Here is a 72,089-nt window from a genome sequence, read left to right as displayed (position 1 = left end):
GTTGTTGAGTATTTTGTGAATATTTTTCTAAAATTGTGTAGTGTTGAATTTAGCTAATTAAATAAAATCCTAACATACTAAGACTCTAACTAAACCAAATAACCAAATAACCAAATAAGATAATTAGACTCAATCCATTGAGCCTAATCTCCCTTTGATGTGATCCAATTTGACCTGGTTTGCATCAGAATAATCCGTGGTGCTGTTGGAGTTGAGTAACTTGAAAATAATGTCAGCCAAGTAAATTTGTCGTAGCCTAGAAATAGTGTAACATTGAAGTGATATTTCGCTTTATGAATTCATGACATGCAAAATCATATGTGTGCAAATATTTATTTACTGTTCAACACAATTGTATTTACTTTACAATATTATAGTTATTCAAGGACTACTTGCGCATAACTGAGTATGATAACTTTGAAGTGCATGCTATATGATTGATGATTTTGATTATTGCACCACTTGCATTATCATGTAGTTAAGTTGTAACACCCAAACCCTAAATATGTGCATGCCACGAGCCTACACAGCACATGCAAGGCACTTGGCAACTTGGTTATTTGTTGACAATCAAATAAACATGTATCAACACTATAATTTATCCACAATATCTAAACTAAGAATAACTTATGTTTAGGTATCAACAACATACACATAACTTTAATAGGCCTCACATAGGTCACAATATATTATTAAGAGCATCTCACTATTACACATACACAATAGTGGTATATACATAATACATCAAGTACGAAGTCACATATTTATAGTAATGATAATGATAGACTCTGATACCAAATTGTTAGGCTCTGATACCAATTTGATATGCTCTGATACCAAATTGATAGGCTGTAATACTAATTTAATGGGATCTGGAACCAAAAGATCGGCTACGGAATAATTCCTTAAGATCTGAATTTATTGTAAGAAGCAGTCGACGCAATCGTGAAAAAATATTCGTCAGATATTCTTCTGTAGTCAGAAAATTATGAAACCAATTGGGATGGATCCATAAAAGCCCATGCTCACACTGTTAAGGACCGGACAAGTATGGGAATGGGTCGGTTATTTGGATTGAAGAAAGATCTTGATGGCGGTGGAAAAGGAGGAGAAAATGATAAGTGGATGGGAATATTAGCAAATAGAGATGGGAATAGGATGAAGAGAAAGAAGAGGTCGGTCCTAAAAGAAGACGGACGAGGAGGAAGGTCAAACTAATAAAGGTTAGGGGACGATGAAAAATTAGGGAAAGAAGGAAGAAGAGAAAGAGAGATATAGAGAGAGGGATAGGGGAAGAAAATATAATTTCATAATCTGACTCAACTAGGGTGCACTCCACAATACTTATAGGCTACCCGCCCAGGCCGGCACGGGCACGTGCGCGCCCACGCGCCCACACGGCACGCAGGGCGCATGCGACAGGTCGGGCGGGGCCCGTCATGCACAGATAGTCTCCTATACACATATAATCATGACATCATCAAAAAAAACCTACTGACATATCCATGATCATATAATCCATCACCAAATAAATCATACTATTAACCAAATAAACCTATTAACATATGAATATCCCAGTCCACAATAATATACATTAGACCACTACATAATCTAGCAAGACCCACACAGGCCAGAACAAACCATCAAGATACAACTAAAATAATTAATACAAGAGTACATTATGATTCGACTTGTAATATCTAAATTATCGTTTAATACAAAAGAGTACAAATATCAAATACTGGTACAACTTAATATATAGTTAAACTATCATCTATATCGTCTCACATCTATAGCTCACCTCATCATCGTTCTAAAATATCTTCTCAAGATATCTCAAGTCGCTATCACGTACCACATATCTGAGAGGGTTAGAAAAGAAATAAAAAGAGTCATGAGCAAAAGGTTCAGTTAATAGATCTTACCATGAATCAATGATGCCAAATAGAGAGTAAATCATATACTGGATAATATAAATCAGAAAGCAGCATGATGCCATGTATGAACGTGTATATATGTATCTTCAATGACATATATATGAATGAAATCAATTCTCCTGAATGAGCATATTATATCCTCAACTAAAAATATATCATATGATAAAATTACCATATAACATCATCGAATATAACAACATATCATGTATAACAATTATGATTCAATAATACTAGTCACATCAATGATGATGTATGATGCATGCCAATCACTATTTAATCGTATATATTAGAGCCGGATATAATCCACATATCTATCACTATCACAATCATCGGTCTCAACTCTGAATATCATCCACCATGCTGGACTACGATATTCAGCCCCAAACTCGATACACAACATGTCATAAGCTCAAAGCCTACCCTATCATACGCTAAGAGTATCTATGTAGATAAATCATATCCTGCCATAAGTTAAGAGTATCTCAGCTTGTCTACCACCACGAATATTACTGAGTACCTCGTCATAGAAAGTAAGCCCTCAATAAAGTCTATCGAGATGTCCTCCCAAATCCTCTCCAGTACTGGCAATGACTGGAGTAGTCAGACTGGCGTTAGTGAGTCAAACTTTGTCCATTGGCATATCTGGCAAGTACATACGAATGCCCTTAGCTAATGTCGTACTTCAGGCCATGTACAACTTCATAGTAGTCTCTTGAGAGTCCATCGGAGTCCCTCATGTCTCGTCTTTGGCATGGAATAAAAATGTTCCATCACTTTTCGCCGCAAGCCTAGATCGATTCCACTTGGATTTGTAATTTTGTGACTTTAGAAGAATATTTGGTGAATATTTTCTCTCGGTTGCACGGACCGTTTCCTACAATAAATTCATATCTTGAATGAATCGTTCTATACCCTATCATTGGTATCATAGTGTATCAATTTGGTACCGTAGAATATATCAATGGTATCGAGCCCAGGTGAACCTTAGACCTCCATTAATGGTTGAAACAAAAAAGATAACATCGACGGGAGACCAATGGAGAGCTCACCGACAAGGGAAGACTGAACCCACGATAACCCTAATCGTGAAGTCAATTCCTTTGGAGCGACCATGACAAGACCGAGTCAACCAACGTTCATGAGTGTGAATATGGGCTTGGCAGATGAATTGAGAGTCATGTTCTAAACATTGCTGCATAGAGTTGACATAATGTAGAATGATTATAATGCTTTAAAAGAATTTGTCATGAATCGATCGACTTCGTCATCCCCTCAACGAAGATCGGTGCCTCAAGAAGGACTAGCGGTGGGACTACACCGAATCAAAACCCCCACAGGTCTAGGTGCGACATCTTAGTGTCATTGATCCCCTTTTACCTATGTCTACACATCATCCCCCACCTTCGTTATAAAACCCAAGACCGACGGTGGTGGAACCCGAGAGACGAGCGGCACTGATGCGCTTCGTCGATGAGGAGGATTGGCACTTTGAGGATAAGGTTGATCCTTTCGGAGATAGTGTTGGACGTGTTCGAGGATTTAGAGAAAGAGATCAACATGCACAAAGGTTCAGACCTGAACCATGAATCTTTCGCGAACTCAAAAATGCTCTCTGAGGGAGAACAACACGATTGGACTTCCCAAATTCGTCATCCGACACATTGGGTGTTTCAATTTGAACAATAATTTAATTGTCAAGGGACACCGGACGACGCAAAAGTCCAGAAGGCAACCTTTCACCTCTAAGAAACGGCATTATATTGGTATATATCGGTTATTCGTGGTGGAGGATTTACCAGTTGGGCTGACTTTTGTAGTAGGATTACAACAGATTTGGGATAGCGACATATGAAAATTTTATTGCCATATTAAGCAAGATAGTTTAGAGGATGACAGTTTTGGAGTATTAAGCTGAATTTAAAAGAATAAGTAGTCATTGTGAGCCACCTTGGCCTGAACCGACATTGATGAGCACATTCATTTTAGGGCTGCGAGATAAGATACAGGCAGATGTTCATACTCTTTATCCTACCACTCTTGAGGAGACCTTCGAGAAGGCTGTGAGGATAGAGAAAAGCATAAGGCTTTCAAGATGGCCACGAAATCAATTTGGGGCAACCGAGATGGGCGGTTTGCACGCAGAATGCCGGTTGAAAATTCTGCAGGTTTAGAGACAACGACTACTAGTACTAGACCACGACCACCTTTGAGACCTTCTTTCGATGTTAAAGGAGACATAAGACCCCCCGTTCGAACTCTCACACCAGCTTAGGTGGAGGAGTGAAGAGTGAAGAGCCTTTGCTTTCGATGGGATGAACGTTTCAACACCGGTTATCGGTGTTCCAAACCGATTGGGAGTGTGATGCTCATTGATGGTCTTGAGGAGGACGATGAGATTGTTGGTGATGGAGTGTTTAGAGGGGGTCCATGAGAAAGCCGTTGAGAAGGGTGTGGAGGAAGATATCCAAGCTGAAATATCGATACATTTATATTCGGGTACTTTCTCACCGAGGACGTTACAGGTAGACGGACTCGTTAGAAAGCATTGTGTGCACATCCTCATCGATTCTGAGAGTACACACAACTTTTTAGATGAGAGATTAGTGAGGAGATTGGGCTTAAATGTTGAACCGACCACGGGATTTGATGTTACTATTGGAGACGGCACAAAGCTTAAGGCGGAGAGCTTGTGTCGTCGGGTAAGTATTCGAGTGCAAGGACACGACATCATTAATGCTCTGCTCCCGAAAGATCAAGGAGACTGATCGAGACTTGGCCTTGGTTTTTCCAACTAAAGTCTGATGGTAGCTTGAAGATGACTAAACACTCATCCAATCCAATATTAATGCATAGGATAATCTATATCTTTCAATGAATGCGCCTTTCACTACCCTTAATATACGTTATGGGAGTCGACCATATCCCTATACCAATGGTTGGGAATATGACAAATATCTCATCTGGGTCAGACAACCAACTAAGTCGGTAACCACCCTCGGTTAAGTTAAGGGATAGACCGAACCATCTCACTAACTAAATTTAAGATCCACCTCTACTATTGAAAAAATGACTAATCAAGTAGACCCCGCTTCGCTGCTCTTGTCTCTGTCAACCCGTCACTTTTAATTTTCGGAGCATGTGGATGAAATTTAAGCAATGAAATAAAGATGTGCGGCTTCATGGCATTCGATCTCCATTGATTCCGGCGATGCAGCTGATGGTGGGACTGCCATGTGCAAGTGATTTGGCATATCTTCTTCAGTTTAGGACCAACAAGAGATGAGCCTCAAATGAGTCTAGATAATACCATCGAGTTCTCTAATTTATTAGACAAATTTGCTGGATTGTTTGAAGAACCAAAGCTGTTACCACTAAGGAGAACGAAGGACCATTACTTAGAGATTGTTCCCGGGGTTGCATCGGCGAATGTGAAGCCATATCGATATCCGCATGTGCTAAAGGAAGTTATCTCCAAGATGATAGCCGAGATGTTGGAGCAATGCCTCATTCAACTAAGTAATAGCTCTTACTCATCGCCCGTGCTATTGGTGCGAAAGAAGGACAGGACATGACATTTTTGTGTCGATTATCGAGCACTAAACGCTATTACCGTTAAGGACTGGTATCCCATGCCAGTTATAGTGGAGCTGTTGGATGAGCTTGCAAGGGCGACTATATTCAGCAAGCTTGACTTGAGAGCCGGGTATCATCAAATTATAGTTTACTCTGCGGATGTGCATAAAACTGCATTTCGAACTCCCAATGAGCACTACGAGTTTTGGGTGATGCCGTTTGATCTCACCAATGCTCCAGCTACTTTTTAAGGCCTCATGAATGATATATTTCAGCCTCTATTGCAAATGTATGTCTTGGTATTTTTTGACGATATTTTGGTATATAGCAGGACTGAATTGGAGCATTAATGGTATTTGGAGAATGTGCTTAATTTTTTGAAGCAAAATCAGCTGAAGATCAACAAGTCCAAGTGCCTTTGTACAAGTGGAGTATTTAGGCCGCATCATCTTAGTTGAAGGTGTAGCGGAGGATCCTCGAAAGGTAGTATGCATAACCACTTGGCCGATTCCTACATCCACCATAGGATTGCGAGGATTCTCGGGGCTGACCGAATATATTCACCGGGTATGACAAGATCACTGCTCCTCTCACTTCTATGTTGAAGAAGGACTCTTTTAGATGGACAGATGAAGCCACTACAATCTTTAAAAATTTGAAAATAATAATGATGACGGCTCCTGCTCCAGCGCAATCAGATTTCATCAAAGAGTTTATTATAGAATGTGATGCGTCGTAATATAGCATAAAAGTTATACTAATGCAAGGAGAATGTCTCATAGCCTTTCTTCGTAAGACTTTATCACAAAAATCTCAACAATTATCGACTTATGAGAGAGAAATATTGACAATTCTGCAAGTGATGATAAAGTAGAGGCCTTATTTGATCGGTAGGCGATTCATTATTCGAACCGATTAAATGAGCCTTCCATACTTTATGAGACTGGGTATATACACTCGGTTTGCTGCTGGACCACGGATGCATTCGGGTGCCCGCAAATCATGGGTTGCAGTAGAAATTGTTGGAGTACTTCTACCAAACTCTAGAGGCTAGTCATGAGGGTGTTTTGAGAACTTACATGAGGATATCTTAGAGTTGCATGTGGCCAAGATTGAGGCGGGATGTGAGGTATTTTGTCCGTTCTTGTGAAGTCTGTCAAAGGGCGAAAGCAACCAAATTAAAATTGGTCGGATTACTACAGCATTTACCAATACCGGATCATGTTTAGAAAAATATTTTAATAGATTTCACAGAGGCTCTTCCACTGATACATGGTTATTCAGTTATTTTTGTGGTCGTTGACAGGTTGAGTAAGTATGTGCACTTTTCGGTATTGTCACATCCATTTTCAGCAAAGTCAGTTGCTGAAATTTTTGTGAGAGATATTGCTCAGTTACATGACATACCACACAAGATTTTTTCTGATCGTGATTGTGTATTTATGAGCGACTTTTGGAAATAGTTTTTTAGATTATATGGGATTCGATTGAACTTCAGTTCGGCCTATCATCAATAGTCGGACGACCAAACCAAGGTAGTCAATCGAGGCACTGAGTAGTACTTGAGGTGCTTTGTTGGAGAGATGCTGAGATGATGGTTTGGGCGCACAGCCATCCGGCATCTCGGCACATAGTTGTCATAAGCGCGTAATGTCAAAGCTGTGCGCCCAAACTATCATCTCGGCATCTCTCCAACAAAGCACCTCAAGTACTACTCAGTGCCTCGATTGACTACCTTGGTTTGGTCGTCCGACTATTGATGATAGGCCGAACTGAAGTTCAATCGAATCCCATATAATCTAAAAAACTCTATACAAAAGTCGCTCATAAATACACAATCACGATCAGAAAAAATCTTGTGTGGCATTAGATCATAAGCGCATTAAAGCTATGTCGCCTCATCAGATGGCTTGCCTAGCCACTCGACAAGAACCTTCATCTCTAATCTGATACCATGACGTCGTCGGTGCTTAGCAAGTACACGAATTGGCTCTATGATCTCTGTCTCCTCCAATGACTCCAATAGAACTGATCCAAAGACCTCATGATCACCAATCTGCTCTCTCAGTATTGAAACATAGAAGAGAGGATGCACTCTCGACCCCTTAGGCAGCTCCAAACGATACGCAACCGAGCCGATACGCTCTAACACCCAAAAATGGACCGAAGTAGCGATGTGCTAACTTCTGGTTTAGCATCGGACGCAAGGTCACTTGTTGATACGGTTGCACCCTCACTAATACCCAACTATCGATGTTGAACTCTTGCTCCCGATGGCTACTATCATAAACTTGTTTTATATTGTTTTGAGCAAGTTTAAGATGGGCATGCAACCTCCTCAATATGGTGTCTCTATTCACCAAAGCTAAGTGCATCTCCGTCTCATTTGTTGACGCCACTAGGCATAAGCACGTAATGTTAGAGCTGTGCGCCCATACACCATCTCAAATTGAGTCATGCCAATATTGCTATGGTGGGTGGTGTTGTAAGACCACTCCACCCACGGTAAGAACTGGAATCACTGTCTTAACATCTCTCCAATAAGGCATGGCAAGTATTGCTTAATGCCTTGATTGACCACCTCGGTTTGGCCATCTGTTTGTGGATGGTAGACCGAACTGAAGTTCAATTGAGTCCCCTATACTTTTAAAAAATTCCATCCAAAAGTTTGCTAAAAATCGGGCGTGGCGTGCCATACAACTAAGCAACATCTCTAAGAAAAATTTCAACCACTAAATTTGCTAAAAATGGAGAAAAGTGCGCATATTTGTTCAATCTGTCAACCACCATAAAAAAATGGAATAATCACGTACCAAGTGGAAGACCTTCTATGAAATCCATAGAAATGTCTTCCCAAACATGGTCTGGTATCAGTAGAGGTTGTAGTAATCCAGCTAGTTTCAATGTGGTTATCTTAGCCCTTTGACAGACTTTGCAAGAAGGGACAAACCTCCTCACATCTCGGCTCAGCCCTAGCCATGTGCAACTCTATGATCTCCTTCTATAAGTCCTCAAGATACTCTCATGACCAGGCTCTAGAGTTTGATGGAAGTGCTCTAACAATTTCTACCGTAATCCATCATTTGTGAGCACTTGAATGCACCTGTGGTCCAACAGCAAACTGTCTCGATTCTCCAACTCTGAATGGCACTCCAGATCATCCAACACCTCCTATTACAATCTCAAGATATCTATGCCAGATATACATGCATACCTCAGCTCGTCAACAAAAGAAAACGTAGGAGAAGAATATGCTGCAAGCTCGACGGTATCGGGTTGGCACGCATTTACCGCTTCATTTTCAGTTTCTTTCTTGTATTGAATTTCATAATCATACCTCATAAATTTTGTGACCCATCTCTGTTGGGCCAGAGTGTGAATACGCTGTCCTATAAAGTATAGAAGTCTATTTTGATCAGTTCGGATGATGAATCGTGTACCGATCAAATAAGGCCTCTATTTTGTCACCACACGGGTGATGAGTAAGAGCTATGACTTGGTTGTATGAGGCCTTGCTCCAATATCTCGGATACCATCTTGGAGATAACTTTGCTTTGCACATGTGGATACAGATATGGTCTCACGTTTGCCGGTGCATCCCCAAGCATAGTCTTTATGCAACGGTCTACCATTTGCTTGGTGGCAACTCCTTTGGCTCATCAAATAATACATGGACTCATTATAGGCTATTCTCTTGCTGGTTCTAGCTGAAAAAGATAGGCCAAATCACTTGCACAAGACAGCCCTACTATTGGCTGCATTGCTAGAATCGACGGAGACTGAACGCTATCAAACTGCACATCTTTATTTTCTTGCTTACATTTCATCCATATGCTTCGGAAATTCAAAGTGACGGATCCCAAGCTTTAGAACCACTGAGTGCCAAGGACAATGTCCGCTTCTTGCAGCGCCAATGGATACAAGTCCATAATGATGTCGTGTCTTTGCACCTGTATACTAACCCGACAACACAAGCTCTCCACCTAAATCTTTGTGCCGTCTCCTATAGCAATGTCAAACCCCACGATCAATTCAGCATCCAAGCCAACTTTCTCACTAACCTCTCATCTAAAAAGTTGTGTGTACTCTCGGAATCGATGAGGATGTACATACAATGCTTTCTAATGAGTCTGTCCACCCATAATGTCCTTAGCGTAGAAATACCCGAATATGCATGTATCGATATTTCAGATTGGATATCTTCCTCCGCACCCTCTACTACGACCTCATCATGGACCTCCTTTGAGCACTCTCCATCACCAACAAACTCATCGTCCTCCTCGAGACCATCGATGAGCATCACACTCACGATCGGTTTGGAACATAGATGACCGGGGGTGAAACGTTTATCGCATCAAAAGCAAAGGCCCTTCGCTCTTCGCTCCTACACCTGGGAAGTTGTGAAAGTCTGAACGGAGGGCCTTATGCCTCCTCTAACATCAGAAAAGGGTCTCAAAGATAGTCGTGCTTTAGTACTAGCAGTTGCTATTTTTGAACTCGCAGAATTTCTAGCCCGCGTTTTAGGCGCAAACCGCCCATCTCGGTTGCCTCAACTTTCTTTCGTTGTCATCTTGAGAGCTTTTGCTTTTGCTCTATTCTCGCGGCCTTCTCAAAGGCCTCCTCAAGAGTTGTAGGAAGTAGTCCAAGCAACTGAGAGAAAATATTCTCCTATGGTCAAAAAATTACAGAACCAATTGGGATCAATCTATAACTTCTTGATCTATAATTTTGGTATTTATGCCCTTTGCAGATTCGAATGAAACTAAGACGAAATTACAATATAGTTCGGATGATGATGGTGGTGACGGGTGGAGTGGATGTAAGTGTTATGGATGATAATGGAGTTGAGTGTTGATATAGTTTAAGGGATAAAGATGTAGGGGAAGAAGTGATCGAAATCGCAAGGAAGAGGGAGGACTCGATAGACGAGGGAGATTAGAAGTAGGAGAGACTTTGCCAATAGTAAAGGTGGCTGGTTGGTGAAGAGGGAGGATGAGATTAGAGTAGAGAGACCAAAGAGAGGATAGAGGAGGCAAGAAACTAATTTATTAAGCATAATGATTTTAGCTGCCATCCACAGCTTTATAGAGGCTAGCCAACAAGCTAAAATAATAATTATTAACCTTAATTCTAGTGGACTCCCGTCGATCGCGTTCGAACACATAAAAGGCATTTTCTGTTGATGCGAACTAATGCAAGCGTTTGAACGCGTCCGATCGCATTCGAACGCAAATCTCGCATTCTCTATTTTTGCAAACCTGATCCAGGATTCGCAAAGGCATTTGAATGTGGAAGGGGGCACATTCGAATGCGACCTATAAAAAATTTATTTTAATAAAAATAAATAACTAATGCTATAAGAAAAGACTCTAACAAAGTGTATCACCACTGTGACATTAGGATCGAGTGGCGTGGAAAGAGGCGCACTTTGCATAGCGCTAGTTCTAGCTTCGCTAATGCCCCCCCGGTGGTTAGAGCGTTTGGATCCGGTTCTGAGTTGGCATTAGTTGTCGCACGCTTCGCCATCGATCTTGTGTTGGTCATAGTCCGAGAACTGGTGGCTGTTAAGGACCAGACTGATAGGGGGATTGGTTGGTTATTTGAATTAAAGGAAGATCTTAATGGCGGTGAAAAGAAAGGAGGAGATGATAAGTGGATGGGAATAGGATGAAGGGAAAGAAGAGGTTACTCCTAGAAGAAGATAGACGAGGAGGAAGGTTTAACCAATGAAGGTTAGGGGACAATGAGAAGTAAGGACAAGAAGGAAGAAGAAGAGAAAGAGTTTGAAATAGAAGAAAAAATATGATTTCATAACCTGACTCAACTAGGGTGCATTCCACAGTACTTAGAGGCTACCCTTTGGACTCAAACAATAGAAATAAAACCCTAAAAACAAAGTGTTCATGCTGTGGTGTATTCGAACGCGTCTGAGGCCATTCAAATATAGAATTTTCTTTCTCTGTAATTGCAAACGTGTGCAGGGGTTCAAATGGGCGCGTTCGAACGGGTTCAAGACTGTTCAAATGCACAATTTATGTCCTCTGTATTTGTGAACACCTGCAATACAATCTAATCTAGCTCCAGTTGTATTACACAGCCACGAGCATCGGTTGACTCAGTCTTATCGCGACCGTACCAAGGGGCTCGACCTCTTGGTTAGGATTTTCGTGGGTCGAGTTGTTTGCTGTCGGGGCACCCTCGAATGATCTCCTTGATTGTAATAACCCAAAAATAATAATAATAAATAATAATAATAATAATAATAAAATAATATAAAAAAATAATAACCTAGAAAAAATAATAATGTATAAATTAAATAAAAAAGAGACAAAAAGAATGAAATAAAAAAAAATATTTTGGTGTTGCATGGCACGAGCTCGTGCCATGCAACGTGGGTGCATGTTGGGGGTGCCACGTGCACCCACAACCACCGGCCCGCCCGGTGCTAGGCTGCGACGGGCCCCACCTCTACCGCCTTCCCTCTCTCTTTATGACATATTCTCTCTCTCCCTCTCACTCTCTCCCTTTCTCTCACATATTTTCTTGCCGACGCCGCCTACCGCCGCCGTCCACTGCCGTCGCCACCGCAACGCCACCCTCACCGTCTCTCTCTATAGCCCTCTTTCTCTAAACACTCATTCTCTCTCTCTTACCCTCCTCTCTCTCTCAATCACCTCTCTCTCTCTCGAGCTCTCTTTTTCTCTCCTTCGCTTATCGACGCCGGCCTGCCGCTGTCGTCATTGCCCGCCGCCGCTACGGCGCCGAGGTGAGCCTCCCTCCCTTCCCTTCTCTTCTTCTCCTTCTTCTTCTTCTTTTTCTTCTTCTTCTTCTTCTTCTTCTTATTTCTTTCTTTCTTTCTTTTTCTTCTCCTTCCTTGGTTTCTCTCTTTTTTTTCTGCACACTAATGGCAATTTTTTAAATTATTTATTTATTTATTTATTTATTTTATTGATGTTATTTATTTAGGTTTTTCCTTCTTAATTAATGCAAATAGATTATTTAGACATTAATTATTTTAATAATAATCTATAATCTTCAATATGATTAGTATTAATTATAATTTGTATAATCAATGATTAATTAGGTATAAATATAAGTAATACTCATATTTATATTTATATTTATAATTAAAAATCTAGTAAGTTATAAAAATAAGTAGAAATTCTAAAATCTAATTAATCATCATATTTTACTCGAATGAATTATAATGGGATAAACAACTAATTTTGGCCCCATGGACCTTGCTAGCGATAAGTGTCACTTAGTTGATGGGCGAATTTAAAGGATATATAGTTTGTATCTTTTGATCAGTGTGAGTAGTTTTATCCTCTTAGACGCCCTTCTCAAATTAGGTTATATTATATATTATGAATATGCATGTTTTGGCCTCCAGCATGATTATATGATTTTATCTAGAGATGATTACAGTCGAGCATATTTTTATCATGCATAGAATTAGGCTGATCTTGGATATGAGTATGATGATGATAAATAGATATGACTAGAGATGACTATACTGTTATGAGTTTGTGTCGGAGTGATTTCTAGTATGAGTGTGCATATGATAGACTAGCAGGAGTATGCTTGTGCTAGATACATGGTTGAAGTCTACATTGCATCATTTTTCTTTTGATTCCTGTTCCACCTAAATTTCTGCTATGCATTGACTCGTTATCGTACTGAATATATGCATGCGATCTGGCATTTAGAAGAAAAGCATGAAATGTGATTGATATGGTAGTTGATAGAAAGCGTGAGGATACCCAAGTAGGCGCTAGGATTAGGGGTGCCTAGAGTGATGATTATGATCGCTGATATGCGATATCTCGTGGCCCATGTTCGAGGTTAGTTGAGTATGTGCACACAGACAATCACACACATGCCATTCGCTAGGGCATTTGTGGCGAGTTATCCTCACAAGGTTTTCTATCAACTATGTGGGTGCCCGGTCTGGATGGATGTTGATACCCTAGCGGGTGGCGGGGTATGATTATATTTGAGATACTCTTGCGGGTCGCGGAGTATGCTCTGTGCCTTTGGACATGATATTGAGACTGAGTATCAGGTGTTGACTATACACAGTGGTCTAGTATGATGATATTATACCGAGATATCGGTGATAATTGTGATGTTGAGGAATGCATATAATTTCATTATCATTTGATTACCTGATTATCGAGTGAGCAATATGTATCATATATGGTTGTATTTCATATCATAGCATGGTCATGGTCGGCATGCATTATTTGTCATATTTGAGAGAAAGAGTTATGATGATGATATGACATGAAGATTTATTTATACATTGTCGATGATTATGTATTTTATTAGTTATGACATGACATGTTATCTATTTTTCATTTATGTATTATTGAGGAACATTCATATACTTATTTATTGTATTATGCTCTTTCGATTTATATTATCCAAGTACATGATTTACTCTCTGTTTGATATCACTGATTCAGAGTAAGGTCTATTCACTAAGCCTTTTGCACGTGACTCTCTTTATTTTCTTTTCTAACCCTCTCAGATATGTGGTACGTGATAGCGACTTAAGATATCTTGAGAAGATATTTTAGAATGATGATGAGATAAGATATAGATGCTAGACGGTATAGATGATAGTTTAACTAGATATTGAGTTATACCAATATTTGATATTTGTACACTTTTATATTAGACAATGATTTGGATATTACAAGTTGAATCATAATGTACTCTTGTATTAGTTATTTTAGTTGTATCTTGATGGTTTATTGTGGCCTATGTGGATCCTGCTAGATTATGTAGTTGTCTAATATATATTATTGTGGACTGAGATATTCATATGTTAATAGGTTTATTTGGTTAATAATATAATTTATTTGGTGATGGATTATGTGATCATGGATAAGTTAGTAGGTTTTATTTGATGATGTCATGATTAGATGTGTACAGGAGACTATCTGTGCGTGACGGACCCCACCCGACCTGTCGCGTGCAGCGCGCGTGCCGTCTGGGTGCATGTGTGTACAGGTGCCCGTGCTGGGCAGAGGCGTTACAATTTTAGGTGGTATTAGAGCTTCGGTTTAAGGATGATCTGGTAAACCATCAAGTATAGTAATTGTCTGTTTATTTTAGGATTATGCTAGTAATCGATCTTTACGAGTGGAATATTAATTGGTTGAGATAGAGATCTAGGTTGTGATGTCGAGATTATTAAGTTATGATATTTGACGATATTGATAGAAATAATTTGAGATATTGGTAATATTGATAGAAATAATTTGAGATATTGGTAATATTGATAGAAATAATTTGAGATATTAGTATATTGAGAATTTATCCGAGCGACTAATGAATAGGAAGAGATAATACTAAATCATGTACTGATGTTATTGATGTTGAGGTGTTATAGTCAGTGGAGCATAATATTGGAGATGTCGACATGCCCATATGTTGTGATAAAGTATACAAATTAGTCAATATGTGGAGATAGGTATTTTGTGTAGAAGGATTATTATCAGTAGATTTGAGGTTATTTTGAGCAGATATATCATATTTTTGGATTTTTGCTCTATTATGGATACATTTGAGATTAGGAGATTAATACAAAAAGATATATGTATAGAGAGACTATTCTAATTTTTATGAGGGTTATAATTATGGATTGTGGATGGATGAGTAAGACACGATGATTTTGTATAGCAAAAAAAAATTTAGGTGATGTGATATAGATGATTATAGATTGTATATGGAGAAGAATTTTTGGGATGACTGGTATGATAAATTATGTTTGCAAGATACTTGTGTTAGTAGGTATAAAATTTTGATTGTATCGATAATGGGTGATTTAGTAGGGATATGTGTGTCTAACAATATTGTTAGAGGATTAACATCTCGTTTAAATCTTTGAGTTGATTACCAAACAAGATAATGGGTATAGAAAATATGGCATTGATACAGTTATTGGATTAGGAGTGATATCAGTAGTTGAGACGTAATGTATATCTTTCTGGATGACATGATAGTAGGTTTAGTTTAGAAGATGCTGATTGTGTGAATTTGATTAGATAGAAAGAATGATAATGAACTGAATAATATAGGGTGATGATAGTTGTTAAGTTGATAGCCCCATAACATATGTTGTATGACAGCGAAAATATATGACGTCTATTAATTTAGTTTTAGGCTTTGATTTAGAGGATAATAATATTATAGTATAACGATCGTGTGTTTTAGGTGATGAAGTCTGGATGCAAATATACAGACTTATTTTTTCATAATTATTAGGTGATATTAATGTTGTTATAGAATGATTTTTGATGATACTATAAGATTAAATTGTTCAGTATAGGTGGGGAACTTTATATAGAATTGTAGAGGATGTGATAGAATAACAAGTTGGGACTATTGAAGAAATATGAGGTTTAAGTGATTTAATTAGAAATGAGATATGTTGGTATAGATGTTAAATTGAGATATTATGTGTTTTGACATGTTAGTTGTTTCGATGATACTAATTAGAGAGATAACTTGATAGAGTTATTCATAGAGCCTATAGATCTTAATGATTGTAAAGACTTACAGGTTATTGAGCGAGCCTTTTAGAATGATGAGGTTGATATTAATGATTGTAAAGACTTACATGTTTATATTTAAGTCTTAAGATAAAGATACTTGATTGGGAGATAATGATTTCATAATTGGGATATAATGAGTTCATAATTAGTTCTATTATAGTTTGTGAAAATTTAATCTTTTAATGAATTGCAAAGTTAAGATTGCGAGAAGATTGTTATCTATATTTTTGGATGTCTTATAATCTATAGGAATCGGTTAGTGACAGTTAGTTTATTAGCAGAATAAATGATAGTTTTGGGGAGATTCAGATAGAGTAGAACATTACATCCTTCCTAGATTCAGACTGCAACTAGGATGAAAATATGCAAAATTGGGGGTAATGGTGGTGATGACGGGTGGTGGTGATGAAAAGATTAGGAATGATAATGGAGATGAGGGTGGATGGTTTGTGGAGTTTAAGGGATAAGGATGAAAGGGGAGAAATGGTCGAGATCCTAAGGAGGAGAGATGACTCGACAAACGAGGGAGGTTAGAAGATCACCGACGTCGAGATGGCGCACGGCTAGGGCTTGAAGGAAGAGGAAGGGAGATTAGGGTAGAGATGATACAAAGGAGATAAAATTCAATATTCATTCATCACAATATTTTTGGTTGCCATCCACATCTTAAGAGGCTAACCAAATAAGCCAAAAATGATAATTATAACCCTAAAAATAGTGGATTCTCGCTGATCGCGTTCGAACGGGGTCGACTGCATTCGCACACACAAATTGCATTCTCTGTCAATGCAAATATATGCAGGCGTTCGCACATGGGCATTTGAACTCGGCTGAGTACGTTCGAACGCACAATTTGCGTTCTTTATTGATGTGAACCCTTGCAGGCATTTGTAAGGGCATTCGAACGTGCCCCCTACTACGTTCGAACGCAACATACAGAAATATGTTTTTAATTAAATAACTAGTACAATAAGAAAAGACTCTCGTAAGGTGTATCAGAGTTGATGGAGGAGGACATAACTGGTGAGGAGTTAGTTGAGAAGGACATAGCCACTAAGGATTTGATAGAGGCCGGGGACGAGGGCCTTGAGGAGGGTATACCCATTGAGATCTCCATGCATGCTAACTTAGGGACGAGCGCTCTGAAAACCCTATGGGTGGACGGAGTGGTCAAGAAGCATAGCATACACATACTTATTGACATCGATAGTACACATAACTTTTTGGATGAGCGGCTCATGCAAAGGATTGGCTTGGAAGCCGAACCCACCATCAACTTTGAGGTGACCACCGAAGATGGCACGAAGCTCTGAGTAGAGAGCATTTGTGGTGGGGTCTCATTAAGGGTGCAGGGTCACAACTTCGTAGTGGACTTGTACCCCTTGGCACTCTATGGGGCAGATATCGTCTTGGGCACCCTATGAGCTCTAGAGCCTAGGCTTGGTGACATTTGACTTCTCACACATGAGGCTCACATTTCGGATGGATGGATGAGTGGTGAGATTGGATGGGTCAGGGCTCTGCCACATACTACATTGCAGCCGCTGATTGGTATACTCGACATTAGAGAGCTCTCTTATTTCCTACAACTGGTCTCGACTGTACCTGACCTCGTTCCAAGCTTAGGTAAACCTGCTGATCTAGTCCAGTTGCTTACTAACTTTGCTGGGTTATTTGAAGCCCCGACGGAGCTACCCCTTACCAGGCGCACTGACCACTGGATTAAGATTATGCCAGGGGCCAAATCGGCCAACGTTCGGCCCTACTAATACCCACATATGCAGAAGGAAGAAATATTAAGGCTAGTCACTGAGATGCTAGAGTAGGGTATCATCTAGCCGAGCCAGAGCGCATATTCTTCATCGGTCCTATTTGTGAGGAAGTAGGGTGCTGGGGTTGACCCAACGCTCGCAAGGCTATGGTGTTGGGCTTGGCCCAGCACCTTGAGGCATTGAGGTGTTGGGCTAAGCCCAGCACTGTGTAAAAAATAGTTTTTAGTTATATTTTTTAAAAATTATTTGAGTGGTTATCATGCTTTCATATACGGTTGTATTTGATATCATAGCATAGTCATAGTCGACATTCATTATATGTATTATATTTAAGAGTAATACGATGATAGTATGGCATGGAGATTTATCTATATATTATCATGAATTGTGTTCTTGATTAGTTATAATTTGATATCTACTATATATCTAATATGATCGTAGACATGATTATATATTCATTCATATCATCATGTTTTTTTATTTATATTATCTAATACATAATTTATTCTATGTTTAGCATCACTAATTCGGGGTAAAGTCTATTCACTAAGTATTTAGCTCATGACTCTCTTTGTTTTCTCCTTTTTAAAAATCTCGATGAACAAGTAAAGCAGGATACTCTATTAGAGGTCTTGCCAATAAGTGAATAGGAGAGTGTGGTTAATGTTATACACTAGATGTGTTATGTTATATGATGTATTAGTTAATATTTTAGAGTGTGTCTTTATTATTGTCTTTTTTATAAGCTAGTGACTTTGTACTTGTTATATTATATATATACTATTATTGTGTATATGTAATAGTGAGATGATCTTAATGATGTGTTGTGGCCTATGTGGTATTCTATTAGGGTTATATGTATGCTGCTGACGGTTAGACTTGAGTTATTTTTAGTTTAGATACTGTGGATAAAATTATGATGTTGATACATGTTTATTTGATTGTCGGCAACTAAGTTGTCAGGTGTCTTGCACTTGCCGTGTGGGCTTGTGCGATCGTGCGATGCACATTTTTAGGGTTTGGGTGTTACACAAAATCTTCGCCAAACGTAAAATTATCAAATCCTACTACCGATTGCATCGTCTAAAATCCCACGTTGGACCAGATTCACCGATGATCCATGGGAGTGACCTTTTTCCCCAAATGCCATCAAGTGTTGCTCTAGTTATTGTGTAAGTTAGGTAAGCATTGTTCTAAGTATGATTTGGGTAAGCTTTTGTAATTGCAATCTTGGAATTGCATTGTTCTCATTTGATTTGTGTAATTTCTAGTTGTATATCATATATTATAAGTAGTTTTTATGTTTGTATGTTTTTAAATGTTTTTCTAATTTCTATTCATTATCATAAAGGATGAATTAATACTTGACTATTGTCTCTTCTCGAGTATTGGGTACTTTTTTTTTTGATAACATAATGATTACCTACTATGGGAAAGTAACTGGGTAGCAACATGAAATTCAAAAAGAAAAAGAAGGGTAGCAAAATAAAGACTCAAATGAATTTAAATTGATATATGATGTTTATATTGGGGTAGTTGTTAGGGCACTTGTTGGATAAGTTGTGAGAACTTAGGATGAGATTATTAAAAGTTGTACTGAGATTAATTGATACATGGACTAATTGGCTTGTTGTTTGATTCGGTATGAGTAATCATGTTTTGATAATTATAATGAATTAATGATACTTTTTTATCTTAATCAAGGTGGAATCATAACGGGTTCAATGCTTCTTTGTCTATAATGCTATGAAGCTCACCATGAAGAATCAAAGCAATTGCCAGCAATTATATCAAAACAATTGAAGCATGCTACGCACAAAGAATGAAAAAGAATATCATTTATGCTAAAACGTATTTCCTATGTTACCCCTCTCTCTCTCTTCGAGGCATACAGGTAGACTAATCATCGGGCATTTTAGGCCTATCAAGTTTAAATATTTATTCACAGTTCGACCCACCAACCATTCTAGTCATGTTGCCGTATGTTAGCTCATGAGATATCAGGCCTAACATAATGGGCCGAATTAAAAAAATAATATATCTTATTGGACGAAGTGTAATAGGCCTCTATAGAGATATTTTATTTATTTTTCATAACAATATACTTATATATTAATATCCAGTATACTAAATATTCGATGGAAGACTAAATAACAATGTGAATAGACATGTATAACGTGCCAAGTCACGAGCGATCGTAGTAGGTCAAGCTTTCGAGCCAAGCTGGCAGACAAAAGTTTAGTCTATGCTGCCCATTAACATTTTGGGCTCAGGCTGGGCTAAGCCTAACCTAGGCTCGAGATTGGCTAGGCCTAAACCGAGGTTGGGCTCGAGTCAGGCCCAATGCTCATTTCTACATATATGACTCCACTTTCATCCGTCATGCAATTTTATCAAAGCTCAATTTTATTCACCATATATAATAACATTACTGCATTAAAACAATAATTTTTTCTGCTTAACTATTGATGAACTCATGACCGTTTCTTCTTACTTCACTTTTTAAGAATAACCTAATCTTATAAACTAATTTATACTAATATAGTAACTAAATAATAATTTATCATAATACTATTTTACTAATACCTATTTCTCTTTTCTCTCATCTTCAATCCAATATTTTTATATTTTAATAGGTTACTATTTTACCTTAGAAAATACATCACTTTATATAAATTATAAAATTTCAGTTATTCTCTCTCTTCCTATCATCCATCTACTATAAAAGGTGCTTTAATCATTTACTAGAATATCTCTTTTTGTATGTCATATTAAATACAATAATTACATCACTATATTAGTTTACCGTCAAAGACCGTAATAGTTTAAGTTAGTATATGTTCTCTTATGTAAGTTTAGAAAATAAATATAACTTAATTCGTATGAAAGTTATTTTCACAGTTAAAACGCGCGCACCGATCGATGACCCGAGTCGAACTTCTTGTTCATCTCGACCCGTATACAGTTGCAAATAAAATAAGGTACACGCGTTGGGTGGTCTCCCTCTCCCTCTCCCGCTACCTATACCTCTCGGATCCTTTCTCTTCTCCCTCTCTTTTATAAACAAACTCTCTTCTCCCTTCCCGAAGAACCCTTTGTTTTTCACCGCTCACTCCGATGAGCTTCTCATCCCGAAACTCTCACTCTGCCGGTTCTTCCTCTTCGGGCGACTTCCGGAAGAGGGGAAGACCTAACTCTAACTCCAACTCCAGATCGAGAAACCCCCGCAACATTCTTCGCTCTAAGAATTCCCCCTTTACCGATTTCGGAAGGTGCCGCTCCTTCATCATTCAATCTTGCCTTCTTCTGTCATCCATCTCAATTTCGCTTCTTTACTTCTTGTTTTGGCAGTTACATGGCGGAGAAGAACCGGAAGCTGCGGGACCAGTTCGAGACCGACGCCTCCACTTCATCCACAGGTCCCGGCGATGACGGAAAGGGCATCTTCGATGGGGTTTCTATTTTCGTTGATGGGTTTACAATCCCCTCAAGTCAGGAGCTCAAGGGGTATATGCTGAAGCATGGGGGAAGGTTCGTGAACTACTTTTCAAGGCATACTGTGACCCATATCATCTGCAACAATCTTCCTGATAGCAAGATGAAGAATTTGAGGTACCAATGAGTGAATTGTTCAGCTTTATCTGCTTCGGTCTTTCTTGCGCTGACCTTGGTTGCTTTTCTTTCCTTCAGGGCATTCAGCAGGGGGCTCCCAGTTGTCAAACCAGCATGGGTGGTTGATTCTGTGGCAGCTAGTAGGCTTTTGAGCTGTAAATTTCTCCCTCTTCTTCAAAGTGCATTCATTTGTTCGATAATTATATTTTTGTATAGATATCATGACTTGTCTATGTTAAAGCATCATAAGCATTTCTGATGAATATTAGGCCTCATTAGTTCAAAGTTGTAAAATATCTCTTTATGTAATTCGTATTATTTCTTGAATCCCTAGAGAATGTCCAGGTTATCTAGGTGGGTTTACTACAGATGAATGTGGCTGGCTAGCTGCTATGAAGAAAGTCAGAGACATGAATATAGGGCTTTTGCTATCAATTCCATGATAGCGAGTGTCACTTTTGACTTCATTGATGTGTCATGCTATGTTTCTAACTCATGTTAGACTGAGAACGTTAGTAATGGAGCAATAGTATTGTTTGTAATTTGAAGCACATAGGCCAAGATGCAGTGGATATAGCAACATAGGCCATGGTGGGTCAACTATGGTTGAATTTCAGCAAAACTGAGAAGGGGCAATTGTGTCCCCTCACCCCCCTTTCGCTCTGCCTCTGAGTGTGTGCTTTTGAAGTCATCTTAATTGGTCACCCGAAACTTACATAGGAATAAGGAATGTACTGTGTAGTTGAGCTGTATCTTTTCTCACCTTGGGTGTGGATTTAATGTACCTCTTTATTTTTTTCTACTCATATTGGCCCGTGGTTTTTTACCCTAGGCCACATCAAGTTAGTAGAGCTTCATAAAACAACTCACACATTTTAACTACAAAAAAGAAATTTGATTATGGGTTGTTAAGAAAAAAATAAAAAAATAAAGGGACTTACACCACTTGTATATTTCAAATAAATGTAAGTACATATAGGAGACAATCATTGTCCCTAAAATGTTTTCTTGAGATATCTTCCAAACAATTAATGCTCTTTGCTTTGACCAATCTTGATACACATTGGAAGGAATAAAGTTCAAAGCACAAAGGGAGTGAAGTGTGTAAAAGTTGAGCAAATCGGTCTAAGTGAAGACTGTCCACGAGCAAGTCTTTCACTCAAAGTCATGCCATTTGAGAATTTGAGTCACCGCCAAAATGGCTATATCCATTTTACTATCAGCGAATGTAAATCGCTGGTGATTAGCACACATTGTTGGTAATACTATATTACTATTTTAGGAAAACCATTGTATTCTGGGTTAGAAAGTTGAGATAAGAAATAGAAAAAGGTAGGTGAAATTTGAAATAGTGTATTTTGTTGACAAATAAATGTGGGTTGGATATGGTGACTATGGTCCAAAATGGTTTTTTGAGATTTTTGACTTGCATAAATAGTCAATATGGCTTTTCTAGTACCTCAGTACAATCATTATTTTTGTGTGGGTATCTTGCACAAGATATACTTCCTAATATGGACAGTGCTGGGTGGCACTTAAGCCCTTATTTGATTTGAGTTCAACGGGGTTGAGTAACTAAATATCTTTTTATCCCTAACCAAGTTCACTCTCTAATAAATAAAATAAATACAAAATTTAAATTCTAACATAAATTTAAATTGATTCTAATTTTACTCTTGATATGATTTAAATCTTATCACTTTTATCATTAAAGTTGAATGGCATTTTGGTCCATTAATTTTATATCATATTATTTCCCTCCAAAACTAATACGTTTTTTCACTTTTTCACATCACAGTAAAAGTAATAATTACACTTTATTCTAGTTCCTAACCAAAACTATATTTTTTTAGCCTTATTCAAGGTACCTAAACAAAACTAAGAAATAAGGTCAGCTAATTAAATTCAGTGCTTAGCCTCAAACCAAATATAACCTAAATTTTTTGCCATGATTAGTATTATTTTTATAGCTATACATAGTGATTGGACAAGTTTTACACTTTTACTCACTAGTTCAAAGTGTAGTGCACAATTATCATGAAGATTTACTCATGCATTTTTTAGTTATTTAGTGCTCTCTCTTTCTCTATATCTCTATACACAGACACACATTAAATATCCTACTACATACTCTATTCACATAAGAAGGGCAGCTGCATCCAAAGTTGACAAAGCAACTCTTGATACTCACACCATGATCTTGGCATGATCTGCTGATTAATTGAATAAATAATTATAAGTAATATGTATGTCTATATTTATGTAGATATCTTATATACTGTAGATAATAAACCTATGTTAAATTGTATGTATATATACCTTGGAGGATGACAACTAGTGTGAGAGTATGTGGTTTGCCACCATGGACTATGTGGTGATGGTTTTCAAGTTCTCCAGTAGTGGTGGTAAGGTTAGATACCTCTTACACTCTCTATATACCATATTGGTGGGAGCCTTATGCTATAGGGTTTCTATTATTTGTACACATGCATGCAAAAAATATTTTAGCATTTTGAGTTAGTTCAACTATGTCGGCTAATACTTTCCTTTTCTTTTTCTCTCCAAAGGGGTTCCTTACGGGCTAAGCGAGTATGTGAATGAAACCTGTAAACAACAAAAGCTTTATTCTTTCTTTTATCAAAAGAGCAATCCAAGTTTGGGCCATGTTGAGATGGCTGTCACTCCAGATCCAGACAGTGACAATGAAGGCTCCTTCTCCACTGATAAAGTATCCAGACAATCAGTGTCATCAGAACAGTCCCAGAAAATCATGTATGAAGGGGAAAGTTCTGAAGAATTTGCATGTTTTGAGGATCGAAGTACTGATCAACGAAAAACTACAGCGTCAAAAGATACTGATTCCCAGGATGAGCAAAATGTTCTAGATGCCACTGAGTCCGACTGTAGGTCTATACATAGTATCAATAATCCTAATTCTAAGGAAGCTTTGGATATAAAAAGCACAAAGGATTCCAATCAGGGACACTCAACTCTCACAGATCCAAATTTTGTCGAGAACTATTTCAAGGCAAGATGCTGAAACATTTACTTCCATAATTTCTATCCTTATTGCCAATCCTCTTAATCGTTATTTTGAGCATTATGCAACAGCTCATAAATCTATACCTTTTTTAACAGAAAAGTGAATTGTTCATTTTTGGGCAATGTAATGCTCTTTATGTTTGTGTTGCTTTGTGAGTTAATTTATGTACTTTCTGTTGTGCTTGTGAGTATGAAAACAGTCTTCCAAATTGTGCTGTTGAATTGGATAGCTTATGATATTTGCTAATTCTAATCAGAGACGCTATAAACTGTTGAATGTTCTTTTTAATGATTCATGGAAAATGAGCAAGTTCTTAGTATTTGTTTTGTTTCTCAATCACTTCGTATGACTATTGAAACAATCTGCGAGTTATAATCTGCTATAGACATAATGGGCCTGTTTTCCTTTCAAGGAGACCCTACAATTTCATGTCATATTGTTTCTGAAGTTTATATTGTCGATAAGTCTATTCTATACCAATTCTATTTCTGTAAGATGAGGCGATTTTAAATAGTGAGTAGCGACTACTGAGTAATATGAGGATTCTCTACCTATATTAATTGTTCTCATCTTGTTGATGTTATGACATTGACTTGCACTTCCTAAATAATTATGCCAGTCTTTCTCTGCTTATATTTTATTTCTGAAAGTTCTCAATGTATATGTAGAGTGGTCTACCTGTACCTACAATGCAGTACATATTTGAAAGCTAGAGAGTAGAGACTAGTATACAATTGAAATTCTTTATTATTTAATATGAACCGGCTGCATTGAACTTGTTAGCCAGAGAGTCGGGAATAAAAGAACCTGCATTTTTCATGGGTTTTCCACTTGCTGTAGAAACACCATATCCTGTTTGTACTTTGTAGCATCTATAAGATACAGTTTAAAGTTTATCTCTGTTTTTATCTCTTAGATCTTGTTTCTTGACTGATTGACCAAGTAATTATCAAATATTATATATAATTTGAACCATTTCAGCTGTCTTTTGGTGTGGAAAAGATCATTTAAATTTTATTATGTATGATAAAAAGTAGTTTGGAGAGGTTCCAGGAGTTCATTTGATGCTATGGATGCTTTTCTACAATGAAATTGGAAAATGGAATTGCCAAATTAAAATTTGAAAGATTCATTAATGGTTTATGACTAGAAGGCATCCAAAAGTGGTATGAACTGGATTATCTTTTCTTTTTTTCCTTAGGGTTCGTTTGATTCTACATTATGGGGGCTTTATTTGTGAGCAAAGCCGCTTATAGGTGCAAATGCTGAGCGAATCACGGTTGTTAAGAAACTTGAACTCGAGATCAAAAGGGACTTATTGAGGTTTTTAGTCTAACTATTTTGCCCTTACTATCACCTTGTGCTCATTTTTGAATCGAAATTTTGGAAGTTGGGAGAAAAGTCACCTTTTTCAGCTTTATTCAAGGATAGTGATTACATTAGGTTGTCCAACCCTTCCAACAAACATTATTAGAGGAAAAATGATACGGATCTCACTTATATGCTGAGATTGCACTGCATTTACCTACTATGAATGTCTCTTGACTCGGCATCCAGATTGGCAATTATGTCGGTCTTAGTTGACTTAAAATATTACTAGCTTTAGACTGTCATTTGGTTGAACTTGTTTTCTGTCTACTAGTGTCTTACTTGTGTTTAGTACTTATCACCGAGCAAATGTTGAAAGCTTTAATGATTGCAGAAGTATTTAGTGTATGTAGTGTGCTGTGAGGTATCTCTGTGTACATGATGGTGTTAAATGGACGAATGGAGTCAAGTTTCAAGGTGTCAAGACTCGAAGAGCATTCTTATGTAGAGAACTGGGGTTAAACGCAAATTGGGGACTTAGCTTTATTTTGCTGATATATATATATATATATATATATATATATATATATTTGAAGTATCTGACATGCTAAGCAACTCCAAAGTCCAAACTTGGCATGTTGGGTAAAAGTGGAGCTGAGGGAGTGTCAGATAGACACATGACATGGATTCAAGTTTCGATGTGTCAAGAGCATTCTGATGCAGAGACCGGGGTGAAATGTAATTTGGCAACAGCTTTATTTTGCTGATGCATTTATATATATATTTCTAAAGTTTTGAAGTATCTGACATGCTAAACAACTCCAAACTTGGCACGTTGGGGGTAAAATTGGAGCTGAGGGTGTGTCAGATGTTGCTTGTGGAGATCTAATTATAGGCCTTCAACTTTCCTAGAATTATAGGCCCTTGACTTAGTGGATTGTCTACCTCCTTACACAGCTAGGGCAACTAGGGTGAGAGAGAGAGAGGTGGTATTTCAGCAGTGACAATGGCATGCAGCGGCAGTATAAGTTAGATCTCTCCCTCTCCTCTTTGTTTGTGCTTATGTGGAAAAACTGACAGGCTCATTTTGGTGCATATTAGGCAGCAAATAAATCATTGATTGTATCATTGATTGGTACATGATATTTCTTTAATTGTATCATGAGCTTTTAGTTAATAACTTCTATGATATAACTATAATATCATTTATTTGTTAGCCTTGTCCTACTGCAGAATTCTAGGCTGCATTTTATTGGAACTTGGAGGAATCGATATCGTAAACGTTTTTCCAATATATTGGGTGAAGCCAAAAACAACAGTTCAGATTCTGATCCTCGCACTGACAGGAAGAAAGTCACTATTATCCATATAGACATGGTACTATGCTTTCTCCCAATGGGAAACTTCATATAGATGGTAATCCTTTAAGTCGAGGAAGTTTTTAATGTGTATTTTTGTGTGTATGTTCTAGAGAGAGACAGAGATCGAGATAGATCTTTCTCAGCGCTGAATTCCTTTGATATTTTGCTCGCCTTTGTGAACTATTTTTCTGGTTTGCTGTAACACCTTCTTTGTATTATACAGGACTGCTTTTTTGTGTCTGTCATTGTCAGAAATTTCCCTGAGTTGCTTGATAAGCCAGTAGCTGTATGCCATTCTGACAATCCAAAAGGGACTGCAGAAATATCATCTGCAAACTATCCTGCACGAGATTATGGTGCATTTTATTTTCATGTTAGAAATATGAGAACTTGATGACTTACTTAATGCTGGACCATGATGTAATTGTTGGCATCCAGGAGTGAAGGCTGGGATGTTTGTGAGGGATGCCAAGAGTCGCTGCCCTCACTTAGTCATCTTCCCTTATGACTTTGAGGCGTATGAGGAGGTAATATTTGTTGTTTGTTCATATTTTGATGTCATAATTTTATTTGGTCTACTCATACTTCTTAAGTTGCTCTGTCTCCTGTTTCACTGCACTTGCAGGTAGCTGATCAGTTTTACACTGTATTGCATAAACATTGCAACAGAGTTCAGGTTTTTTTAATACTCTTCCAAGTTCTTGGGAATTCCATTGACTAATCATCTTAATGCCCCTATGAACATTGTGAGCAAGCTAGTCAGCTTTCATTATTTCTTCTGAAAACTGCAGGCTTTGAGCTGTGATGAAGCTTTTCTGGATATGACTGGACATAGCAATGATGATCCTGAGCATCTGGCTTTGATGATTAGGGAGGAGATAATACAGACAACTAGATGTACTGCTAGTGCAGGGATTGCTGAGAATTTGCTCCTTGCTCGTCTTGCAACTAGATCAGCTAAACCAAATGGTCAATGCTTCATTCCGTCTGAGAAGGTATATTTTGTAAGAAAGTAATTTCTGAATTAAGTTATTTTATTCCGTGCATGATTTGGCTGATTTGGAAAAAGAATCTTAATCAGCCAATTTGAAAAAGTCTAAATCGTCTTGTCATTAAAATTCTAATTACTGATTAATCCTAATCAGCCAGAACCTTTCAATTGCTGATTAAATTGTTTAAATTGTCTTATCATTCTAATCAGCTAGCAAATTGTGGAAATTAAATTCTAATCAACTTGATTTAGTTTGGTTTACCAAATATTAAAATTTAGGAAAATTGCAGTAGTTTACCCCCTGTGGTTTGGTCTAATTGCACGAAACTCTCCCGTACTTTCAATTTAAGTATTTAACCTCCTATTGTCTGGACTAAAGTGCAACAAATACTTTTTTTATCATATTTGACGGTATCAACCATCGAACAACTTTTGTTGGCATAAAAATATTTATATGACGAAAATATCCCTTCCACCAAATGAGAAACATTATTCACCCATGACTTAATACATAGTTGCAAAATTGTCATTTCACCTTCTCGTTAATGGCAGAATAACAATTGCACTTTAGTATTAATAATAGGAGGTTTAAGTACTTAAGTTGAAAGTATAGAGATGGTTTCATACAATTGGGTCAAACCTCAAGGAGGTAAATTGCAATTTTGTTTTAAAAATTAGTCCACATATTGGAAAGTAAGATCACTTTAATTAATTGGATATTTTTGGTTATTACCCATAATTAGAGATACCAAACCTTAGTATATATAAATTCCCAAATATCTAGATCTTAGACCTGTGGGGGTTAGTACTCATATCTAGATTAGATGGATATCCATTATTAGACCTAATGAGTTTTGTACCTGTATACGAGTTTAGCTTGAGACAAATATTAGAAAATTGTGTTTGGCAAGAAAATTCACCTTTTGAATCTGCATAAAATTTAAATTTTAAAGATTTGAGCTATCATGCATTTACAGCTCATGATAGTGTTGTGAGTCTCATGAAGGTTGTTTAGTAGGGCGCTCTCAGGCGAATCTCAGGGCATGCATACTTGGATTTCAACTTGTAGTATCCTTGAGGCGATCTTTGCCTGAACCCTTGCACATAGGGGGTAAATAACTATCTTAAAGAGCATGTTGGTTTGCTACACAATACAAGAACTGCTACAAGTAGGAAATTTGTTATTTTGTATATAATAATAAATGTTTGGTATAATGAGTTTTCTATAGAAAAGCTAGATCAACGAAACTATGAATCTCAAAATTGGTCGATCCCGAGTTGGAATAGCCAATTCGGATCGGGATTGGCCATAACGATCTTGACCTAAAACTAGTATGGTGACATGGTTTCGGTCTAGGATTAGCCATATCGGCTGATTCGGCTAATCTGTCTCAGCTAAAACTTAGCCTTATCGACCAACATTAGCAATATTGGCTGAAAATAATTTTTTTAATATTCAGATTTAATCTAAAATGTATCTAACCTAGGAGATTAATAATGGATATCATCAATTGCCTTTTTTTAAAATTTTTAGTTTTTACTCTCTATCTCTCACACACACTCTCCTCTCACTCTCACACTTCACTGAGCTTATTTATGACCAATCTGTTAAGCCCCTTCAGCTAGTCCACAAGTTAGTGAGCTCGAATCAATTTTTTTTTTTTTTTAATTTCTCTTCACTCTTTTTTCACTCATTGTTTAACTCTTCTTTATAGAACAATAGGAAGAGAGATGCAATAGTAATTTACGAGTTTACAAATTTGTCAAATTCAAGTCCAAATTTATTATAGTTTTGAGTGAGTTTTTTATTTGGTTTTTAGGCTTCATATGTGACTAAATTTTATTTTCTTAATTTTCAGCATTTTAAATAATATTTAAATTTATTTGTAATTAAAAATAGTCCGATCTGAATACGATGACTGATACGATTGATACAACCGATACGGCTGATACATATCGATTTTTTTTCTAATGGCCAATCTTGATATCTAGTTTCAAAACCTTGAATGAAACACAATTATATACTCGATGTGCACTGCCATCTTTAGGGCGTTAACTAGCTAATGGGTGTTAACTAGCTAATGGGCCTAACAAGGAAACATCGATAGAGGGGTCATCATTTACGTCTGATAAGTACTTATGAGTTGTCTACTTTGAATTCCCTTTTATATACTCTTTGCAATTTGCTTGTATAAGAGAAATAAAAGAGTCCAGGTCATTTTGGGAAAGAGAGGGAGGAGTTTGTCCTTATATATACTATTGGGGGTGTAGGGAACCTCTAATAGTAGATTTGAGGACAATCTGTCCCTGAGGGATTTTAGTGGGCTAGGCCCATGTGGTTGTTGGGATAAAGGTGGTGGATAAGGGATAAACCTCCCTTTGTCCAGTTGACTTTTTTTTCCTGGATGAAATAAAAGGAACCCTAGCTTTGTCCTTGTGAGTGGTGTAGTGAGGACCAAAAGGTTTGCAACAAGAGGACTTATTGTTCTGCTGTCTCTGCAGCTTGTGCTACGCCATTTACATTACAGAGTTGTCCTCTGTAGTACCTATATATAAACCACAACATCCAGACTTAGTAAGTGTTGTGCATTTCTAATATGCACTGGATTCAAAGATCTCATATGGTGCTGCAACCATTTAGTTTTGCCTCCTACCATTTCATAATAATAAGCGCGATGAGGAGATATCTTATTAGGGCACTAATATTAGGACTACAAGGGACCGGGAGGTGTAGGTCTCAAATTAACAAGTGCAAGTGCAAGCAAATGAACTAAGGATATCGATATAAGATAAGGATACGATACAATATGGATAACCTGGTAACAGAACCTTGAAAATTAAGGAGCGAAAGGAGACTAGAGATTGATATAAGTATTTCATTCATTTTTTTTTAAGTTTGAAGTCTTCTTTTTATAATTTTGTATGGGAATGGCAATTTCAGATTTGACTGTAGCAAGGAATTCTGAGTTATTAAATTATATATTTCTTGTAGATTTGTGATGCTCTAGAAAATAGACACTAACAAGCTATTGTCTTTGCTCTTGGTTGGCTTCCTTTTTTTGCTAATGAGGATTGATAGAGTGAATAATATGAGTATACGTCGACAACCGATGATGGATAGGGCATCATCTATCAAGTGAAAGTTGCGGAGGCTCTTAGTGATGTTAGGAAGGTGAAATAGAACGGAAAAGTTTTTTGCTGGGTAAAATGAGTTGGTAAAGTTGTTGACTAGTTGTAGATGTGTCAATTCTTCTTTTGAAATTTGAACCATGATATTGAAGTAAAGTTATTCTTATGTACATGCTCTTATAATTTTAGCATGAGCGATGAAAATTGTTTAACTCACCAATTGTTCTAAAAGTTTAAGTTGGTATAGAATGGTAGATTTTTTTAATATATTCTGAAACTCGTCACTTCTGGCCTTGAGATATTTTAATAGACTCAAGAAATGAATTTGATGGTAGAGGTTTTATATAATTGACATATATGCTAATAGGATTAGAACTAACGACCTCCTATTCTAGTACCATGTTAACTTACTTATTGCTCTAAAAATTAAATTGTTAGAGAATGATAGGTTTAATTTTTTTTATTCTAACAAACATAAGAGGGAATAAGTACATTGTGGAGGGGAAAATTCAGTTGTTGGGGAGCTAGTGTTTTAGATTAGCATACTGAATTTCTCTTAGGTTTTGTTCCATTTTAAGATTCAAAGTATGTCTTGTGAAAGGCCATCATGTCATCCAAGGACTCACGCATCAGTTGGCACAATCTGTCTGCCCGCAATATCTTGTGCTGGCAGGGAAATGACACAAGAAATGGATCATGGAGCAGGATCCTTTTGTATTACTTTGTGCCTGCTGCATGAAACATTAAGTTGCAGACAAATTTTGATGAGTAATTTACATTATCAAATTTTTTCTGGGTTCATTTCTTGTCATTACTCAATAAATTTTAAAATCTTATGCTTTTGCATTATATTTAGTGTCCAATGTGAGAAACAATGTCATTAGTCCTTTCTTACGGCCCTTCATTGCAGGTGCATGACTATTTGAGTAATCTTCCAATCAAGGCACTTCCTGGCATTGGACATACCCTAGCAGAAAAACTGAAATATAGGCAAGTCCAAACTTGTGGTCAGCTGCGCATGATTTCAAAGGTTTGTATTGAATGGAGTTCACATATTTGATCATTGATTCTTGGAAGGTACACTAGATTGTGCTAGAAAGATTTTAGTCTGACTTGCCTTAATACAATGCTATTGCTTGCTTGTCCTTATGTTAACAGGAGAATATATGACAATCAATTCTCTGGTTTCAGCTGTTTACTTTCTAGATTCAGCATCATAATCTAGCAATGAATTTCAATATACTTGATATAATATAATATAATGCAATGTAACATTGTAATATAAGGATAATTATACTGATAGTCTGATGCCCACAAAACTATAGCCAAATATGACTTGCACCACCCTAATCTAGTTTTCTTCCTTGTTCAATTAGACTTGGCCGTGGCAGCCCTAGCACCACTAGAGCCGCTGCCTCTACCTTTCCCATTGTCTGGCTGTACCCTATCACTCCAAGGAGCAGCCATCTTCCTTACATATAACCTTCCCTATGACTACCGCCTCCACCTCATGCCCTAATCGCATCCTCCACCACCACCGACGCCTAGGCCTTCTAATATGCCATTGTAATGGAGAGAAAGCATCGAGAGATGAAGAACCAAAGCCGCACTATTGTGGTCGGTCGAGACAGCTGCTACTCGGCTCGGTCGATGACGACACTTGGTGGACTGGCTGCAAGACAGAGGACACCGGGGACTTTTTAAGGCCAGAGGGCTTCCTCTTCGACCATCTGTAGATGTTAAAGCACTTAATCCGCTGTCCAGGCTCTCGCATCTGCACAAGTGGAGCGAAGGGCAAAAGGTCTTTGCTTCCGATGTGATGAGCGTTTCACATCGAACACCACTATGCACAGACGATGGGTAGTGTAATGCTAATTGATAATCAAGAGGACGTTGAGGAGGATGTTGCTGCTGAGGAGGAGCGCAGAGGTGAATCGGAGCTGAACCAAGAGGAGTACATGGAGGAAGATATTCTAGCGGAGATCTCTTCAAGTGGACTGCTTGATCAAGAAGCGATGTGTACACAACTTTTTAGATCAACGGTTGGCCAAGGGGCTTAGATTAGAAGAGGAGCCCACAACAATGTTTGAAGTGGCGATCGGTGATGGCACGAAGTTGGAGGCAGGAAGTCTTTTTCACTGGGTTGGAATACAGATGTAAGGACATGAGCTTATCGTCGATTTGTTCTCCCTTGCCCTTCGAGGAGTTGACATTATCCTAAGCACATTATGGTTGTAGAACCTAGAATCAGTGGCTTTAGATTTCAGCACCATGTGGCTGACGTTTAAGCGCGACAATAAGGTCGTGCAGTTTGATAGAGTTCGAGCGCCATCTAGTCCTACTTTGCAGCCCATGACGGGACTATCGAGGCCAAGGGAGATGGTCTACTTGCTGCTCATGACACCAGCAATCCCTGAGGCCACTCCAAGCTCAAATATAAATGTTAAATTGTGTCGTTTACTGACTGAATTTTCTGCTGTGTTCGAGGAACCAAAGGGGCTGCCACCAACCAGAAATTTAGACCACTCCATCGAGATTACTCTCGGGGCTGACCCAATCAACGTGCGACCTTTATAAGTATTCGCACATCCCGAAAGAAGAGATCACAAAGATGGTGATGAAGATGATAGATGAAGACATCATTCGATCGAGTAGAAGTGCCTACTTGTCTCCCGTCTTGTCAGTGTGGAAGAAAGACGGGTGATGATGGTTTTGTGTAGATTATTGAGCCTCAAACTCCATCACCGTCAATTTCTAGTATCCAATGCCGGTGATAGAATAGCTTTTGGATGAATTGGCGAGAGTGGCATACTTCAGCAAGTTGACTCGTGCACCAGATACCACCAAATACGGGTTGATTTCGTCGATGTGCACAAGACAACATTTTGCACCCACGAAGGACACTGATTTTTTGGTTATGTCATTCGGTTTAACAAATGCTCCAGTGTTCCAGGATTCGTTGGTTCGTCTTAGTTTTCTTTGACGATATTTTTGTCTACAACTGGAGCTTTGAAAAGCATTTGCAACACCTTCGCAAAGTGCTAAAATTTTTGGAGGCAAAGAAGGTGAAGATGTCTAAGTGTTTGTAGGGCGTGCAAAAGGTGAAATATCTAGGCCGTGTGATCTTCAATAAGGGAGTAGCGACCGACTCGAGCAAAATTGCATGTATGCTCAATTGGTTGCTCTTGAAGATTATGCACGAGCTTCGGGGATTCCTCAGGGCTACTACCGGATGTTCATTGCTGAATATCAAAAGATAGCTTCACCTCTCACGGCGCTATTGAAGAAGGATGTATTTGAGTGGAGCGATAAAGCCACTACTGCGTTTGAAGAATTAAAATCAGCAATCATGTCAGCGCTGGTTTTGGTGCTATCGGACTTCACCAGAGGCTTTGTGATTGAATGCGATGCATCGGGAGGTGGAATAAGTGCTGTTTTTATGCAAGGTCGGCCAATAGCGTTCATTAGCAAAGCCTTGTTCTGAAGATCGCAACAATTCTCAACATACGAAGGGAAACATTGGCTATTATCCATGCCATCACCAAATGGAGGCCATACTTGATTAAGCGTCAGTCCACCATCCACACGGACCAGAGGAGCCTTTCCTACTTTATAAAGTCAGAGGATACACACCCCGCCATAGTAGTGATGGGTGACTAAACTTTTTGGGAATGACTATGATCTACAATACAAGGGCTTAGATAATCAGGTGGCGGACATGCTGTCGTGCCAAAACCGATAGGGCTGAACTTGTTACCTACTTAGCCCCTATTTTCCCCCTAGTCGAGGAGCTGAGAGGAGCAGGTATAGCTGACCCAAGCATTAAGGGTCTCTTGCAAGAAATAGCAACAAATCCGGAGAGTCATCCAAAGTTGGAGGATTAAGAGCGCATCCAAGTGGTCGCGGTTTCTTACTTGCGGTCTCAGGTGCTTGACCACTTCCACACCACCCCAAAGGCAGGCTATGAGGGTGTCTTGAGGATATATAAAAGATTCTCTCGGAGCTATACCTGATCCAGAATGCGAAAGGATGTATGGGCTGATGGGGGGTACGAGATATGCCAACGGGCAAAATTTGAGACGTTGAAACTAGCTAGACTACCAGTACCAAATCGAGTTTGAGAAGATATTTTTATAGACTTCATAGAAGGCTGTGGATTTTCAGTAATATTTGTTATGGTGGACAGGTTGAGCAAATACGCTCACTTTTAGCCTTGGCGTACCCTTTTCCGACGAAAATTGTCGTCGAATTTGTTGTCCAAAATGTTGCCAAACTTCATGTTATGACACGACAATGTTTCAGATCGTAATCAAGTGTTCATCGACGAGTTTTGGACAAAATATTTTAGATTGCAAGGCATCCATTTGGACTTTAGCTCAGCATATTATCCTCAAATCGACGGCCAAATGTAAGTGGTGAATTGGAGGATTGAACAATACCTTTGCTTTTTTGTAGGAGATTGTTCGGGACGTTGGTTGGAGTATTTGCCATTGGCCGATTGGTCGTACAACACTACTCAGCACAATAGCACTAGATTGTCACTGTTTGAGGTGGTTTACGGCCGCCGCACCAGTTTTGTGCGTTTATGACAGATCGGCTACTTCGGACCGCACGGAGGTGGACATGGCATTCTTGGCCAGAGATGAGACCTTATTACAGTTGCTAGCACACATGAGGACAGCCTAGAATCACTAGAAGCAAATGTATGATCGAAGACATTGTGAGCAAGAGTATGATGTTGATGATATAGTTTATGTTTAGGTACAATCTTATTGCCAAGTAACGCTGTGGCTGGTGTGAAACCAAAAACTGTGCATCGATTTTTTGGTCCTTTCAAAGTGTTGGAGAGGATTGGGCCTACTGCATATCGTTTGAAGCTACAAGAGGGAACATGTGTGCACCCCGTGTTCCATGTCTCGCTACTGAAGGTGAGAATCACCATTGACTAGATTGTTGGAGATACTTTCCCGAGCCCAGAGAATGAGATCGAGTTGGTCGAGTTGGTTTGTGTGCTGGCTAGGCAATGTCAGAGACATGAGGGGAGATTGGACAAAGATACTCGTTGAGTGGCTTAGCAAACCATTCGACAATGCTACTTGGGAGTCCGAGACTGACATTATGGACTGCTTCCCATAGGGAAGCATGGTGGCAATGACAGTTAGACCCAGACCGAGTTGTGGCTGCCTTGGAGACCTTGGGTTCAATACCAAAGGTGGAGATTAGGGGCTTCGCAATTTAGTCCCTAAGTTATCTTTATTCATTTTCAACATTGTTATTTGCTTATTGAGTTGTATTTCATTTTAGACCCTGTGGATGGGTTAGTCGGACTCTAACCCAGTCAAGTTAGACTGATATGAGTTGACTAGATAGCCACTATATATATTGTGGTGTGCACCTAAGTCAAATTATCTTGGAATAATCAAATCTTTAAGGTCATCTTCCTCCTCCCTTGTTCAACTAGACCCAGCCGCGATAGCCCTAGTTCTAGAGCCGTCGCTGCTACCTTCCCCTTCATTTGGCCATGCCCTCACATCGAGGAGCGGCCCACCTTCCTTACCTATCACCTTCCCTACAACTACCCCCTCCACCTCATGCCCTAACCTCATCCTCCACTACCATCGACGCCTAGGCCGACCACCACCCATCACCTCGGCCTCCAAACCTCCATCCATTCTGTTTGATCAGTTCCTACATCGCTGATCTATTTCTCCACCAAGTTTACAAACTGTTCTGATTGTTGGATCAAGAGATCTCGTCGTCTCAAGTATCCGTGGAAGTCCAGCTTTCATACCTTTGCCCGTAATTGGATTCCATTTATAGATTTGGACTCTCCTCATTTTTGTGAGTTCAAATCTTTATTTAGATTCCAAGGCTAAGGTGTTTTTGCAAAAACTTCACTTGTTACTTGATGCTTGTACTTTGCAGTGCACCCTTGACCCCCTACTTACAATCCTAGACCTTTCCATACTTTAAAATATGTGTATTTTGCCATGCTACTCATCATGTATCATTAAATTCTTCTTAAAAAATTGGATGTTTGAATCTGTACAAACAATTGCAACTGTGCATTCTAAATGAGATACAATTCTTTATATTCTTCACAAATTTGTTGAGCACAGACAAGATAGCGACAAGTTCTTCCAAGTTGGATTTCTGTGCCTGCAGTACTGGGTGTTTTGGTTAGCCATTGGAACGATAGGTGATGACTGAGACAGTGGCTCAGGGGTGCACCTTCATGCTGAATTCCAACACAAGGTTTGAATGGGATTATTAAAGGTTGGCACTCGATAGGAATGGGTCTGCTCAGGGTCGGCATGATCTGAGAACTAAGGACGACTCCCCAGTATCTGTATTCATAAGGCATTAGTATTGTAGACATTGACCTAAGCTGATTGACATGCCCCAACGGGGATCTACGGGCAAATTCTTCTCAACTCCAAGTACAGAAAGAATCTCCATTCTGTGAATTGGAGCCAACTTTTTTTGTTTATTTTCACATAGAGAACTTATGTATTTATATCTTCTTTTTTTGACTGTTAAGTCGAGATAATCTTGGACTATGAATGATCTTGAACTGTGAAGAAAACATCAACTAAGAAGGATCATAAAGTAATAAGTAAATTTGCTTAAGTTGTTCTTTCTGAGCACTGCCTTTTGGAATAAAATATTGTCATTTTCTGGGTGAACATATGATATTTGAGAAAAAAACCCATTATGAAACCTTCAGAAGCAATCTTTAGTTTCACAAATATGGTATCAACTGTTATTTAGGTTCATAGGACTTTGGTTTAGCCCCTACATTATTGTTGCCACGGGAAGAGCTTTTGACCTAGGAGCATCAAATGCCGCATTACTTAGTTACTTTCATGTAAGGAAGATCAAAATAGAGAGTCAATCCTCCTTATCCATGCATATTGATGCACAGCAAAAATGTAGTGATGCCACCTTTTTGTTTTTATGGTTCTACTTTAAAGTATCACTATTGAAGATATCTTACCTATTTCTCTTGTGGAAGAATTTTTTTTTTTTCATGCTGCTAATATTTTCTTTAGTGTGATATTCAACTATCTGATCTATTCTCTTTTGCTTTTCTTTTCTAATTGCTTTTTCCTACTTTACATCTATGGTATGTGGACAAGCTTAGTTACTGCATTTTGTTCCTTTCAATAGGAAGCTCTCCACAATGACTTTGGGAAAAAGATCGGTGATATGTTATGGAATTATTGCCGAGGAATTGATCATCGACTAGTTGAAGTTGTGCAGGTTTGACAACAGATACTTCCTAGAATCCCATGCATTCTGAATGGAGTTTTTTAGTTCTCTGATCTGATGTTATGATATATATTATGTAACTGTACGAGAGGGTTCATATAGCTCATATTACTGATTTTTATGTCCTCTTGCTTTAGCATAATTAGTTCAGCCTGTTTGGAATGTTGAGGTAATTAATCCTGTTTATTCCTATATCTCGATTGCAGTACTTCTTTATGAAATATTTCAGAAAAATAAACAAGTTTGATTCTTTTATGGATCTTCTTCTTTTGACTTTCCTTCACAATGTGCCCTTTTTGTTCTTTATGGACTATCTGCATACATACAAGGGTGAAAAGTCAAATTAGTTTCGATGATTATCTAGAAGCAAATGCACATCTTCTAATCAATTACTAAAGAAACTATATTACTAGGGTATTTTGTTTGTTAGGCCCATCTTTGCCTAAAATATGAAAAAACCCTCTCATTTAAGTCACTTCCACTACTTGGATCTCTCAAAATACCTCAATTGTAAAAGTGAAGAAGAGTAAGTGGTGATGGTGATGGTAGTGCTGGTGTTAATGATGGTGCCTGTTGTGGCAGAAATTCCGGTATAGGTGGTGGAGGCATAGCAGGAATCATCATATCCATATTGGCTATTGGTGGAATAGTTGCATTCTTCTTGATTAAGAGGAAAACACGGAAATCTCTAAAGAAGAAAATCTTGGACAAGACAAGCCTTTCATGGCTCTTGATTCAGATTTAACTAAAGGAAAACATGTACAGGAATAAAGTCAGAGGGCACTGAAGTTATTTGTTTTTGTGTTTTGTAGCTTTACATATTACAGGGATATCATTTGTTCTTTCAACAGATACTTTTGACTCTTAAATAAGTTTTTTGACTGGATTTTGTCCATACTGCAATCATTTCTTGAAGGAGATAAACTAAAAACTAAGTAGTTTAGTTGAGTTGTCCTATTCCGTAGCTGAAAAATGAGTTGGTGGCTGAAGACATTCTAGATTTTCATGCAAGCAACCAAGAACTAAGTCAACCTTTTTTGTCCTCTACATAGTCTACCTTGTCCATATCATGGGGTGCTTGATTCTCTACTGGAAAAATTACTTTGATCAAGGTAGTGATGCTTAGAATTTTCAACTGTCTAGACCTTCTTTGTAAGGGAAGTTTCAAACTACTCAATTACAATAGTGAATCATCGAACATTGTGTTGATGTTTCACCATGCTTAAGAAGTTTTCTATGATAAAAAAAGGTGTCTTGGTGTGTTCACGTGTTTACTTTTCTTACTCGTATTTGGCCTTTTGATATTCTATTCTTGGGTTCTCCCTCACCGACTTTAGTTTGTTTGTTTTTTTTTTTTTTTTTTTCAAAATACGATTCTTAATCGTGATTCTAAATCTAGTTGGATTCAGTTTTTAGCTTAAGCTTTTAGAGTGGCTGGTGAGGTAATATTGTATCATAGTCTAGTTTTTTAAGACCTTATTTATTGCAGGAATAAAGTCAATTTTAGAATAAGTATTCCTCTTTCTTATTTTCAAAATGAGATCTTTATTTTGGGAATAACTATTGTTATATTCACTTGTATTCTGAAATAAAGGTATAATAATTATCTTTGATGTGATATAAAGTGAAGAAAAAGATAATTTTTTTTTATAATAAAATTACCATAAATACTTTTTGATTTGATATAAAGTAGGTTGATTGGATAAATATCAATGGTATTAGTAATTAAGTTAGTATGTGATATAAGATAAAATTTTGATGAATAGTATTTATATTCTAGAATAGGGTTATTATGATGTTTAGTTGTTATTCTGGAATAAAAAGTTGTATTTTAGAATAAGAAAAAAAGTTATTCTTAAAGTGAACGGGGCTAAAGATCTAGAGTCCAAACCTTGTTTAGCCCTATTTAATCATATATTCTATTATCTATTGCGCAATGTGGAGGGCAGCATCTTTCGTTTGTCCATGCAAAGTATTTAGAGGCCAGGCCATATGTGAGAGGGCGTGTTTAAGGAATAATATATGCTGTTGGTTTGTTACTTAATAGTTTAAGCTTTCGGGTTATTAATTTAACACTATTAAATGATGCCTTACCTTTTCTCCTAACTTCCTCCCAATCTTTCTTTGCATAAATGAGATACAAATGTATTCTGCAAAGACATGTTTAGTTTATAAGTTTTTGCTACTACTTGTGTTAATAAAAGAATCTACTAGACTAATTTGCTAGAAATATTTTACATGGTCATGTTTTTGGTGTCTCTTTGTCTTTCAGTCATAATGCTTGTTTACTAGTTATTGTTTCTCTTGGCATATTCATGGAATGAGGGAAATCCATTGCATTTATTGTGTAAAAACAGTAGGTAATGCAATGACTAATGATGCTTTAAGCCTTTAACAATAATGTCCTCAATTATCTGGTAATTATGACGTAACTCTTAAAGCCATTTATATTTCGTGTTTGCTATGCTAAATTTATCCTTGCTTACTCTCGTTATGGATTGCCTTGTCGATACGTTGTCAAGAGCCCTAGTGTGCTATTGGCACACTGACAACACCTCTAAATAGTTTTCTAATGATATTTATACATATTTTAAATTCTAATCTTTTATTGCTATATAATATTGTAAAAGACTTTGATATAGTAATAATCATGGAAAAAAGTATGATTCCACACATAATATCAACTTATCAATTATCAAATAATTATCAAATAATTTCTCTTTCCCTTTAATTTCTATGATTTAGAGTATTTTATATAGATTTAGCACAAAATGTTAGATCTATGTAGAATGCCTCTTACAAATGATGGATCTAACTTCGTTTTGCTACATCTAGGATGACTAATGATTAATCTCGGATTTGGTTTCTTAACAAAAGAGACTAGAAGAGAAAAATATGAAAAAGAAAACCTTTTGATGGGATTTGAAATTTCAATCATTAGATCGGCCTATCCTAGATCTTGCTTTCTCTTCATTTTCTTACTTTTGGTTTGGGAGATAAGCCTACCAACAAAGGACCTCAAAAATGGGTCTCTTCGAGTAAGCTTAGTAGGTATCCAGTAGCACTCAGGACATCCTGCTTGCTATCTTTTCCATATTTATTGAGCCAAATGGGGCGATTTAGACAATGTCACATGTTAGCATGGGGCGACACACGTCAACGATGACACTCTCCCGTGCCACGTGTCAGCACACCACAAGCACAACCTTGTCTATCTCGTGCTGACCAACATGACAATCCTTGACCCTCATAATATGCTATTCCTTCTTGTACTTTCTCTGTCATTTCTCATATCCTATAACAACAATAGTAAGCTGCTAATCCCAACTATTTGGGTTGACTTTGTGGATCCTTCTCTTCCATTAGGGCCTATGCAATTAAGGTTCACATTAGTAAGGATCATTTTCATAGTTTTCTTGGCACAAATTACAATACTTTATTTGGGTTTTGGACCATCTATTGGGATATTATATTGGACCAGCTATTGAGATATATAATATTTAGTGTGCACAAGCAATATTCAATTATTTTCTTACCTTGGATATTGCACTTCTAGGTTTTTCTTTTCTGTTCATGATTTGAATTGTTTACTCAAATTCCATCTAATGAGCACTTGTATTATTTTTCTCTGTTACTGGTGGAGCGGTCAAAGAAATTGTCATCACTGTCACAAAAATAGAAGAGAGAAGTTAAATAGTACTAACAATTTATTCCATAAAAATAGTGTGTTCTCCATGATACATCACTCCTCCTAAATAGAGAACAATTTTAATTTCTAAAGCAAATAAAACTAAAAATTACTAGGAATCTGATCTAGATAGGAAACAATAATTAAGAAAGATGCTTGCAATAGCAAACCTACATTGGAGACCTCGAGATTAGGAATCTTATGAAAATTAGAAAATCTCTGGGAATAGGATTTCTATGAGAATTAAGAAACCCTTAAGATTAAGAATCCTATGAAAATCAGGACATGCTTGATATTACATCAGTCACTCAAGTTGTCTAACATTCTGAATCTGATATATCTCGTGTTCACAAGATTACTAGTTTTCATGCGTGTCACTGAAGCACTACAATCATCTTTTTCTTGACATGAATTTAGGTGACTTATTGTAACTAGACTACTAGTATCTGGCTGGAAATTGGTACAGAAGAGTGATTCTTGTTGTGTTATCTTGCCAATCCATATCAGGTTATTTCACTCGGTGACTGTATAGTACTAGCATCAATTGGTACAGAATGGCAGAAAGTGTTACTAAATTTATCATCATCTAACATACAAAATATGACATGGAAGTGTCTTGCTTGTCATACTGCCATTTGAAAGAATTGCTTTATTTCTGTGATTGCTTTGTCACTGTTTTCATCCTGTAATAGTTGCCGTTTTTACTCTATGTTTGCATTCAAGATGAGCTACATATTGGCTTTCCAACTCTTACTGCTTCCTGTTTCAGTCAGAAATACCTATTTTAAAGGTCATCTGGTCTCTTTAGAAAATCTATTACCATTATGGAACTAGTTTCTTACTACTATGTTTTTTACTTTTTACTGCCAACTATCTATTGTTTGCTTGCTGATTGATGTGATTCCTTCAGACTTTTTCTACGTAGATATACATGCATTCTTAAGTGAATCCGTTTCAATGTGCTCACTTTTCGTCCTCTGTGTGAGGTCATACAGGAAGCAAAATCTGTTGGTGCAGAAGTGAACTGGGGAGTTAGGTTTAATAACAGCAGTGATGTGGGTATTTTGTTTCAAGGATAGAAAGTTGTTGTTGTTTCTCTTCTTGAGTTCCTTTTACTCTTATTTTTCCTAACAATACTGTATCATGAAAATTTCAGTCTGAGAACTTTCTTATGAACCTCTGCAAGGAGGTCTCATTACGCTTGCAAGGATGTGGAGTACAAGGTCACACAATAACACTTAAGGTATTTTTGTTGTAGGTGTTCCTTCATTATAGTTTTTCATCTATTCACACCATAAAGATGTTTCAGAGAAGTGGTAGCCTTAAAAGTGGCAACAATATCATTTTAACTTCAGATACTTTCCTTGTGTTTTCTTAGGTGAAGAAGAGAAGGAAAGGGGCTGAAGAGCCAGTGAAGTATATGGGATGTGGTGACTGTGAAACTGTGAGCCGCTCAGTGACGGTATAATACAGTGGACATTTGTTATTATTTTCCTCATGTTTGTGGAATGTACATGTGCATTCAAACCAGTACTTGTGTTTCTGTGTGATTATGATGCCATAATTTTAGCGCAAATAAAATGTGAATAGCTAGCACAATTAGCAGTAAAATTGCACATTCAATCTCTTATATTTGTGAAGAATTCCAGTTCATATATTTAACTATAATCTTGTCAATTGCATTGATGCACGCTGATGAGCCAATCGATATGAAACACATTCACAATATTCTATTATTTTTTTCATATGTTTCCTATGGGAAGATATTTAGCTCCTTCTCTAAATTTCTTTCTCCTTTCCTAGATTCCTGTTGCCACTGATAATGTGATGTCTCTACAGCGAATAGCAAAACAAATTTTTGTATCTTTTCATATAGGTAAGTTCATCTGACACTTTATTTAATCCAAAATTTAACTTTTTCTCTTGTAAGGTGAATATCCATGTCTTATTGCATTAATAGTGTCTTATTATGTCTACTAAGTGCTAACCAAAATATAGTGGAAATTTTCTAAGTCCATGTAGTGTCAGTTCTTTATTTCACAAAATGGTTTCACAAGCTTCGACCTGCTTAAACCACATATCTCGCTTGTTACTCATGTAATCACATTATAGCTTAGCACGTTGACCAGAACATAATAACCGGAATACGACTTTTGTACACCATACCCTGAATATAATCGGAAATTCTGAACGTGACACAAATACAACCTATTTGATATTTGTGGTAGGCGAGTCAACCCATTTACGATACAAACCTGTGTATGCTAAACATGACCTTGTTAAAGGTCTTGGCTTCATGTCAGATTGAAAATTGCCACCTTAACATTTGGTACATCAAGGCTTTAAGATGTGAGACAAAATTATCCTCCAATGAAATGATGGTTGATAAGAAAATTATGCATACAATTGGAGCAATATGGTTAAAATAGAAGCTGCCTTAAGATGGCGGGGAATTTCAAACTGATTGGAGAAGGCATGATAACATTTGGTTTAGGAGACAGGTAGTTGAATGGAGGAAAATGATCTCAAGTACAAGTAGGTAGAAATAGCGGCCTTTGTGATTATTGTTGTTTCTCTTTATGTTCTAAGTTCTAACTACTTGTCTTGCCTTTCAGAAGTTTGATGCTTTTTAGTTAATTTGTGGTGTTTTAGATTTTTATGATTTTGTACTACTTGTCCTTGTTATTTAATCTAATATGTGCATGTTGGAGCAATTGTTTGTTGCAGTGGCAGACTGCCAGTTACATGTTTTGCTCTGCATTTTCCTTGAATTATGTTTCCATATTCTTTGTTAAGGAAACTGAAGTGATATCTGAATTTAGATGTCAAGGAAGTCCGTGGTGTTGGATTAAAAGTATCACGGCTTGAAAGTGTAGGTACAACGCGAAAAGGTGAGGACAACAGTTTCATTTTTTTTTTTTTAATGTGCATATGTAAAAAGTTGTTTTACAGTTATATAAATATATAGTTAGTAAATATTCTAACATATCTTGCTTATTTTTTTCTTGATTTATTAGTAGACCCTCTTTTCTTTTTTGGATTGACGAAAAGACTCACCATAGTTACGATGAAGATATAGTAAAATAATTGATGAATGATACATAATCTCATATTTAATTTTGCAAGTTGACTATGAAGAATAGTTGAAAGCCCCATTAATGGTAAAAGAGAAGAAAATTAAGATAATTACTAAATACCCAAAAATTTAAATAAATTGAAACTTAATCCTGTTAACTATGCTGGGAGAACTAATTTGCAGCCGTTTCTTAATCCTTTAAATGGCGGACTGCCCTGATGTAATAGCTCTTGTCCAATTTTGTCATCAGTCTCTTAAATAAATATCATGCCTTTGTCAGCATCTATTTGATTGATTGATTCATGCAATTTAATCCAGAAATTCACATAAATCCATGCAAGGCTTTTGAAATTCTTGAAGACAAATAACATTTTTCTGAAAATCTCAAAGCAACAGCTGATTCATAGTTTCATACTATTAATAGTTATTAAGAATGATTATTGAAATGTCCTACAATATGAAATATGTTATAATGGATTGGTTGGAAGTTGCCATTGGCAAAATGAATATTAGACAAGCTATGGCTGGCTTCATTATATGATGAAATTGTGGTCTTCCTGTATATAAAGCTTTTGCATGGGACATATGTTTCATGTAGTTACCAGATAAGATCATAGAATGAAATACATTTTCTTTCCTCTAGACAGGAAACCATAGGAAATTTCAGAAACATTTTTATGTATAACTAGGGGTGAAAATGGGTCATATTAACTCCGATCCGACCCGCTATCTGACCCGACTCGGATCGGATTCGGATAAAAAAATTCTATCTGATTCGGATACGGGTCAGATATATTTTTCAGATTCGGATACGGATATCGAATATCCGTTTACCCGCATATTGTTTTAAATGATTTACAGTTTTTAGTTTGCTTATTTAAATAGTAAATATTAATATTATTACTAATAATACGTTATATATTATTTATAGAGATTAATTTATCTAATTTTACATATTTACATACAAAAAATTTATTTATTGTAAAACTCTTAATATTTTTGTGTTAATTATATCTAAATAAAATATTATAATTCTTTTAAATTTAATTAATATCCGTTTAAGATTTGATTCTCTATCCGAAAATTATCCGTATCTGTTTAGTTAGGATATGGTTTTAAATTTTGCTATCTGTTCAATATTCATATCCGAATCTGTATTCGGACTAAAAATATAGATCCGGATATGGATTGAGCACTACCTGATCCGTATCCGATCCGTTTTTACCAAGGTTCCAAAAATCAGTATCGGGATCGGGATCAGCCGTCTGGAAAAACGATACGTATCGGCCGCCTGTATCAGATCGGATTATTTTAATTAAATAAAAATCTAAATATTATTTAAAAGTGTTGAGAAATTTTTAAAAATTTAGAAAAAATTATAAGAAAATAAGAAATAATAATTACTCACATATAAAGCCTAAAAACTAAAAAATTAAAAATCTTTCTTCCTCCCTTTTTTTTATCCCTTTAACTATTAGTCTGAAGTATCCATTCTTTCCTACAATTTCTATTTCTTTCTATCTTTCCCTCTCTTTCTCTCACCCTCTATTTTTTTTAATCTTTCCCTCTCTCCTTCACTCTCTTCCTTTTTCCCTCTCTCTCTCTCCCTTTCTCTCTCCCTCACTCTCTCTCTTTCCTTCTCTCTCTCCCTCTCTCTTTCTAGCTGCTGCTGTCAGCAGCAGCTGACAGCTGTAGCTGTCAATAGTAGCTGATAGCTGCCTGCTGCAGCCGCCTGCCAACTGGCTGGTTTCGGCCTAGATCGGGATCAGCTATAGCCGACCCGATCCGTTTCGGCCGATCCCACTCAGGATCGGCCGAAACTGGAAACTATGGTTTTTACCCCTATGTATAACCGTAAATTGGCAAATGTCCAATTATAGGAGCTTCACTCTTTACTTGCTTACTAGGAGTTTAATTGGTGTTGGCCTACAACAAAATGGAGTATTTCTAATGATTATCAAGAAAAAGTGGATGTATAAACTATAAAGTAGATAATAACTTGGATATAATGTTGTTAGAGTTCCTTATCATCTTTGGGCGGAAGAATGTTGAACGATTGTGTATGATATTGATGTAATACACAAATTCAAAATGCTCTAAGATGCAGTATGATGGAAGCAGAGGGTGTATGATAGCATGAAGAAGGAAAATTCAGTTTAGCAATAAAATCTATAGTACAGAGAATTTCATAAAATTTTGAATCAGGTACCATGGTCCATAACAAGGCTGCAACCTTTCCAGAGAGTCTCCCTTTATGTTGGATCTGAAAATGAGCCTTGAATGTCAAAGCAAGGTTAATATAATGAGCAGAATTCTGTTTCCATGTCAACAGCAGCAAAGATATCAGTTAGTAGAAGTTATCTGGTTATAGATGTTCTGGAATAGGGGCTGCAGTAATGAGGTGTTGAATGTCATAGAATGGGCAGCAGGTTGTAATATGAACATTAGCTGTTGGGTCAGTGACTGTTCAGGGTTACAAGAAAAAAGAGGGGCAGAAATTTTTGCAGTTATATGAACTGACTGCAGGAAATTGCAGAGAGATATGCAGAAAAAGAGCGAAGAAAAGAACTGAGTATTAGATAAGGATTCATAACGAGGGTTTCACACTTGTTTCAATTCAAATGAGGAAGAGAATAGGAAAGAAGCCCTTATGCCAAAATATTTCAGCAAATCAATCATCCCTACAGGGGGCAATCCATTCTAATAGTTTTTTAATCCTTTTTAGATGACCAATTGGCCTTAGACTTAAGAACCTTGCTAGAAGTAAATTCAAAATAAGCCTAATACAATTCTATTTGATTCAAACAATAACCAAGTTAGATCTAGATCATCCCCAACTTGACCCAAACATGAAATTAGCCTAATATTATTCAATTTGAGTCGATTCGAGATCAAATTCAGATAAGTTTGGGAATGAATGAATTGGTTGAGGAACCTAAATGTCACATCCTAGCCTATGAGAGATCCAATTTGCGTTGACCCCCCAAGTGCTTTTTCTGACAAATAGACATAGGTGTGGAAGCCATCATGATCATGGTCCAACGATCAATATCCATCAATTTGGTGTGACAGATCACATTCCTGTTAGATTGTCTAGGACATTAGGTGACAAAATGTGTGCATGTTCCTGCCTTATCTCTAAAGCTACGCGTAAGTTAACAAATTGAGCAATGATTGTTTTGATCTGAGTCAATTACGTTAGCCAGTTAGTTTATGTTAATTTGATCCTTTTGGTGTAGATGATTGTTGAACAATGTAAATCTGTGTGCATAACTGCGCATTTCTTTTCTCTTGATTTTTTATTGCATTGCTCTAGATACAACAGTTTTGCTTCATATATATGTCTACAAAGTATTGAGTACGAAGCATAGTTATGAAGGAAATTGTACACAAAGAGGAGACTTGTTTGGGAAATTATGTCTTTATGCCTATTGAGCCTAGAGGGAGGTGCAATTAGAGCTACATTCCATTGGTTCGAGATTCAGTGAAGATGTATCTAACCTCTATTGATGTTCTCAGTTGCTTCCTTTAAGTTTTTAAATTAAATTTTACCCTCTATTTATCTCACTCTCTTCCCAACCTCACATTTCACCGAGTTGGTGAGCCCTAATAGCTACTCCACGCTTTGGTGAACTTGGGTTAATATTTTTTTCTTCTCATTTTTCTTCACTATTGTTTTGTAGTAGTAATTTACAAGTGAGTTTTTTTCTTTAGTTTTTCGGCTTCATGTGTGACTAATTTTTATTTTTTTGATATTTTTTTCTAAATTTTTACAATTTTTTTCTGCATTTTTAAATAATATTTAAAATTTTAAATAATTAAAAATAGTCTGAATCGATGCAAGCAGCTGATACGATTGATACATATTATTTTTTTTCGACTAATCTTGATCTTAATATCGAATTTTAGAACCTTGATTTTGTGACCTCAAAAAGTAGTTTGTTTTCATCTTTGAACAGAATGACTAAGGATCAGCAGACATGGACGCACCTGTTACGAACCAGATTAAACCAATATGCAAATAATAAAAATTTAGGCCTTGTGAGTTAGGATTTTAATGGTTCTAGTTTCACGTGAAATGTTATAAATGAAACAATGGAGGAAGGTCGAAACAATATAGAACGGTAAATATTGTCGGAGGGCGGCAGACGACCAATGGTGGTGGTGGACGGTCGTAAGGTAAGGTAGTTGCTGGAAGAAGATGGTGTCTAGGGTTTGAAAAATTGGGAGACTTCTACAGTTACGATCTACTCTTAAAAAGATAAGGATGATCTAACGACTATATGAAAAGATAAAAACGAAAAGGATAAAAGAACAAAGCTGAATTCTCATTCTATGATTATTATTAACAAATGACTGCTTCTATTTATAGTAAAGTCTTAACGGATTGGATTCACATGTGGATTATCTGATTTATTTGAAATTTAAAATAATAAGAAAAAGTTAACTAACTCACTTGACTTGTCTCGACTTAACCATGTGGTCAGATTGTAATTGTCCACCATGCTTTCAATACTTTGTCCTCAAAGTAACTAGTATGCGAGTTGGATCTTTCGATTAATGTCGTGCTCGTAAGCCAATGGGTTTGCATGCTTATACGACTTAATTAGTTGTGTGGGTCCATTGGATTGTTACACCTGTCGTCCTCGGGCTTGTTCTTGAGCTCGAGGGCATGAATATAAGTCCCTTGAGATACGTGCAATTTATCTCTCCCACTTAATAGCCAAAAACCTAACCCTAGGGTTGAGGTTATTTTTTGACCTAGAGGCGACATTGTGGGCTGCATGGATCGGCGTCCGATGGGTCCTTGCGGTGATGGAGTGGCGGTGGTAGTTGAAAACCGAGCTCGGGGTTAGGTTGCTGCAGCGGCGGCCATAGCGCGTCGCCGGAGGGTCCCTTGGCTATTGGCGACTGCGGTTGGTGGCCGTAGTCCTACTGTTGTGTAGCTGAGGCGGCGGCGAGGCTTGCGGAAGCCACCCCGACGTGGCCTTACTCGGGCAATAATGTCGCGAGCGTGGTCGTCAGGTTCAGCCACATAGTGGTTTTCGGCGATTGCGGTGGCCACTATTGGATGGCAGTCGGCCTTTTGTCACCGGACCCTCGGTTATGAGCCACGGTTTTGCTGTAACAAAGAGGGTCGTCGACAACACTCTTTTGACCTTATGTTGCGGCTGCCGCAAGCATGGCTCGAGTGAAGGGGTCCCATGGAAGGGACTGGATATGGCGGGGGGGGGTTGAGAGCGGTTGGATAGCCATTGGTGGAAAGCTAGGGTTTTCGGCCCTAGCTTCCATCATGGCTGAGGAAGACGACCTTGGCCCTTATTTGGCGGCTGTTACGATGCGACAGCGGCGGCTATGAGACTTTGCAGTGGTGGAGGGACCTCTACGGTGGCAAGAGGGGTCGAGGCCGCGGTTTGGGCCGGTTCGTCCCTTCCCTCATGGCTTGGGTTTTCTTGTCGTGGGAGGGCTTGTTCTACCGGGGCCGGTGGTGCTAGTGGGGGTTAGTCATGCTGGGCTAGGAGAACCGCTGCTAAGGCCTATATTGAGTACTTGATGGCAGTTTTGATCTCCTTTGAGTTCTCTTTCAAGTTTTCTTTCAATTTGGCTGAAAAATCTTTAAATATCACCTTTGCCCATGTCGATGGCTCATCATTAACGATTGCTAGTGGTGAGGGGCGCAAGAGAAACTCCCACAGGATTGGAGATGAGTTCCTAGTCCTCCATGACGCTCCGTGATAACTATTGTTCGAGAAATGTCGGCTTTGATACTAATGTTACAAACTAGATCAGGACCGATCTGAACGTAAAAAGATTATAAAAGTTTAAGTGGTGGTAGCCTTGTGAGTTAGGGTTCTAATTGTTCTAGTTTCACCTAAATCGGAGGTCGGGATGAAAAAAATATAAATAAAAGAGTGGAGTAAGGTTAGAACGGTAAATATCCAATGTTGTGGCGGTCATTAGAAAGTGACTAACGGCCAAGGGTGGTGGTGGACGGTCGTAGAGTTGTGTGGCTCGTGAAGAAAGATGGTTGCTAGGGTTTGAAAGTTTGGAAGGGTTTCATGGTTATGATTTACTCCTAAAACAAAAAGACGATCTAACAGCTACGATGAAAGATAAAGACGAAAAGGATAATTTGGCTAAATTTAGATTCATTCAATAATTTTAATCAACACATGTTTACTCCTATTTATAAGAGCCTAGGGGATCAGATCCACATATGGATTATCCGATTTATTTAAAATTTAAAATAATAAAATAAAACTAACTAACTAACTTGACTCGACCCGACTTGATTCGACTTAACTCATGTGATCGGATCGTAATAGCACCACAATTAGGTAGGCATATAACAGAATTGTAGTTCTTTAAGATTATATATTTCAAGTTTTATTCTTTTCATTTCTAAAGGAACATAAGGTTTTTTGGTTAAAGGACAATATTAATACCAATGAGGTGCAATCTGGCATAGTTTCTTTCTTTCTTTCTTTCATCCTTTTCTCACTCATTCTGGTGGATGGCATTAATAGCCAACCTGAAGCATATCCCTTGCATGTAATACTAATGGAGTCTATACCTGCTTTTGTAAATGTAATACTTTTCTATTAGCATTACATAGATGATGACTATTGGCAATAGCTGATATCTCTAGAAAACATTAGAGAAAAATTTGTAGCTGGCGAGAGGTCCCTTTCAAATTAAATTTTGGTATGCTAGTTAAGTTGATGTCAGACCATCGTGTTACTGATTATGCTGGCACCTGAATTATATTCATTCATTGGATCTTTTTAGGGGAATGTGCTGATAATATCTTGAAAAATTGGCCTGGCTGAGGTAACATGTTAAACTGAGTGGGCAATCTCAAGAATGATCCGTTACTTCCACCAAGCTAGTAGGATCTACATGAGAATATATTTGATAATGTATAGAAGTTTAACCTTCTGGGTCATATTTGCACATTATCTACCTTTATTTTCTTTTAGTATTTATTACATTAAACATTCCTTCATGGTTTTTCACTTCTTCCAAGGACTTGAAGAAAATCTACTTGAAGCATGGCTTGCTTCTCCATCTTCGAAGAGCAAGGAGGCGCATAAGGATATTGGCAGTTCATCTAAACAGAGTGATAGTGGAGATGCTGGAGGTATTCAGCATATTTTTATCTTATCAAATACATAATTTCATATCAATGTCTAGTTTGTTTTTTGCTACTAGTTGATAGATTTCAACAATTTCAAGATGTCTTTCTGTCCAATAATTTGGCTTTCTGTCCAAACATTTGGTGTTAGATAATCCTTACAGTTCATTCCTTGAGATGAAGTCAGTTTTATGGAATGCTATTTTTCTCCTTTTTTCAGATATCTTATTGGCTGATTGGAGACTACACTGTGCAGACTCTGACAATCAACAAAATAATAGGAAGTCTACAATATCATGTAACAATGAGATATCTTGTCCAGCAAATGCCCATCTGGGAAATTCTTGTGCTGATGCAAATAGCATTTCACAGTTGCCACCATTAGGCCATCTTGATTTAGAAGTTGTCAAGAACCTTCCTCCTGAGATAATATCAGAGATAAATGCTATGTACAAGGGAGAGTTACATGGTTTTATGGAGATGCATCAAGAAGAAAAAGGAAGAATAAATTCTTGCAAGTCTGCAATATCTTTACCAGAAAAAGGCTACGATACTAAAGAGCACATTATTGATGAATCCATTGATAGAAAAAGAGGCAAATATTCTGTAGGTTCCATTGTCCCCTCGGCTGAACAAACTACTGAGAGTAAGGTATGTTAGTTACTGAAGTGTGTTTTCTATATATAGGACATTTTCATCATTTATCAGTTCTAAGACATTAATAAAATTATTGAATGAACACAGAAGTGGGACACCAATAGGCACGAAATGAACATAATGTTAAGGAAAATTATAAAAAAGGTGCACATTGTGGAATAGAAAGTGGCACCAGTTGTAGTGCTTTGTGTAAAAATTGAGGTCATTTTCCTTGTTAGTCATATGGGCTCTCTTTTCTTGAGTCACTAGGGCCTATAAATGCTGCAGCTGAATTAAGAAAAGCGTTCATGTATAGAATCCTCAGATGCTTGCTAAGAAGGTTGAAACAATAAAGAAAAATCTTGAGAGGATACGAGGTTCATCTTGATCAAGTTGGGAGGTCTCCTTAAACCACCAGAGGCCACGCATGCCTTGCATCCCTAGCGGTTAAGGTAAGCAGTATGTTGACCCATGAACGACCTTGAGGAGTGGTAGAGTTACTACATGCTGTCCCCGCCCCTTTGAGGGAGAGATGTCATAGAAAATGGTAAAGAGGACAAAGATGGTAACACTTGTGGCAAAGGGGAAATTCCAAAACACTTGAAGAACTCCTCCCATAAGGATTTCTCTATCTCGTCTTTGCTAGCTTGAACTAGTATAGTGCTTTCTCTGCCTCAATCTCCTTGAGGATCATGGCCCTTTTTCTTCTCTTGGCTTTGATGTTGTGGAGGATCTGAGCCATTGGTCCCAAACAGTCTTGGTGTTGGCAGATGAATGGTGGACAGGAGTGATTGAGTTTTGGAGTTATCCTCTTTGAGCATCTAGCATGAATGAAGTCCTGCTTGCGGAAGCCATCAAGATTTTCGTTAATAATGGCCTAGAAGGCCAGAACTAGGAGCATTTATGGACAATCCTTGTTGAGAACCTCTAACATGCTAAGGAGCTAATGGCACTCTTGATAGCCTCCTCATTCCAGTTGTCTATGGGCAGGTGGCTCTGTCTTGAAAGCTCCCTAGCTATGTTCCACGGTATAAGAATGAACTTACCCTCCTCAACCTGGAGGGTTCCCTGGAGACCTGTCCTCCACAATGCTCCATGGTCAGTGAAAGGGATGAGGAAGACACCCTCTGCCTTCTTGCTTGCGTGCCGTGACCAGCCCAGCACTTAGCCCATTTGGAAATTGTGCACTCTATACTTGATTGGTTGACTATCTTCCCTGCGAGTAATACTACCATGCGAGTAAGGGCATTTAGTTTTTGGGTGACGATAATAAGAAGAAAAATGAAGAGTCATTCCTATTTGTTATGGTGCCCCAACAAAATTAGCTTCTGTGTCCAAGAAGATTGTGCAGAAGAACCTTGGCAAGGAGAAGATTGAGAAGGATTTAAGGATGAAGTACATAAGGAATACTGTGGAATGGGGGATGGAGATGGATGGTGTTACAGTAAGAGGGTGAGAGTGATATGGAATGAGAGATTACTGTTGGTTATGGAAGATATTTTACATCATAACAGTGAAGGTATTGTCTAGCTTGCATGTTAGACTGTCAGTCTAGAACATAATTTTTGTAAGGTTTAATGAATATATCCATTAATGAATATCATATTTCCATATGTGCAATTTGATGTAAAATTAGTAAATGAACAGTACTTACCCGGCTATCAATTGAGCTTCTAGAATTTACCTGATTGTGTCACCAGGTTGTCTGTCCAGAGGAAAATGTGCCTGGCAATTGCAATGGTACAAATGCATATACGCAATATGAATGTGCCAATCCAGGAAATAGTGAGGTACATTGAGAATTCTATCTTTCTTCATTTTCTAGATATTGGACAGTCTGATGACTTTTACTGAATTTTCTGGTAGTTTATGGAGAGAACACCTTATGTAATTAAAGCAGCATTTGCTTCTTCCTCGAGATCCGATTGTTCGACCAGTAAATCAAGAAATGCCGATGAGCAGATTGGTTTAATGCCTAGTTCTCTAAGTCAGGCAGATATTTCTGTTCTGCAACAATTACCTCATGATGTGAGGGCTGACGTACTTGGATTACTTCCTCCACACAGAAAGAAAGATATTATTGATAATGCCTTGAGGTGTACTTCTGCAAGAAAATTCCTCAAGGCTGAAGGAAGCGAAACCGCAGAATATTCTAGAACTTTTCTTTTGTCAGGAAGTCCTCCAAACTGGGTTGAGAAGTTCAGAACTAGCAATTGTATGATTTTGAACATTTTTGCAGAACTGTATGCTAAATGCAGGGGTGATGATCTATTATCCTCCATTTTTCAATCTATGGTCTCTTTTCTTCCCTTAACTCCTGTACCTGACACTGAAGAATGGGATGAAACTCTTTCATACTTCTCTGAGCTTCTTACACAGTATATCAATCTAAAGATCGAATCGGACATCGAGGAGCTCTACAATTGCTTTTGCCTTTTGAAAAGGTATGATATAATCAAATTTATTTGAAGTTTTTAACACCATATTTTTGTTCTTTTTTCACCATCTTCCTTGCGATGTTAGGTATTTCTTTCCACAGTAGGTATTACAATATTCCTGAATTGATATTGGATGTTTGATGCTCTTCAAATGTTTCATTAGATTCATTAGAATAAATTTGTCATTATAAACGTGGTCCTTTTGAAGTAAGTATTTCTTTTATATTTATGAGCTCTTATATGTAAAGCACAGACAAATTGGATCTATTAGACACAAGGAAGTGAGGAAGTCGCACATTTGAGGAAAGGACAACAAGAGGCTGATGGTATCACTATATCTGCCAAAAGGATACATCTATTCCTACCGCTAAACTGATCACTCCAAATTTTTTTTAACCTAATTAAAGGAGAATGCTCCTTTCCATCTTTTGAGCAAGGATTGTCGTACCATAGGCATTGAGATGACATTGGTTCGGCACGACATTTATCAAGGCAAATGTCAAGTGGGTTGGGTTGTTCTTGGCACACTAGATGGGCTCAATATGCCTAGAAACAATCTTTAAATCTCTCAGGCCTTGATATATGCTTTAGGGGTAAATTGAGGTCTAAGTAAGATATGCTTCATTCCTTGTCTCATAGGTCAGAATAGGTTGGCATGAAGGAGCCTTGGTATCCATGTAAATAATTTACTGATACGATACATATTGATCAATGCTGCTTGTGTGAATCAGCATAGCCATCCCATGCTAAGGATTGTTGTGCTGTGCCAGTGGGGTGCTAGCACGTGGCATGAGGGGCGTGCCCCTTGTGCTGACATGTGCTATTGCTTGTATTGCCTTTATCGCTCGATATAGGTAGGGTGAGTGACACGTCCTGCGTATTTAAGCTTACTCAAAGAGACCCTTCCATGCAAGGATTTCCTTAATGTTGGCACGGGGCGTGCTGGTCGGTTGTCGACATGACACCGTGCCACTGCTTTGAGCCGACACATTATACCAACACCAAGAAAATCTTAAAGAGGAGAAAACAAAGAGAAAGGGAGAGAAGAAGAAAGATAGATAGGGAGAGAGAACACCTAATAATGTTTTTAAGAGTCATAGATCTTAGCATTTTTTGATATATCTATGTAAAATACTCTTCAAAAGATAGGAATCAAAGAGAAAAAAATACTTTGTTTCCTCAAATTTAGCCCTAAATTTCAAAATTTATGAAATTAATATGTCAAAATTATTCAAACGTCAAATTTAGTGCAGAAACATATTAGATTAGATTAACTGCATATGAATAAAATTTTAGGCTTTTCATTTTTAACTAATTTTTAGGCTTTTCATCTTAAATAAAATTAAAATTTGATAAAATTGTTTGTTCCTAAATTATATGTTGAATCATATTTCTAATTAACTATTGTTATATTTTTTCTTTTACAATATTATCTAAGGAGGAAAGACTTTAATCTATACTAGTACACATGTAAGATCCTAAAATATGGTGTGCTGGCATGGACGTGTCGAATGTCATGGTAATCCTTGGTCTATGCTTTTGAAAACTTCTATCTTGATCACCAACTACCGATTGTTTATAGTATTGCTATCCAACTACCTTTGGCACCAAATTATTGTAATCCAACTAGTTTTGATATCGAAGTGTTGCAATCCAACTAGCTCTGGTACTAAATTGTTGCAATCCAACTAGCTCTGATATGAATTGTTGCGATCCAATTAGCTCTAATATGAATTGTTGCGATCCAATTAGCTCTAATACCGAATTGTTGCGATTTAATTAGCTCTAATACTGAATTGTTGCAATCCAATTACCTCTGATACTAAATTAATGCGATCCAATTAGCTTTGATACTAAGTTGTTGCAATCCAATAGCTCTGGTACCAAATTATTGGCGATTTAGCCAGCTCTGCAAATTATTGGCAAGTCAGCCAGCTCTGATACCAAATTATTGGCGATTCAACCAGCTCTAATGCCAAATTGTTGCAATCCAACTAGCTCTAATACCAAATTGTTACGATCCAACTAGCTCCGATACCAAATTGATGCACCTCACGAAGAATCTTAACCGAATTGGCCTTAAATAATAAAGGTTCTCTGTTTGTTTTTGGATGCGGTGTGCACTTTCCCTGCTGGGTGCACACCGAGATGGTGCACACTGAGCTTAGGAAGACCATTCGGCATGCACCCATCGTAGGCAGTGGCGAGTTGTTTGTCGGTTCCTGGAAGACGTGTGCACTGGGTTTCTGCGGTGCACACCAATGCAAGGTGGTGAGCTCGGTGGGGCTAATCTGGTGGGCTATTGTGATGGGGTTTTAGGTTGGACCTCTAGGGATTGTAGGAGGTTGTGGAAAGACGTAGCTACATGATGGGGTGATTTAGGATTTAGATATAGTAGATGGTAGATATATTATGCTAGAATTGATGTGGATGATGGTGGAATGTGGGTAATGATTTTGGTATGGTTGCGCATGGCTAGAAAGGGGACCTCATGGTAAAGAAGAAAGCTGCTAAGAAGAGAAGGTGGCTAGGTTAGTGAGAGGACTTGATAGAAGAAATTGAGAGAGCTAAAGAGAAATAGAGAGATTGAGGAAGATTAATTCATTCAATTCAAAGCATGCATAAGATATGAGCCATAATGTCTTATTTATAGAAAATAAAGTACAGAGTGATAAGATAATCAAAATTGAATAAGATACAAATAAATAAGCTTATCTAAACTAGTCCTATATTTCTGTCGGATTGAATTATTGTTCCACTCCAAATAGAATCTAAAAATCTGAAGAAAGTCTGAATACGGAAAATGTAGACCATGACGTCATGATCTAATTTGTCTAAATTCATATTTTTCAGACGTATGAATATTTGCTGATTATTTTTTCAAAATTGTGCAGATTGTAAATTTCTGCAATTTAAGGACTGATACAATCTCCCCTTAGAAAGGGTTGATCCAACTCCCAACTAGTCCTAGGTAGAAACTTGCATAGAGTTTTCGAGATATTTTCTAATGGATCTAACCGTTGAATCGACATGAAATTTTGATATATTGTAGCCCTGATAAAAAGCCTTCCATTGAATCTAATTTTACTCAAATCAGATGGCTAGATCAAGAGATATCGTTGAAAAAGTGTATAAACATCAGAAGATTTGAGGAATTGAGATGCGTGGGTGGAAGGTTAGGGATGAATATGTTGGTGGTAAACCGGCAGTAACGAGGTGGCACCAGTAGGATTGATGGAGATGGAAGGTTAGGGATAATGGATAGGCTTAATGCGATAGTAGGGAGAGTAGAAGGAGAAGAGAGCCTCTCCTAAAGGTCTATTGTGGTAGGTCAGTCAATGGGGTTAGAAGCAACAAAGTCGAGGAAGGAAGAAACAAGGAGAAGGAGAGGATAATAATGGTAGAAAAAACTTATTTCATTCGATAATCATAAGAAGGTTGCCTTTCACATATTTAGAGGCTAACCTAATAAGCAAAACAAACCAGAAATAAATCTAGAAACAATGCAGTCTCACCGAGTGCATTTAAATGGGGTCGGGGCACGTTTGAATGGGCTAATCATGTTCTTTGTATTTGCGGACGCATGCATGCCTTCAATCAGGCATTCGAACGTGACTTCCCCGTGTTTGAATGGGCAAGTCGCATTTTCTATATTTACGAACATATGCAAGCGCTTGAATGCAATAGCCAAAACCTTTATTCTTGGAAAACAAAAATGATTCTGCTCGAGACAACTAGGTCAAATCCCAGTTGTATCAATCTACCATGCTTCCCCCACCTTGTCCTCAAGGTGTGAAATCGGGGAAGCAATCTATGATGTCCAATTCAAGCTCCCATCTAGACTCGTCGATAGGCTTGCCTAGCCACTCGATTAGTACTTTAGTCTCTAATCTGGATCGATCTCCTACAGCCTAAGACTTTGACTTGTTCCGTTAGGCTGTCCTTATCCAATGGTTTGGACAAGGCCGAACCCACCACCTGATTAGGCCCAATGTGAGCCTTCAATGCCGATACATGAAAAATTGGATGGACTCGGGTTCCTTGGGAAAGGTCCAATCGGTAAGCTATTGGACCAATTTGTTGTAGCACTCGATACGCCTCGTAGTACTTGTGTCCTAGCTTTTGGTTCAAAATTGGTCTCAATGTGGACTGTCGATACGGTTGGGCTCGAACGAACACCAATTGTCCCACCTTATACTCGCGCTTACCCTGACTCTTGTCATGAGTCTGCTTCATGCGGTTTTGGGCTACTGCTAGGTGAGTCTTAAGCCTTCTCAAAGTTTCATCTCGGTCCACAAGTTCCAAGTCGAGCTTGGTTTGGTCCGATGCTGTGAGCCAATCATAGGCGCGTTAGACGGGTGGGATACGCCCAATTTAGCTAATTAAATAAAATTTTAACTTACTAAGACTTTGACTAAACTACATAAGCATAATAAATAAGATAAGTAAACTCGATCGATTGAGCCCAATGTCTTTCGAGGTGATCCGATTTAGTCCGAATCGCATCATTTCATCGGTCTTTGTAGGCTAGGATTTTATTTAATTAATTAAGTTCAGCTCTGCGCAATTTCAGAAAAATATTCTCAGGATATTCTGTAAATGTCTGAATAATATCAAACTAATTGGAGAAGATCGGTGACTTCCTCATCTATTACTTTTATATTCGGAGTTTCCTTAAATTCAGCATTTAACTACAGCAAAATAGACGGTTAAAACGAGAAGATAAAGAAGACTGGTTTAGTTAAGTTTGTTTAGGACTTTTTAATTTAATATCTATAAACAGGATCTTATGGCTTGTATTTTAGGTATGCATGAATGAAAGATTAATTGACTTTTGTCTTGCATCGTAGTATCTCTCCACTCAACTTGGCTATCGGCCTCAATCTCCCTTCTCCCTCTTTACCAACCAATGCCACCTCTCCTGTCGGAACGGTATTATCTAGCTTCTAATCTCCGTCGTCCGTCGATCCCCCTAGTTCCATAGGGTTGGCTTCTCCCCCCTTCATCTCTCTATCTTAATCGTTTCTACCTCCCGTACGATATTTCGACCTTACTTGTTACCACAATTATATGCCAATCATAGCTTTCAACCATCTATTGCATCTGCATCCGCAAACTGATTCATAATAAGGACTCAAGCTAATTTGAACTCAGACTCAATTCAGACTTTGTATCTTAGACCGTATCATATAGCTTTAATCTGATTATCTCTGGAGGATAGATAAAGATTCCTTAATAATTATAGAGGTAATTTCTCCATGCTCATTGTTTGATCCTTTTATGTTCAAGAAAATTTGGTATGTGTGAGAAAGTATAGATGTGATATCATTTATTTTTGGTTTTTCAGTAGTTAGGTGCCCTTATGAAATCCTGTAATACTTGCCTCAAATGATAGCTGAAATTTATATCTTCATTAGTATGAAATGCAACCAATTACATGTTTTGATAGAGTTACAACTCCTTCCTGGCAGAATATGAGAGGAATCTGAGTTTTCTATTATTAGGGTTGCACAATTGTTCCTTCTTATCTTGCCCCACAGTGTCTGTTGTTCACTAATAATTTGAAGTAACCTGATGATATTGATGAAGCTTAGGTTGCAAATTACTGTGTTGAATTTTAAATTTAATTTATGAGATGAGGACAACATCAAAAATTGAAAAAGTCAAATTGGATGATTAAACATTTCTACTCAATAAGAGGTTTCATAGTTTGCATATAAGCACGAGGGAAGAGAGGTAGTGATGCCACATGCAGTCTTCTGACCACCACTATCACATTTGCTAGAAAATATGACAGATATACAGACTTATGTTTGGAATAATTTCATGAACAAGGATCTGCTCTCACTAACATACCTTTTTTTGTCATTCCCTCTCAAGCTTGGGTATGTCATACAAGCCCAGCTTGACAAATAAGCTTCAATATATTGTGACAGAAACCCTGAAAATGTCAACTTTTCCTAACCAGTTGGCCTCCACGATTGCTTTATATATATCTCAGATCATGCATCTCATCTCCAATAAAATGGCAATCAACTTCCACATGATTGGCTTGTTCACTGAAAATTGGTTTAGAAGCCATATGTACCATATGTACCAAGCCTGATGATCAAATAATGTAGAATTGAGTGGAAAACACTACCTCCTTTGCCAAAATGTTACAACCATGCCAATTCACTATGAGGTATTAGTGAATACCTAACCTCTGTCCTAGATTGTGCCACCACTGTTTCTTTTACAATTGATCAACATACAAAATACTATACAGTAAACCTTCTATCGAAGGGAGAACATACCAAAATTGCATTGATAATACTATTAGATATCCATGTTGTCTATACATTTTTTCAAGCAAGGAGAGTCATGCTGTGTCAGTGGCGTGCAGACAGGTGCGAGGTGTGCTGGTGGCTCTGTCGTGCCGAGCCGATGGATATAGGCAATGCCCTGTGCCTACACGTGCAGTTGCCTATATCCCCTGTATTGTGCTTGATACAGATAGGGTATCAAGTAGGACATTCTGAGTGCCGTGTAATACCTATTTAGTTTACTCTAGGAGACCCATTTTTTATGTCTCTTTGTTGGTAAGCTTATTTTGCCAACCAAAAAGAAGAAAAGGAAGGGAAAGAGAGATCTAGGAGAGGAGGTCGATCCAAGGCTGAAAACTTCAAATCCCATCAAAAGATATGCTTTTCTTATTTTTTTTTCCTAATGTCTTTGGTTTAGAAACCAAATATGAGATTAATCATCCTAGATGTAGCAAAATGAAGCTAGATCTATAGAAAACACTCTTCAAAACATAGGAACAAAAGAAAAAGGGAAATTATTTGATAACTATTTGATAATTATTTGATACTTTGTGTTGAATTATTATTCATATTTCTACTTGGTTATCGCTACATTTGAGTCTTTTACAACATTGTTTATGGATCAAAGATTCTAATGTAGGCTTTAATATATATTAGAACTTAATATATATATATATATATATATATAAATTCCCTAAAAGATCCATTTAGAGGTATGCTGAGTCGGTACAAGGCATTCCAACAGTCATGTGCTGTGCCAACACCATCGTTGATCTAAAGACCAAGAACTCTCTACATTTAATTTACTTTCAGAAATTCGTATTTTGCAATTAATTACTAATTACGGTAAGGACCCAAGTCACTAAATATCCTTTTAACTACAGGTATTCTGCAGTATCAAAATTATTCCTTCAAATACACGACATTATGCTTCCTTTTCTACAGGTAATGCTAAACATTTCTTGCTTATCTTTTATTCTAAAGTGATTTGACTGTTAGATTGGTTTAGTACTTGTACTTTTGGGAAGTTTTTATATATTTGTTGTGAACATGTTCTTGTTCACTTCATTAATTTTCTTTTCGAAATAATGCTGGAAATCTGGAGTTCATGAACTTACTATTGCAATGTATATATGATGTTGAGATCCCAAGTGTCTTGCTCACATTTTATCATCCTTTATTTTTTGTTGCCAATTTAATGTGTAAAAGATTAGGCAATATTTGAACTTGTCATATCCTTTATTTGCTAATATGGTTATGATCACTAAGAGGTGTCACTATGTGATAAATATAATCTGTTTTGTCTACTAACCGTAGAGAGATATTAGGGACATTTCAGAGAGACACTTATCTAGCCTAAGATTGTTTCTTAATCGTTCCAATGTCACTTAAATGGATCATGTAGTGATTAGATATATGTCTATTTTTTGGACTTCAAGGTAGACTTAAATTATTACAAGAAGATGCACGAAAAATATCTAGCCTGAGCCGGTTTTCAAAGTCTTACCTTCTAATAACTCATATCAAGCAAGCTACTCATGACTAATATATAGGCTACTTGCACGAAGAACAATATCTTATGAATTACTATATGGCATATAGCATAATATATCATGAAAACAATAATGATACATGAAGTATGAAGACAACATAATAAAATTATAATATGAAACATGAGAGGGTATCATAACTTCCTAATTTTCAATTCTGAGCCTTTTTAAGTGCTTCGTCTTCTTTGATTCCGTTATAGGCCCCTGTCTCCACCTTTTTCTTTATTAAATACGTGAATAAATCCCCTCTCCTACAATCAACAACCTAGATATGAGTGCAAATTTTCACCTTCATCCATAAATAAACTCTTATTTTAATTTAACAATAATCAAAGTCTTTGAATTTAGAACTAATCAAATTGTTAAAATGAGCTAATTCAAGCACAAAGGGTTGGGGTGGGCTTCGGCTGGCTGCCCACCCAAAAATCCATATAAATGGATTGGGCTAAAGGCCTGATCTCATAAAGCTAATTGGATCGGGTCGGGTTCTTTCGACTCGAAACTCGAATCTGTTAACTCAAGGGAAGAAGATAGGTTCTAGTCTTCTCCTCCCTTGGAGGGACTGACACGAGAGTTCCAACAACTGCAATGACAAGCTCTTCGCTATTGCCACGACCTTACAACCGTTTCCAAGGGTGGTGGCCGCCGATGACTCTTCTCTCTCCATGGTCGGTGGCAATCTGAGCTACGAGGGCTCTAAAGGAATGTTTCCACTTCACGAGGTTGACGATGCGAAGTTTTTGGTAAAAGAGTAGCGTTGAGTTGAAGCTGTGGGTCGACGAACTTTGCCGGAACCGTAAACGCCTAAAAATTAGGTATTTTACATTCTACCCTATTGAAATTAAATTTATTACATGGGGTGGGAGAGCACTCATTGGTGAGCAGCACAATGCTCTCTGATTGCTTCGACGAAGTTCCAGTGGCCGGATCCAATGGTGGGTGCTCCAGCGGGAAAGAAAAGAAGAAGAGAGAGAGAAAGATAATGCTGTAGGTAGAAAAATTAGGGTTAGTAGGAAGTGAAATGGCAAGAGCTGAGGAATTTTCTCCTATGAACTGAAGTCAGACATGAAACTGCTAGACAACCCTTTTGTTTTCATTGTCGCTGTTAGAAACATAATCTTGCCAACAACTAGTAACCTGTATAAAACTCTACTCATACTCCACCCTTTCTGTACTTGATACTAATTTGCATTGCAAGTACGATGAGTAACTAGATTGTAATTTGACTAATTTCTCTAAAATAGTCTACTGGACAATTAAATTTAACTGAGCCTTTATATAATAGCAAGTTGGACTCTCTATTTAAATGTAGTCCTTAGAGCCTCTTTAAATTGTAATTGGTGAAATAAACTTTTTCCTATATAGCATCCTGAAAGGAGTTACGCCTCTCAATTCTGTAGCAGAGGTGAGAACTTTGCTTCAGCCTGATCTGAGCATTTTTTATCTTTGTAGACGAAAAAGTTGGTTCCTCTTATTTACTTATTGATATGGGCAAGTTTAATCATATACTGTACTCTTTCTCCCTAAATGAAATTGAATGCGTTCCCTTTCCTCTCTATTCTACTGGTTTTTTGAAAATTGATGCTCTTTTTACTCACTTTGTCTATTAAATTATATGTTGATTTAACTTACTTTGATGGCAACTGATACAGGCATCCATCGATGGGCATTACAGTGGAAATTTACATCTTCCAGTTTTCTAGGAGTTAAAGTTCAATTGACGACCTTAAATAAATGCTTCAGTAAGAGATCAGTCCGATACAATCCAGAATTCTAGAGGAAGAGGAAGTTGGAATGCTAAGGGAACATCGTACCTCCCAGCTTGCTATCATGGGATAATGAAATTCTCAATTATTGATGTCTTCCGAGTAAAATCTGACCTGAATCTTTAAACTACTAATATCAGGCTGCCCCCCACCCGAGTCAGATCTGACCTGAATCATTAAATTACCCATATCAGGCTGTTTCAGGAATATCTACTACAACCACCAATGCTGTAGATGAACCGGGTTTAATGGGAGATGTTGAGTCCAGAAGATCTGTTTTCTTCTTTTGTTTTAGGACTTTTTCATTTTTTTTGTTTGAGAAAGTGGGGAAGACTCCTTATATAAATTACAGACTACATAGTTTCATGATAGCAGAAAAAGAAAAAGAAATTGATTTTTTTAGAGAATAAAAGAAATTGATTTCTTCTGAAGATGGAAAGTGCTTCAAGCATTTCCAAAGGTCGGTTGGTTGCCATGACCTTGGAAGAGTCCCAGCTAACCCGCCAGTGTCAACCTGGGAAGCACTCCTAGGTCCTTGGTTGTTTCAACCAGACCGTCTGAAGGCACTATCAAGCTCTCACCATGGCATGACCATTCTTGTTGGGGCTGCCTCGGCTACTGTGGATGACCCCCTAACTGCTGAAGCGAAGGCTCTTTTGTTTGCTCTCTCATCAATCGCAAAATCTGTGGAGCTGCGAGCATCTCTGTTCTGGTATTCTTCATCTCTTTGGCCTCTTGTTGCTCTATTTCATTTTTCCAACTGTCTCTTAGGACTACCTATTAGGCTGCTGATTGGCTAGCTAGGCAAGAACTGATGTAGGGATTTTCTTCTGTATAGGCTTTTGCCTGCCACTTTTGGTTTACACGAAAATTTGTATAGACATACAGATAGTATTGTCATAGATGGTTGATGTACTCTTGTTCCCTTTTAAGTGATTAATATTTCAATTTACCAAAAACAAGAACAAGAATCCTTGTGGATTATTATCTTATATCTTTATTTGATGTGGGCTTATTGGCTACTAATAAAATGACTTGGAGTTTGACTCCTCTTAGTTACTTTTCAGTACTTAGAAATATTAGATCAGATTTTCTAGAGGTTTTTCATGTCTTACAACAATACATAAATGCCAATAGCTGGCTTCAGGCTAAAAAAGTGTAAACCTTTCAAAACTCAAATTAAACGCCAATAACATTGCCAATATACAGGACCAATATCCTAATATACATATAATATTTTTAATCTTCCTATTACTAAGGTGAAAAAGTGGTGCAAAAGGAGATTTATTTTAGATTGATAAATGAGATGTTCATGATGATCATGTCACATTACATGTAATAGAAACAAATGATGGGGGAACCGTAAAAGGATCTTCATTTATAACAAATGGCCAAAGAGAAGGATTATATTAGAAGGATTACCTGCGACGCTCCAAGGTCTTGGAGACAGTACGGTTGGTCGATAAGACGGAGGTCCGTGGCAACTATTGAAAAATACTTCATCGGAGACATCGTGCAATTGACGAGTTGTAGCAAAATGGGAGTGGGAGCATGAGGAAGATATGTTTATCGTTGATAATTCTTTTATTTTTTTGTTCGTTTTTCTGAAGTTAGCGGATAGTTCACGATGAGAGAGAATAAAAGAGGAGAGAGAGAGAAGATGGACATGATATGAAATGACAATAAATTCTCGTCGATGTGTACGACTATTTTGACATTTTTGTCTCTAAATTGCCTGATTTATGAGAATTAGTGAAAGCTCATTTGTGAACCTACGAGCTTGTAAGCCTGTAATAGGCCCTCTAGCTCGAAACAACTTTGCTTTTGAGAGTTTGCAACAATATTGGGCAAATATGTAATATAATTATAAATTATATACTGTTATATATATGATTGTTTTACTAAAGTGATCAATTTAAATTAAGGATTATTTAACAATCTATGTATTTATTAGAGTGTGGTCTATAAAATTATAGACCTATTTAGGCAAAACTATAATTATTGATAGATTGATTATGAGATTTATAAATCAAAGGAGTCAATTTAGTCAACTTTGAGAATCTCAAGAGACTATTATTCAGATAGATTGATTCCCAAAGCACAAGATAATGAAGAGCCAGAATCTAAAAAGTTATTCATATATATATATAGATCTGTTGTCTTCTTTTTTATTGACACCATCTAAGAAAGAGAGAAGAAAGATCTATAAGAAAATTCAAAAGGATTTCTCAAGGGCAAAATCTTAAAAATTTGGAAGATCTATTCTCGTGGTTTGAAAATAAGAGTTTCTTACCATTAGAGATAAGTTCTATACTTACGAGGACGATTGGTGATTTCTCAAAATATTTGATTAATCCATGAGAACTTCCATGGATTCAAGTATAAAGTTTCATACTCATGTAATTTATGATTCGAGTATACTTTAGGATAGATTGGTCTTAGGTTTAGATGAGGAGCTATTTCTTCTTCTCCAAAGTGTAAGTGTTTGACCCCAACAAGTAGTATCAAAGCCTACTATGCCAAAGGGTATGTCTTACTTGATCTTAAAAGAATTAGGATTGTTTTGATTGATTTTTATCGAATTATTGGTTAAAATTTATTGATGATTCTTAATTAAATTTTGTCATGAATTTAAAACCTTGAAAAGCATAAATTAAAGAGTTGATTTTGTTCTCGAATTGCATGTTATGTGTGCACGTTCGAATGCGGCCCGAGTGCGTTCGAACATAGTTACTTATCTTGCCAACTGCGTTTGTGAAGCACCCAACATCAGATATGCATGCTCCTCATGTGGGGAGTAATCGAGGGGTGCTCACATAACCCTATGGTCAATATTTTCATAAGGTATTAAAGCCATAATTAGCTTTACTAAAATATAAGTCTAATACCCAACACAAAACACAGGCTACAACAAGCCTCTAGAAATACATGTCCCTACAATCTAAAACATCAAGCTCATGCAGGAGCGACCATTCACCTAAACAAGTAAATATAAACGACTAATAATTAAACTGCATTAGCTATTCCAAGATAAATGTGCGATCCTCCACTAGATCTATGACATATTTCACCAAAAAGTAGTGAGCACAAATGCCAAGCAAGTGCAATCCACGATAGTCTAAAGTTAATATAAATATGGCAGATGTATATTTCATATTTGAATTAATAAGGCAGGAAGTGAAATGTTGAATGAAAAAAATAATGAAAATCATATCTATTAGATATCCATGAATTATGTTATAATTTATCATACAATTTATATATCATAATGAAGACTCATGGAGAGTTAATATCCATTCTTATTTACTCCATTATAGGCTCATGCCTCTTTATTTACTATTCCACCTACACCGTGAAAACTATTTATCTTTTCCAAAGGACACCCCTCCATTAATTAATAAAAGGATAGGCCTCTACGGAATTTCATATCCATCCACAAATCATATAAGCAACGAAGTGGGAATTAGATATCTAGCGGTAAAATCGTACGTACATGTTTGGTGACACTATACATGAGTAGTAGTTTGTGGCCATTAGACTAAGGACCCCGGTCGTAAGCCCATAACCCTATATCTATATCATTGCACGTGATGGAATAAAGAGCATGCAACTCAAATCTTCGCACATAACAAAATAAGGAGCACGTAGCTCAAAAGATGCCCTAACCTTACATCATCGAGCACCTCTGGGACTAATATTCTAACCTCACATACAATCATTATCACATGTCTCGAACATGCATGAATCATATGAGTAAAATATGGTGATAACATACTATAAATAAAATAATAATGAAATAAATACTACGAATAATAATAATTATAACTAAAATAATATAACACTCATTAATGACAACCTAAGATTCACATCATCTCTAAAATATGAATGGTAAATAGCTCTCCTCAAACGTCAATACCCTTCTGCATCTCAAAATCCTCTCCGATGGTAACCATAAGCTATTTATCTACCTTTCTTAAACAATATATTTTGCTATAAGTTGTCATAACTTATTTGGTAGTTCCAAATAAAATTATTCTCTTAACTTATTACACTTATATATATATGTAGACAAATCTTAAATTATTTTTAATATTTTTTATGAGCAACTTTTGGACAGAGTTTTTCAGATTGTAGGGGACTCGATTGAACTTCAGTTCGGTCTACCATCCACAAACGGACTGCCAAACCAAGGTGGTCTGAAACACCCACTTCCAAAACTCACGTGTTCTTCACGTGGGTATGTCCACGTGATTCCCACGTGACCGGTCAGTGAAATATTCTCACCAAGTATTTTAAACGAACCAAGCAATACCATAATAAACCAACAAAAGTCCTGAATTAATAATGTCACAGGCCTTAACAAGTCTCTAGGGTCACAAGTTCTTCTCTAATTTGCTAAAACATAAATACCCTCGCAGGGGCTAAGTTTACTGAAATAAATAGAAATAACAAATGCAGGAAAAATAGGGAATTAAATCTTCTACTCCTCAATGTCCGCATCCTCTACAATCATCTCTGAAATAATTCCACCAAAAATGGCGGTGAGCATAGGGCCCAGCAAGTAGAATCTAATAACAATCTAAGAAATATTACGTGATAAGTAAAAATGCAGCTCATACATGTCAGGGTAAAGTACTTGGTGATCATAGCTTATCTTGCATAGAAAAAATCCACACAGGAGTCGAGTCACAATAACATATCTCACACAGCATCACAAAAATCGAGGAGGACTAGTCAACTAGCGGTATTATCGCCCATACATGCCTGGCGACGCTGCATATGATTGGTTGTCTGTGGCCATCAGACTAAGGACCCCAGTCGTAGGCCCATCAATACCGTTCTAGTAATCATCGCACAGAGCGAAACCATCACATACGGCTGAGAAGAGCACACAGCTCAATAGACGCCCTAACCCTGCGTCCTCGGGTACCGCTTGAACTACAATCCCAATCTCTCAATCATCTTTTCTAATATCATACTAGTCTAGTCTCCAATTAGGGCAAAGGTAATCACCCGAATGCTCCACTGCTACCGACCTCGGGTGTAGGCCGCTAATATAATACCATATAACATACACTCTACCCCTAACCCCGGGGTTGAGTAGGTAAGAGGGCACTGCCTAACTGAGACTTGACTAATAGTGATACGTGCACGTGGTGTCATGACTTCTATTATTTATTTAACATAATCATTACAATAGCAGTTATCATGATCAAACATGGGGTCTATCAATACTTGAGCATTAAGTGATAAATAATACAAAAAGAACTGACATGTAATTAAATGCAAATATGAGATGTCATATAAAATTCATATGTAAGAAGCATCATTTAACTACCACAGGTAAGATATGGCATAAGCATGCAATTTAAGGACTATTATAGAATTCTACTCGCCTGGTGTATTTCTGGAATTTGTCTTACTCTCATAATCAGTCGGCTCTCCCTGAATTTCAAGATCCTTCCCGCACAATGCTGAATCTAATAATTTATAAATAAATAATAATTTAATGGACTTATAAACTAACCGTGTTGTTGTGTATATTAAGTTTGATTTTCTAGGTCCGAGATATTATTTGTCCTAATTACTATAATAATGGTCATTAGAGCGGTTCGCATTGTAAATGTGAAGATAATAGAGAAGACTTAATATTCAATATTATTTTGATCTTGCGAAAATCACTAATTTTATTAACAACATGATTGAGAAATTATAATAATTACAAATTGTGCAGCTATCAGAATTTAAGAAAATAACAGACTCACAATTAATTAGACTAGGGTTAAAGAAAATTGTTAAAGGTTGGGCTGAGCCCAAGGCCCAGCAATTTAAGTGAGGGTGAGAGGGAGAGAGTGGGCTGCAGACCCACCTGCAGCCCACTGGACCAGAAGTAAAGGGCTGGGCTCTAGAGCCCAGTCAGGCAGGGGGAGTTGGTGGACTGGCTCCAGAGCTCAGTCCGACAACAAAAAGGAGGTGGACTGCGGGGCCCTCCGCAACCCACCAGAAGCTAAGGGAAGGTGGTGGACTGGGCTCCAGAGCCTAGTCCACCGAGACCCTTAGAAAAAAAAAATAAGGGACTGTGGACTTGGGCTGCAACGCAGCCCATGCCACAGTCCAAGGGAAAGAGAGAGAGAGTGGTGGGGGGACCCAACCCCCCACCCTCTCCTCGTCTCCACAACCGGGAAAGAGAAACAGAGGAGAGGGGTCTTGCTGCCGGCGTTCCCTGTCGCCCAGCCCCTCCCCCTCCCCCCGGCTCTAGTAGCAACACCCCCAAGTCGACCGTGTCGACTTGGGCGGGCGCAGAGGAAAAAGAACCTCCCGGCTAGTGCGGCCGGGGGTGTGAGTTGAAGGACTCCATGGCCGGCGGCCATGGAGTTCTCAACCTAGTGCAAGATGGGCTCGAAGCCCGATCCTCGGATACCCAACCCTTCCAAGTGAAGAGGTGGGTCAGCCGAAAACGAAGAGCGAGGCCACCACCGCCGGTGGTGGCCGCTAGTGCCAAAGGATTCGACGGTGGGAGGCGACATGGCACGCCTTCCACGCGCCACCCGTGGGTACCCAATTTGGGTACCTACAGCTAGGGGAAGAGACCGGAAGCTTCCCGAACCGGTGGTTTGTCGACCCGAGGTCGCCGCCGGCGAATTTCCGAAAGGTAAACTAAAAATAAAATCCTAAATACACATGCTTACTAAACTATTTTCGAATTAAACTAGTGAGGGGCTGAAGGCTGACCTGACGATCGAAGAGGGAGGGTTTTGGTCGGCTACCGGCGTTCCGGTGGCTCGTTGTCCGCGACGAAGACCTCGGCGGCTCGTAAGAGAAAAGGAGAGTAGAGAAACAATGAAGATGGGGAGATTCCGCAAAAGAAGAAAAAAAAACTTAGGGAGAAGGGGGGGTTAAATAGAGGAGAGGGGAGAGAGAATCGGAGTGGA

At 37.7% G+C, this 72,089-nt stretch overlaps 1 protein-coding gene across 1 annotated transcript; it reads left to right on the top strand.

Moving 5' to 3' along the window:
• The first annotated feature begins 20,852 nt into the window (after window positions 1–20,852).
• On the top strand, window positions 20,853–66,188 carry LOC140786505 (DNA repair protein REV1). The gene is made up of 22 exons (XM_073134987.1): window positions 20,853–21,119; window positions 21,199–21,459; window positions 21,538–21,614; window positions 24,027–24,487; window positions 27,044–27,187; window positions 27,395–27,527; window positions 27,610–27,698; window positions 27,797–27,847; window positions 27,963–28,166; window positions 32,202–32,321; window positions 38,462–38,554; window positions 43,247–43,306; window positions 43,408–43,494; window positions 43,630–43,713; window positions 44,055–44,127; window positions 45,074–45,142; window positions 52,355–52,468; window positions 52,683–53,113; window positions 54,799–54,888; window positions 54,965–55,542; window positions 62,726–62,786; window positions 65,044–66,188. The coding sequence occupies exons 1-22, from the start codon at window positions 20,965–20,967 to the stop codon at window positions 65,092–65,094; spliced, it is 3,486 nt and encodes a 1,161-aa protein (XP_072991088.1). The 5' UTR covers window positions 20,853–20,964; the 3' UTR covers window positions 65,095–66,188.
• Window positions 66,189–72,089: the final 5,901 nt, after the last annotated feature.

This window comes from Typha latifolia, chromosome 4 (genome assembly GCF_019914945.1).
Source record: "Typha latifolia isolate L0001 chromosome 4, TyphaL0001v2, whole genome shotgun sequence".
Classification (NCBI taxonomy): Eukaryota; Viridiplantae; Streptophyta; class Magnoliopsida; order Poales; family Typhaceae; genus Typha; species Typha latifolia.
Note: the sequence above shows the minus strand (reverse complement) of the source record. Positions and strands in the feature narration are given on the sequence as shown.

Bases quoted from the DNA above. Each gene is read 5' to 3' on its own strand.
- LOC140786505 (XM_073134987.1), top strand. From the start codon at position 20,965: ATGAGCTTCTCATCCCGAAACTCTCACTCTGCCGGTTCTTCCTCTTCG. The intron at 27,848-27,962 runs GTTTTTTTAATA...TGAAAACTGCAG, and splicing joins AACATTGCAACAGAGTTCAG to GCTTTGAGCTGTGATGAAGC. The intron at 53,114-54,798 runs GTATGTTAGTTA...TTGTGTCACCAG, and splicing joins AACAAACTACTGAGAGTAAG to GTTGTCTGTCCAGAGGAAAA.